This window comes from Scleropages formosus, chromosome 19 (assembly GCF_900964775.1).
Source record: "Scleropages formosus chromosome 19, fSclFor1.1, whole genome shotgun sequence".
Classification (NCBI taxonomy): domain Eukaryota; kingdom Metazoa; phylum Chordata; class Actinopteri; order Osteoglossiformes; family Osteoglossidae; genus Scleropages; species Scleropages formosus.
The window spans coordinates 16,556,245-16,628,333 of record NC_041824.1 but is presented as its reverse complement, the minus strand read 5'-3'; the positions used below and the strand labels follow the sequence as shown (position 1 = coordinate 16,628,333).

Below are 72,089 nucleotides of genomic sequence, written 5' to 3'. Positions count from 1 at the left end.
GAGCTTTATTCAAATGAACTGGACTGAAGTGAAAAATATTCTAAATTTAACTCTTTGGGCTTGCTTGTGTCAGACATCTTTATTTCATTATCTGCAAGAATGTGTTGCTTTTCCTAGTGCACCGCTGGCTTCGGGTTATTTGAGAGAAAGAATCAGGTGTTTTTTTTAAGATGCCAATTCACAGAAAGCAGCAATACATCAAAAAAGTGGCATAACAAATATATTATGGGACTGTATTGTACATAGCAGTGCAATTCTGTGTTGTCCCAGCTATTCATTTAAATTGGCCTTGACCTCATAAATGGATGTGCTTTTTTCAAGGGCAGAACTGACCCGATTGTAGCATAAAGAGTGCAGATAGTAGTTTAAAAAACACACTTTAAGACAACAAGTAACAACAGATTATAGCAATGTGCAGGAAGTGCTCTGTCAAAGCAGCTAAAAATAAGCAGCCATAAAAACAAGGCCATGTAGGACATCCCAGGGCATTGCTAACAGTGCAAGAAACTTATTGCCATAAAAGTGCTCAGGTTATTCTGTCAAAACAAATTTACCATGAGTGAAAAAGAACTTAACAGAACCTTTAGTCCTGTACAGATGACAGAAAACTATTCACCAGCTGTGTTTATTCCCATGTGTTTATTCCTTCCTCTGGAGCCACCAAAGTAATGAGCTTGCAACCTTTGGCCACTAAAGTAGGTATAGATCATGTCCTCTGAGAAAATATTGCATTTTTATATATACTTCTTGTGCATAAAAATCTGGTGTAATGTTTTTGCTGATTTGTAAAGTACAGACATGCAGTTTACATATGTTACAAAGCATTTTAACAACAAGTTCTTTATTAGCTGTCAGTCTCCACAAAAATACGATAATCTAAGTCAACCAATTACAGTACTTGGAAAACATTTTTAAAACAAATTATTGCTATCCTGGTAGGAATATTTACGACCTGCTTTTCAGAAAGAATGTAATGTGAAAATTCAGAAATGCATTGAAGCTGAAGCTGTGAAAATGCAATGACCAACAGGACGCGACAAGATCACAAAACAAAAACGGATGGCAGTTAAAACAAAATGCAATAAATTACATCAACAGGTAACCCTATTACAACATTTTGCTGTCAACACTCTTTCAAACTAACTAAAAATAGTTGAAACCAGATTACAGAGCCAGTGTTTACATCTACCAAAATTGAATTAAAAAAAAAAAAAAGACATTACATAAAATAACTTACTTCTTTGGCCTGGTTATGCTGAATCCGAAACTAATACACCCACTAGAACATTTGGTCAGCGTAGTGTACATTGTACACATTATGCAGCGTGTTAGAAAAATTTGAAACCCCACCTTACTAACTATGTTATAAATCCATATGAGATGATAACGATTTCATTGTCTTTGCTTTCTTGACATGAAGGTCTTTTGGATGCTGAAGGGTTTTTTGATATGTAAAAAAAAAAAAAAAAAACATTGCTTAATTTTTGAAGCCATCTCGAGTACTTGGGATGTAACCATCTGATTCTTTAAGTATAATTACTATAGCATTAAATAAGGTAAGGTTTATACAATCATACTATAGAAGGTGTCCATGACCATATGACGAAGGGCCTTAAATCATCTAAAAAGGATCTGAATTTCACTATACAATATTAAAAAGCCTGAATGATATGCTGCTTGCACCCCCCCCCCCCCCCCCCCCCCCCACCACCAATCGTCTTGTGGATGTTTTTATGTCAAACCTAAAATAAACTCTTTCACAAGAAATTGAATGTATTTTTGTCCTTATTTCTGTACTGTATACACAAATATAGAATTCCAGCCCCCCAGTGCTAAACATTCCTTATGGGCTCATGTGATAAAGGTATTGGGACACTGCTTGGTTTCTTCAGTACCTGCATGTTTTTGAAATCATGAAAATAATTCAAATGGTTGATTCATCATTCTGAAAAACTCTCATTACAGGTAGCTTACAAAGCACGGACTGTAAACTGGCTCAGAAGGCTGTGTGGGTGGAATCGTCGCTGTCAGAGTTGAACCCAAGTTTCTACCCTTTCCTTTTGTGCTTTTTGAGGTACAAGGGATTATTTTGTGCTAGATGTCACTTCAATTACACACTTCAGGACCCTGACAGAGTCTCAGTATCCCAAACCTGGTTTCAAAATGTATATCTTAATTGCATTTTGTTTTATACCAAAAGATAAAGAAGCACTTCTTTCAATCTCTTCTCACCTTTGACCATTTTAAAGGGGGACAAATAGACTGTAGGGGGTAATTCTTACCTACAAGTTTTCAAGGTCATTATAAGATGCTTCACCTTTTTATCGGGCTGCCAAAAACTGTCAGCATCAAGAAAAGACCCAGTCAGCCAGAAAGAGGGACAGAATAATTGTCAGAACATGTGCAGTGCGCTTAGTCTAAGGGTCGTGTTTTAACAGCACTTTCAGTTTTGCTTGATCTCTTGACCAATTTGGGAAACAGAAATGCAATACCCAGACATGGTCACCAAGTACACATTTCAAACTCAACCCCCCATTTTGCTTTTATTGTCATATTGCATCCACTGGGTCACTTCATTGTTGTGGAATAGCAGTTGGGGGGATGTGAAAGAAAAACCTGACTCATTCATTTTTCATGAGCTGACCAGTTACGTGCCTTGACCAAGTTTAAAGTTATAGCAATAATGGATATACACCAGAACTGTCCTGTCTTTGATAAGTCTGATCATAATTATGATGTTAAATTCACTAGTTGGTGGCTACGTGATCACTATATTTTGGAGCACGTCTTTGTTCAGCCGGCCTCTCTTCCTTGCACAGTGTGTCTGGTCAGAGTGTGGATGACGATGGGGATGTGTGGTGTCAGAGGTTCTATGAAAGTACTACCGTAAAGCGGCATTTTAGTCTAGAAACTGAAAGTCTCCAGTTCAGCCATCAAGCTCGTCCATATTCAAACACCCAAAGTTATCAGTAAATCCCAGGTTTAGTACGAATAGCAGCTGTATAGCTGTGTCTTCACACTCTACTTTGACAAGGAAGGCTCTGTGTCCATAGCGTCAAGGCGACGTGTGTCTTCCTGCAAGACCGCTCTTAGTGTCAAGATAAGCTTGAAGTATTGGCAGTAGCTGAGATCCCAGGACTTCATCAGTCTGGGATTTTGCAGTCGAGTTGCCATTCATCACCGCAAATGGAGCCCCGCCACAGCCAGGCTTTTTCGAGCCAACTGCTCCAGCATCCATGAGGTTGGAGGAGCATCCAGCGCAAGGCTTTGCTAACGCTGTCTCATTCTGCTGCATCGATTGTCGAAAGCGAGTGGCCAGCCCCTACACAGCCGGGCATACTGCCAAGAATGCGTCACCAACACCGAAGCGCCCATGCGCAGACTTCTTGGCACTACTGCACCAGTGGAAAGGGTGGCATGAAAAACACTGGTAAACACAGAGCGCCACGTGCTGCCGATCACAGTAAGGTGTCATGATTCGTGTTTCTTCCAGACCTTGGCCCGTTGCTGCCGGAATGCAGTTGGCAGCCTTTTCTTGCCATCTTTGCAACTGCTGGCTGTGAGTGACCCAGATGGCAAGCGACAGAGTGCTAATAACTTAGTGCCGCTCCCCTCGAGCAGATCGGTGATGCTCTCTTAATAAGCCAAACTCGGTGGATTCTTTCCTATTATTTTCTTTCTGAACTTTGGCCTGGCTTGACATCCAGCATCATAAATGACCTTGTGATCTAAGTCAAATCTTAACTAACAAAGTGCAGTAGTTCGTGCCAGTGAAATGAAAAACATTCCGAAATTTACTAATATTAATGTATATGCAAAATACATACAGAAAGTCCTCAACCTGTGACGTAATTTGACACACTTGCAAGAAAACTGTTGTTATGCTTGATCTTTTCATCTTTTATATGATAATATAAAATATCGAAAATATCAATATCAAAATATCGAAACAAAAGGTTGTGTAACTCCAAGACTGAAACTCAAGCATCATTGGACACACAGCTATGTGTAGCACTGAAGCTAGTAGAGCTGTTTTAATACTGCACTCTCACTGTTAGAACGGTTTACAACAGTTTACAAGTAAAATCTTAAAGGGAACAGTTATCTTGAAGGAAAAATAAAATTATGCATCTCATGTCCATGCATACATAAATACATACATACTGTACATATATATGTACATTTACTGTATATGTGCATATGTATATATTTATATGACTATGTATTTCAAAAACTTTCACTAGTTACAGTCCATAAAACAGGCTGTATATGTATTCAACTACATGAAAATGTTCTTTTATTCATTTATTTTAATGAGTATAAATGATTGTTTGTGAAAATTTATTAGTTGTGCAATATAACTACTTAACTGTAAAGAAAGGACAGGTAAGGTACAATTTAAGGACAAGAAATTGTACTCTCGGTTAAAGTACTTATTCAGAATAACTCAGACAAACATAACAATATCCCTGAACTTAAGCTTTATAATCAAGTCCAACACCGTAAATTGCCTTGGTTGAAGAGTTCAGCTAAGCAAGGAATTAATAAAAATAGCTGCATATGCAAAGTATCCTAGATGAAATACATGAAGGATTTATTAGAGGAGGCTTTGTGGGAAAGTGTTAAGATCATCATGCCAGTGCAGAAATGTGCGTTTCAAACTAAGGTCCTTGTGCAATTGATGAGAAAGATACGGACAGACCCTTAAAAGGGGGCGCAGAGAGCACTTTTATGAGGCAGCAAAATGGCACACCGTGAGTATCCAATTTGTCTGCATCAGCTAGGACTGGCAAGCCACCAGAGCGGGCAGCTGGGTAAAGAAAAATTAAGGCACAGAGAGCATGCGCCAACCGGGGCAGTTAAACATGTCAGTGGTGGCGAGGGCTGCTAGCGCACTCATTAGGAGGGCAACCGGAGGGCAGACCCAGCCCGTTGGCGGGAGCTGCCGACGGCACATCGCTCACTCGCCGCGAGGAGGCTCCAACGGCACCCGAGGGGCAGGCTCGTGGCTGTCATTTCCGAGGCCGCCGACCGTACTGACGGTGCCCTGCCATCTGCTTCACGCAGACGATGGGAGCAGAGAAGCCGTCACGGTGCGGGCTCTAAATTTGGGCCGCCAGCGCTGTGCCGAGAGTCACACCAAGCATCCTATGGCAACGACACACAGCCTGCAAAAATGCAATCTGCCCCATCATCTTCGAATCCCAAGCAAAGTCGCAAATGTCAGTGTATGATATGAGCCCCCACATGGTTGGTTTCTCCAGCCCTTTTGCACGATAATTCGCTTTTTCCAGTTACAAATGGAGCTGTCTGGCATCTAAGGACTTGTACAAAAAAGTACAGCAGTAGGATACAGTCTGCTTTACTCTTCCTGTAAATAAGTTCTCCCTGCCTTTCATTTTATTCATTTGGGCAAATCATTCCAGGGCTCTAGCGAGTCGACATGAAATAGCTTTATTTTATGGCACGCGAAAACAAAATAAAAGAGTTGGGGGGTGAAAGAGAGGGAGGTAAAATGAAAAAAGGGCGATGGGCAAAAAAAAAAAGGTCCTTCAGGGAACATGGTGTAAATGAACTTCCAGGAATGACACAGGCGAGCAATGAGGCGTGGATGGAAAATATACGCTGCACATCATCGGATAGAGATGCCAGTGGAAATAGCTTCATTGAAGTGTCAGCCCCCATCCATCAATCAATCATCCGCGAGAAACAATAACGCCGCAGTGATGGGGCGGCTTTTATGGGGCTTACTCATGGGTATCGGAAACAGCACTTAAGTGCGGGCCTGACACGGAAGGGAAAAGAGATGGGGGGCGGGAGGGCGGGGGAAGGGCGCAAGGTGGCGAGCTTATTTCACATGCAGGTGGAGTGCGGCAGAACGAAGGCGGTGGAGTTGCTGTGTGCGATATCCCCTCGTGAAACTGCTTCCTGTTGCCTGAGACCCAGCGCACATCCTGGACAAGTCTGGGAAAAAGTGGCACGGCGACGTGTCCGCCTGCGTTTTCAGCAGTTCGTCCGAGACCCTTTGGGTTGAGTCGTGCACCACAAACGCCGCCGGCATGTCAAGAACTGAGAAAAAAGAAACACTGAAAAACGTTTACTGGATGTGTTTTAGGAGCAGCGCTGTGCAGAGGATTACCAGTGCTTACGTTTCATGGTGCAATAGTTTTCAGCTATGTCAGGTTTTCTGGGGACGTTGGTATGTTTATGTGTTCATAAACATTAAGCAAATGAGTGGATTGCCCTACTTGGTGAAAATGCATGCATTATAGTTGTTATTAAGAAAAACCATCTTAATGTGCAATGCATAAAGCTGAGTGGTGTGATATCTGCTGCTGTAACTCTACTTTACAGCCATCCAGAATAACGTGTTCATAGAGACAGGAAGCAAACGCCGTTTCTACGGAACTTTTCTAAATGCAGAGGGAAAATTGTGTTGGGGTAGGGTAACATACATGCTATTTACAGTATTTTTCCATCAGACCTAAATTCTGAATGAGCACCCCAATTCTGGAAGTTTGCAGTTTCAAAATAAACCCATCCATTATTAATATTTCATGCAATCAGTATGTAAAAGGGAGTCTGGGCATCTGCTCTTTGAATGCGTAATATCAATGATCAGCTGTTCTGGCCCATCGCCTTTGATCCTTAAACATTAAATTATTTTGCCAAGATGGAAAGATGGGAATGAATAATAGAAATCATAACAAAAAAAAGTAATTTCACTAATTTGTATGTGTCCAATGTATGGTAGCTATGGTACCTGTGAGTTTGTGTTCCATAAGATCTACATAGAACGCTAAATATGAATCTACTAAATTTAGTATTGAACATCAGGGTATGTGTTTCTATTGTGCAAGGATTAAGCTGCTCTGCAAAATGAGTGAAAATGCTAAATGCGGCCCAGTCGCTTTTGGTGTCTGTAATCCTTTTGATTTCCCCGAACCAAACCTCTTGATGGGTCCTCAGCAACATGAAACATGACACGTCATTCATTATTCTGTACGTATGTCTTGCCATCCTACCCTGCTCCATATGGCCCCAGTTGTCTCCAGACACCCAAGTCCCCTTCCTGAAGCCAGGGGCTGTTTTTGTGAAAAACCATTACATTACTCCTCCACCACAGAGGGACGGGGTGACAATCGTGAGCAGTCAGACCGAGAGCGCGGAGCTCCTGCTTCCAAATCTCACGGACACCGAGAATAGTCTGATCGTCTAAGCTCCGCTGTCCCAATTGCTAATTCATGCAAGCTGACAATCTGGAGGCAACAATTACAAACAACGATGGCTCGGAAAATAAGGAGTTGCCCGTTCTGTTTTATGCATGTATTTATTTATTTATTTATTTATTTATTTGTCTGAGAAGGTTTCCGAGCCTCTTCCTTAAACGGAAGAGTGCTGCTTTACCTGAGGAGGCGGAAAAAAATGAGGACATTAATTCTGCATGTGAAATTTCAGGGATTGAAGAGGGCATGAATCCAGTCTGCTGATGGACATTGAATGTTGACCATGTCACTCACCTGTTTCACCTCTACCCTGGTAGAGTTGTTGAAATCTAATTCTGTTTAGATGATATCCAGTCCGGCTCATCACATTTATTACGTCTTGCTTCCCTCAGTCATACTGGACTGAGTATTTTCAGTCTCGCCAAGAGCGCTTCTTTCCATTGGCTCTTCTTCAGCCTGTGCAAGGACATTTACATTTTTTACATTTATTTATTTAACAGATGCTTTTCTGCAAGTGACTTCCAATGAACTCTGTGTAGTGTTATCAGCCCACACACCTTATTCACCAAGGTGACTTACACTGCTAGATACACTATTTACAATGGGTCACTCATCCATACAGCAGTGGAACACACTCTGTCACTCTCACACTATGGGTGAACCTGAACAACATGTCTTTGGACTGTGGGAGGAAACCAGAGCACCTGGAGAAAACCCACGGAAACACAGGGAGAACATGCAAACTCCACACAGACTGAACGGGGATCAAAGCCATGTCCTCTCACACCACCCAGGCACTGGGAGACAACAGCACAACCCGCTGTGCCAGCGTGCCGCCCCACGGCAGTCCAAACGAACCGCTGTCCGAACGAACGGACAGCAAAAGGTGACTCCGAAGGCAAACGCAAGTTTAAAACGACCCCCTATGGATTGCACAGTTCATATTTGTTCACATCAAGGATTTCCAAAAGCTAATTCTGTGTCAGACGAGGCTTTTCGGCACAGATGAATGATTGTTAAGGCAGCGTGAAAGAACATTGGGTACTGAGTTGTGCACTAAAATTATCGAGTTAAAATTCATCACAGCAAAACAAACAATAAAAAAAAAATTGTTAGAAGGTAGCGGGAGGGAGGTCAACACTGACAATCAGAATATTATGCTAAAAATGAAACTGTGGAACACTATGTGTTGCAGGATCACTTTGGATGTTATTACTTGAAAATAGGCCATTTTACTGAGTGCTGATTTTTGGAAAAAATTAAATCTCACAGCTTCTTTTTACAATATCGCCTACATGATGGGCTGTTCCAGGTAAAAGCTCTTTCTTTAGCCAATTGAAATAAATAATGCAAACACATTTTGCAACGCTATTAACGTATTATAGTACGTCAACGGTGTTTGGCCACACATGCAGCATCTCTGTGTGTTTAGACATAACAGCAACAAATATTGTGTCCAAAACAGTTGTGAACGAACGAACGAACGAACGAACGAACGAACAAACGAATGAAACGAAACTTTGTCAATTCCAAAGGAAAATTCAGCTTGGTTGCAGCGGCATGCAATATACAAAATATGTACATTAAAAACATATACCGAAACACACAGTGATAAGTAATTAAGTATATATGTGAATAACTTAGGCAGACTGTGAAGTAAGGTGGTGTAAGGTATATTGAGATGACGCAGCAACTCGGTGCCACTCGGTCAGTAATGAGTCGTTCACCCCGCCCCCTCCAGCAGTGTGAGGACTCTTTTAAAGTAAAGCCTGATGGATGCTGGTAGAAATGACCTCTGGTAGCTTCTTGGAGCACCGCAGCCGGACCACCCCGTTAATGAAAGTACTCCTGTGTTTGACCATGGTGGTGTGCAGAGGATGGAATTGTTCTCCATGATGTACCAGAGTCTGAGTATCCATTTCTGAGATATGTCTACAAAGAAGTCAAGCCTCACTCCAGGATGGAGCCAACCTTCCTGATTAGACAACCAGATTCATGCCAACAGACCATGCATGACCCTTCAAGCACCGCATAACCCGTCAGAAGGATGAGAATGGGAGTGATGCACTGACTGATGGTCGTTCTGGAGCGCTGCAAAAAAACTCCATATGAACCATACTTTGGAAGCATTTATTATTAAAACTTTCTTTTCCGTAGTTTAGTTTAACTTGTTGTGGTCCAAAATGTCATCTAAAATACCTCTTTTACGAAAAAAAAAACAGGATTTAACATTTTAATAATAACAGTGAGGGGGAACGGTGGCACAGCAGGTAATGCTGGTGCCTCACAGCACCTGAGCTGTGTGACAGGATATGGCTTTGATCCCTGTGAGAAGTTTGAATGTTCTACTCATGTTTGCATGGGTGCACTGCTGACTCTAAATTGCCCCGCGTGTGTGGGTGGGTGGGTGGGTGTGACTGCCCTGTGACGTGCCATCTATGGTGTACTCTACCTTCCATCTCATGCTTCTGGGATAGGCTCCAGACATCCAAGATACCACAATGGACAAGCAATTATTGATAACATGTGAGTAAATAATAATAATAATAACATAGTTATTACTCAATTCACTGTCATCTTACATGTAATTTCAAATTTTTAATTGCTCATTCAGTGTTTGACTTTAGGAAGAGTGGAATTAGTTTATTAGTCCACCTACATTTGGCTTGGTCCTTAATTGTTGTCATATTTAGTTTATGCGTAGTTCAGGGTGTTGGGATGTTTCTTCTTCATTTTGTGTTCTATATGCAGCAGTGCCAATTTTCTATATATGTAATATATAAAATATATACATATGTGTGTGTATTACTTATTTGTCTTCATATGATCTGAAAATTCCTGGTTAATTTTCTTCTTATCCGAGGCACTCCGGAACTTCGTTTAATTTTAGATCATTTCGAAACACAGCCAGCACTCCATAATTTGGTTAATCTTGTGTGCATTTTTTTTTCCAGCAGAAACAGGGTAAGTGCACTGTGTGGCTCTGAGGTCCCTGATGCAGTGCTTAATTGACCTCCATTTGCCCAACGCACGTTCAAACCCGAGTCCCTCCGCTGGTTGTGCGTCTCCCCCTGGTGGCCACACACTTCAGTTATTTATATACAATACAGCATACAGTGTGACAACCTCAAACCAGATACTGAAAATGATTCAGCGTCAGTGATAATTAGGTGGCAATATATTTAAAAATATAAGATAAAAAGTTTTGCATTTAAATTTTAAACAAAACTATTAGTGTTACATTTAAATGTAGCATATTGCCTTTTTTCCGAAAAGCCTACCATTTAATAATGATGTCTTGTGAAAAATTAAACGTGTGACATTATTAAAGAGTGAACTATAGTTCAAATATGTATAGTAAGCATTTTATTCTGAAGACAGAGAAGTAAAATATATTTTCAGTACACCTTCAGAAGAAATGAACTACCCACATTATTATTTGTAGTAGTTGCAGGTTTGTATGAAAGTTAACTTTTACTTACGCAAAATACGTAAAGTATCCACACATTTTATTTGCACACTATACTCTGCTCATTCAGATGAGAGCTATAAGTAAAACACTCACTGTTCCCACAGCAAGACGCTCATCCACTCTGCTGAAATTAAGGAGAAAAAAGGTGCAAATTTTGGAAAAGAACTTTTACTCTTTTAATTAGCATTTTTTTTTGACGTAAGCCCACTGTGTAAATTAAAACAAGGAAACCCTGCGTCACCGCCACCGCTGTCGTCAGCTCAGAGTCGCTTCTCGACAGGAAATGCCTCCAGCTGAAGTTTGCATCTCCTACTGCACATATGCCCTGAGTTTGCAGGGTCTGGGGATCAGAGCGTGATGCTAAGTGAATGTTCATTTTGTGCTTTTTTTTTTTTTTTGGCGATTGCTCAGGCCCTTGGGCGATATGCACTAATGTGAGCTAATGCAATAGATTACACAGCAATGGCCTTCGGGAAATGACAGCAAACAGATGTGGTATAGTGGGTGGGGGGGGGCATGCTGAAATCGTAATGTGCTGGAGAGTGTCCCCTGTAATTTCTTCTCTGATGGCGTGCATCACTGTGACGTGTGCGGCCTGTCCCTCTATCTCGGGACTCTCTCGTGCAGGCATTAGCGAGATGACAATGCACGTGGGACTGTTCTGGAAACTTGGGAAAAAATAAAAATAAATAAAATACATGCAGGAACCAGAGAGACTGGTCTGACTAGGATAAAGTCTTTTTCATAGATCATTCATGTCAGATTCATTTTCACAGTCAGCCCTATTTCACAAGAATCATTGTGTTCCCTGCTTTTTAAAAAAAAAAAAAAAAAAAAAAAAAGCTAGAGTGGCACAAGCAGCGAGACTTCATTTACTATTATGTTAGAAAAACAAAGTTCGGCCCTCAAAATGACCCCGCCTTTTGAGATAACGATGCGAGCCCAGCATCCTGGGAGCCAATTTGAACCTCCCTCCCCCTTACAGCCCTTTAGGTTGGGGGCGGCGCCCCCTAGTGGCCCTTCCCTGATTTCGCTTCAGAGGCACTGTACATGCTTTTGGACTGTGAGCCTGTGGTGTAGGGCAGGCACAGCCCTTCCCCCCAAAGCAGCACTCATTAAGAACAGAATGGACCACATGTACATATGGCATTATAAAGTAAGTGTGTGCCCTGCAACATTGTTACCGATACCGCACAAACATAAGATTGTGAAGTTGCTTTGAACAAAAAGATATTGGCTAAACAATGATAAATTAGGCTATTAAGTAAATTTTGCTTTTGGAAGAGGAGCAGGAAGTCAGTACAGAATCTTTTTACTGAACCCTATGTTGCACTTGGGGCGTCAATGAATTAAAACAGGGTAGCACAATTCTAAGGTGATGTTTAGGTAAAGAAAACAGCCAAGTTGCCAAAAAAAAATAATTCTATATTTACAGGTGAACCCATTGACAGCTTTCCATTCAAAACACACACAAACAGCAATGTTTTCTTTTTCCCCCAGGCACTCAGTTTATCACACGTGTAATAAATTAAAAAAAAGTGAACAATGCTCAGGTACGCAGATACTCCAGCTGTGTAAGAAAATAACTACCAGTGTACAGTACTGTCATATTCCAAGTAGAAAATTGGTCAGAAACTATTTCCACTAGTTTACACATTAAATTCTGAAAAATATTATCCACAATATCATAAACATGAGGAGTAAGAATCCATTTTCAAATGGTTTGGAAAGGGGAAGAGAGACCATATTTTTGTATTGTCTTAATTCATTGATGTATAACTTGAGTTCCACAATACATTGGATAGGTGGGCATAGTTCATTGTGAGGCTGGGGAGGGTGAAGAATAAACAGTCAAGGATCACCAGAAACACGCATCTGTTTCTAGATTGAGAGCTCCCAGGGAGAGCAGCAGTAACAAGTTTATAACGAACATAATTAGATCATTAGTGAACCATTCATTTAAAAAATAAAATTTAAAAAAAAAAAAAAAAATAGTGCACATTTGGGGAAAAATGTATTATATATGGCTCAGATCAGGAACATCATTTGCACCTAGAACATTATATAGATACCCAGCTTTGCAACACTGTACTTCAACTTAGAAATAAAACTGGAGCAGTACATGAGAAATACTGATGACATTTGGGCCAAATTTTAAAAAAAAAAAAAAAAAAAAAAAAAAGCTTGGTGCCCAAATACCCTATACACACAGTTCATTCTGAATCCAAAACTAATAATTACAGCATATGTTTAAATTTTTAAAAAAAAAAAAACCGAACTTCCTCTAATACAGTGATCGGCAAACCGTGAACACAGCCGTACTATCCAGGATTTGAGGGCCGAGGGGGTTCAAATTCAGTTGTGTTGAAAAGTCAGGAGCACACACTTCCTGAAAACCCCCTAAAAATGAAGTAAATAGACTTTTCAAAAGATAATATAAAAGGAAGAGATTGATACTAGTACACCTTACCCAGGAGGAGAGGGGGAGGGGGAGAGGGAAAAAAAAAAAAGTTGCATGCAACCTGTAAACATTTCAGTATAACTTTACTATGAGGAATGTCATTTCCATTTTTCCACATTTATTCACACATGCTACTGAGAGATTGTAATGCACCGTTTACTCAGACATAAATATTCTAACAGAACTGAAAAATAAATAGGATTTTTTTTTTAAAAAAAGGACATTCACATAAGTGATGTTGACCACATATTCTTAAGGCCTTGAGAAATGACATTCCTTTATAAAAAAAAAAAAAAAAAAAAAAAAAAAAAACAAACAACCTTGCTGTACTCACAGCTACAGCCAAGTCACACCTGAGAAGGGCTTCTGCATCGATTCAGTTCACATTCCCTGATAAGTACAATACTCACGGCTGAGAATGACTGCCGTGTCTCTGACGGTGGAGTTTTTTTTCAATTTAAAAAACCACTTCAACAATATAAGAGGCTGCATTTAAAAAAAAAAAAAAAGAAAAAGAAAAAAGAGCCACCCCATCAACCCAAGAGGCAGAAAGAACTAAAGGTCAACTAGATGGGCCTTACACTTGGAACAAACACCAGACAGCAAAACTGGAGTCTAGAGTCTCAAAATACAGACCTCAAAAAGGATCTGTATCACTTATTACTGTAGTAATAAAAGCAAAACCAATATCTGTGCATCTTTGCATATTTGTCCCATAAACACACTTGAATTGCATACTGTAAAAGGCAATATGCTCTTTGATACACCCAGGGCAGCATGTCCGAGTGATTCAGTACACTACAGATACAGTAACTATTTGCAGCTATGCACAGTAGGTGAAATGTTAGTCCTACACACTCAGTTCAAAAAAAGGTCCGTGAACCTCTTCTGCTGTATAGCAGAGAAAGTGAGCATAGTCCTCAAGTCCATAAGTCCTCCTTCGCACCCACGCCTTGTCAAAATGTCTGAAGCACTACTTGCTCTGTTTTTGTAAACGGATGAATTTTATTGAAGGTTCATTCAAGTTTTATAATGGATGAAGCACTTAAAAACGTGTCGTTTCCTTTCTGGATACGTTGCGCCTTGCCGTTCAGCCTGAGTGTGAACAACCAAAGCAACAATCACCAAACACAATCCAGTCTTGTCCAAAATTTCATTCCCCTCGTCATTCCTGGTGCGATTTCATGCCTGGCGTCCAGTGTGGTTCAGTCCTCTGCTGAAAGATCACGGTTGTACACAGGTAGTTCTTTAGCAGAGCCAACACTATGTGAAGTAGTGTTAGAGATGGGTAGAGATCACAGCTTATGTCAGTGGGTTAAGCCGCCAAATTCTGGAGCGCAAATGAGAGCGGCTTGGTGGGAAAAGTCTTCAGACCTTTATTTGGTGGGGAGGAAAAGGGAAAATGGCTCATTATTCACTGCCCAGGACAGAGTAATTTAAAGCAATCTGAAATGAGCAAAGAGGTCAATCTAGGAACTTACAATCATATACCAGATATTTTAAAGGTTCTTATCAGTGGGTCCGTGGCGTGCGTTGCTCCTAGGGCTGAGACTGTGTCTCCTCTGGGGCATATTCAGATAATTTGGATACTGAAAGGGCCGGTTTGCTATGAAGAGAGAAGAAACATCTTAATTAGTTACATGGGATACATTATGAAAGGCTTTCACTCAGATTAAAAAGGAAACAGAAGTGGTGACGTAAACCTTCCTTCAGTAACTAGGAAATGGAAAGGAAAGGACAGGCTCTGCAAGCATTTCACACATCCATCTTGTGTGGTAAACAAAGCACTACTTCAGTGGAATGCCATTTCCCAACAGGTACTATGCTTGCTCATTTTATTTATAAATTCATTCTCGAAAGAAAAAGACTCGGGGATGTTGATTGTGTTCTGGGTGATGGAGCCGGTGCTTTGCAGAGATATCAACCATCAGGACCACAGATAAAGGGCAGAGCCATGCGAGACACTGCCACAGAAGTGGAGAGGTTCACCGTGTTAGGTTTCCATTGCATTTCACTTTACCACATACTGTTGGTTCTGCACCAATGCTGTCACCAGCTTTAATGGCAGAAAATAAACACTCACATATGCTAATCCACTTTAAAATGACAAGATTTTTTAATACCAGTGGAAAAGAAAAACAAAGACACACATCCTTAAGTACTGGCATAATTGGGGCTGAAACTGTCAGAATGCCAAGATCACTGAGGGGAAAGTGAGGCACAAAATGTGACCTGTTGATCTGGTTCCTGTCAGTCTGAAAGTACAGCTAACATGGGCACAGAGGACAGGGGCCTGTAGGGCACCCTGTGAAAAAGGACTTTGCAGTCCACACTGCGCCGGGACAGGGAAAGATGAGCACACAGGAGCACAGAGGGGCCCATGTTCAAACATCAGAGAAGAGCAGGACTTGAAAAGAGGGACTCCAGTAAAGTGGGCAGCCGGTTTGTACTTTGACAGGTTTATGGTGGAGTGATGTGGGCTCCAAGCAAAGGTCACTGCACTGATTTGCTGGGGAAGAACGAGAGTCTCCCAACTGATAGGAAAACAGATTAGCCACTGTGCTGACTACTCTTGGATTTATCACATCAGACCAAATGCGAACGCCCGCACACACAAGTTCTTCAAAATAAGCTCAAGACATCAAGGTTTTCTACTGTAATCCTGTATTCATTCAGCTTGTCTTGCCAACACCATCTAAGCAACATATGTTTAGAACTGTGGATATAAATTCAGTAACAAAAACACGATTAACCCGTTAAAACCCCTGCAACTTCTGCTAGATGAACAGGTAAAATTTAAAACAAAAAGCATGTCTAGTTTGCAACCCATCTAGCCTCAGTTGCATTCCAACATCCTGCACTGCAATGACACACAAGCCAACAAACTGCATTAGAAATAGGTGCCATAGAGGTGCTTACCTGCTGCAGAGGCTGCTAAGTCTACATGACCAGATCCGACCAATGGGGGGCGGTAGAGACAGGGCAGAGTGCTGGGGCTGTATGGCTGTGCTGCGCTGATGACATTCCTCTCCATCTCTCTGATTTGAGGGGCAGTTCTTTGGATAGGGGGGCTCCTCTGGGGCAGGGCCCTGCCACTCTGCCGAGTGCTCAGCAACTGGCTGCTGCCATCCTCCCGCCTGAGCCCAGCCACCCGGCCTGCCCTCAGCTCCTGTGCTATGGGGGCAGAGTGCTTCGGCCTCTTGGCGGGAGGTTCTCCAAACCGGGCAGACAGACTCGACTGAGTCACTGAGAAGTGCTCGTAACTGTTCCTGAGCGAGGTGGACTCTGCTTGGCGCTCCAGCTGCCTGGGAATGCCCGACTGGGTCACGAGGCCATTTAGCCGGGTACTGGGGGGTGGAGCTACTCTCCGAGGCTCCGAAGGAGAGGTGCGTTTGACTGCCTGGGTGGCTGGCAGCCTGTCAGAGGAAGATGGGGACTTAGTTCGACGTGGATAGCGGCCAAATGGCAAAGGGGCAACATCTTGGCCCTCTAGAGCAGGGGGGCAGCCAGTGTGGCGCTTCTGCTTGAGGGCTGCCAATCCCCTAGGGGCGATCCTCTTGGCATCCTGCTTCTCCTTGTGGACCAGTTTCTTGTGCATAAGCAGGACCTCTGGATAGTAGGTTTTATAGGCACACAGGGGACAGGCATTGGTGACTAAAGCACTGCTTGGCACTGAGGTCTCTGCCAAAGTATGAGGCACCTTGAGAGACAGGTTTAAGGGCAACTCTTTAGGCTCTGCTTTCACCTCCATTTTCTCCACATTCACAGTAGGGGACACAGACAATGTCTTACTTGCCACACTGCAAACTGGGTGTGGGTTCATACCCTGAGCCCCTCCCTCACCAAGTGCCACTTCACCCTTCATATTCCTACAGAGGGCATCATTTCCCACCAATACCATAGGCAGCTGTAGACCCTGCTTGTTCTCTCTCACTTCAGCCCATGCGTGACACGCATTCTCTTTGGTCTCAGCAGGGGATGGAGGCGGAGGTGACGGATCCAGCTTTGCAGTTTGCCTGGATTCAAGGACTTCCTTGTGACGTCTGTCCAAGTGGTACCGGAGGGAGGTCTTCTGCGCTGCAGCGTAGTCACAGTATTCACATTTGTAGGGTTTCTCACCTGAACAAGAGACAGGATGGCAGTACCGATATTAGAACATTAAAGGGAGGGAGGACTAGGAGTACACTTGGACAGTTACACTAGACATCTTACAACTGGAAGTGTAACATGATGGTGTTCTGTTTCTGAAACTAATAAAGATAAGTAGTACATGCTTTACAGTTGGATTTAAAGTCTCCCCCAAAACCTAAGGGACATTTAAAAGCCATAGTAACCTGTATGCGTCCTGAGGTGAATGTTGAGGTAATAATTTGAACGGAAGCTTTTTCCACAGTAGTTGCATTCCCTTGAGGTTGCAAGCATTTTGAGTTTCGCTGCATCAGAACTGTCTTCGCTTTTATCTGTCGAAGAGAGCAGAAAAACACAGCGTTAAGTCATGAGTACAATTGAGCAAGATAAATCAGCCTGTCTGGTGCAGGTGATGATTCCACCTCCAAACAGCAGGGAGCGCTGACACCTAGAGAGCAAAACATGTCATGATCACCGTTGTTCCACTTTGTTCAGTTTAAAACATTTGGATTTATACAAAAAGTACTGAATATGAAACTGTTCACCACACATATTGCAGGATTTCCTTTAAACAAACTCATTTAAAAATATGAGCCTAACTGGCTGTGTTTTCTATACACCACCACAGCACTTCAGATGAAGGCAAGTGTAGTTTAAGGTACAATAATATTTAGGTTGCCACCAAGTATGCATATTATGTACATTCATGAATATCTGATGTGCCATATAAAATAAAGATACTGAAGTTTATAAAACATCTGTGCAGAAGACAACTAGCTTTCCCCCTTTTTCTCTCCCTAACCTTCTGTACACTTCCTTGTACCTCAAGGGCAGAAATCACCAAAAAAAACATTTTAAACGTTTTCATTTTAATCTGTTTTGGCCTGATTCCCTCATGAGTTCCCATTTAATATTTCAATGAATCAAGTAAGTTGGTAAATTCTTGCCTCAAAAAGCAATCTAGTTCATAAGATTTGCTGATCAAAAAAGCAGTTGCTAAATGTTTTGAAAGTCACTGCTTACAAATAGAAAAGCAGAACCATTTGACATGTGTCTAGCTGCAGAAAAAGACTTTCTGTAGGATGTTGGTGGCAACATGGTAGGCAAATGAAGAGCTTTCTATCAGTTCTGTCCTTTGAAGTCTGCTTGGTGATGCTTTTCTCAAATTACAATATCCCATTCATCTCTGTACACCAACTGATTTAAACCCATATTTTCAGTTAGTGCATAATCATTTTTTTCCTTTTCTTATTTGAGCTCTTGTGAAAGCCCTACAAGCCTCAGTTACCAGTAAACTGAAGGTTTTGGACTGTAAAATGATAGCCAGCTCAAACTTTATTTAGACCAGAAAAAGGAGAAGTGCCTTAGCTTCTGCTGCCTTCGCTCTTATGGATCATAACTTACCAAAGCACCTGTGTGGTGACAAAGTATAACACTAATGTAATCAAGGCAATAAGATTAAAAACCCACATCATGCCTATTAAAGGTGCAGTTTTGAAATATTGCAAAATGTTATTAATGGGTATTATTTGAATTCTAAAAAAGAGAAGTTTCTGTAGGCTTCTTTTAGCACTTTAAAGCTTCTATAACAATACCTTAGTTATGCCAAAACATTAACCTGTAATATCTTTACGCACGCTCCCCAGTTTCCTTAATCATGTGTGGTTCCAATTGTTCCAGCCACAGTGCTAAGAGCTCACCTGAATGACCGGCATCAGACCCATCCTCGGACCCCTCTTCTGCACGGTCGACACCCTGTCTGCTCTCCGAGGAGGTGCTGGGGCTCTCGGCTCCGCCTCTGTCCTTCTTGTGCACTCGGGAGTGTAGCACGAGCTGGTGGTAGGTTCTGAAGGTCTTTCCACAATCCCCACACTGAGTGGGCTTCTCTTTAGCCAGGGGCTTCTGTTCAGGCTCTGGTGACGGGGTGTCTCCCCCTGTACGCTTAGACCTCAATTCACGCCTCAAGTCATTCTTGGCAGACCTGCCTCCGCGACCAGCAGACCAGATCTTGCCCAGCTCCTCCTTGTCTGAACTGGACTCATCATTCTCTGAGGCAGCTGTGGTATCATGACCCAGCTCCTTGGTCAAACTTGGGCCCACTGCAATCTTGCCCTTGGTGGCTAGTTGCCATGCCTGGTAGGTGGTGATGGGGTCCAGCTGGCTGATCCATCGGGCAGACTGGCCAGCCTGCGCACTCTGCTCCAATCTGGGGCACAGGCCAAGAGACTCCATAAAAGATGCCTGGTCAGAGGCCGGGTTACCAGAGGAGAGCTGGGTTTCTGAAGACAGACTCTCGCTTGCAGAGCTGTCCTGCTCCCGCCTGTGAACTTTGCTGTGCTCCGTCAAGGCCTCCTTGCTGGGGAAGAAGAAGCCACAAACCATGCACATTCTGAAGGGTGACGACACAGCGGGCATGGCCGACTGATCCACCGGCACACCGTTGATTGTAACGGGGCTGTCTGAGTCAGGCTGCACGCGGGAACGTGCCCCTGACCTCCCCCCATGTGTCCGCATGTGGTTTTTGAGAAACCAGGGCTCACGGAAGCGCCTGGCGCAAAGGGTGCAGCTGTATGTGAAAGAGTCCCGGTGCTTGCGCATGTGGCCCTCCAGGTCACTGGCATCTGTGACCGCCTCACCACACACAGCACAACTAAGCCCATCCTCACCCTCTGTATCCTGCCGTGGTGGGGCTGGCCGTGCCTTCACCTGCTGTTCTCCGGGGGTCCGGAAACAGGCCTCCACACGTAGCACAGCTGGCTCAAACAACGTGGCAGGATGATGCGCAAGCACGTGGGGGCTCAGCTCGTCCTGGTGCTGAAACGTGCGGTCACAAAACATGCAGCCCAGGGATGGGTTCTCTGGCACAGCAGCATGCAGGGTCATGCTGGCGCTGGTGTCACTCATAGGCTCCTGCTCCCCACCTTCCTGATCCAGGCCTTCCTCACCTGCCACATACTCCATCAAAGGATGAGTCGGCATGGTACCTGCTAAGGCCAGTTCCGTCTATTTTGAATGTGCCACACACAGTCTGAGAATATGAACAAGTGGATTTCAGGGATAGGGGGACATAGATGAAGTGGTAGCTTTCAGAATTCTCCGTTTCCCTGTGCCATTTATCTGTCTGCACCAAACATTTAGCCTACAGCTAGAAGAGATGCCACGGGAAGTTCCAAGTGACAAAGTGGGAACACGCCAAAGTCAGCACTCAAGAGATCCTTTTTGTGACAGTCCTCAGTGTCAGCTCTTGACATGTATCACCTGCAAGTTAAGGGAAAGAGGGGAGGGGAAAAAAAGCCATTAGCAAGGGCATGTATCTATCAAAGACAATGCAGAAATTGTGTGGTAAGTGTGCACTGCCTCCAAATATTCACTGGAGGACACATTACCACAAACAAGTTATGTAACAAAATGAAACAGGAAATACTTGGTTACAAATAGCATTTATCACTTTGAATTAAGCACACTAAAAATTTTCAGTTTTTGTAATTTGGGGGGGGGGGGGGGGGGGCAGGAGGGTGAAGTACTTCTAGTTTTCCAAATTTGCATTTGTTTTTTTTGCAATTTTCTTTCGGCATTACAGATAATACAGAATTGTTCTTTATTCATTATCAGAAGAAAGTGCTTAGGCTGCAGACCAGCAGAGCTCCCTTAATCCACACAGCTACACACAAACACCCAGGAGCACAGGTAGGGTGGAACAGCATAATGCACATACCAGGGCACAAAGCCCATGCCAGAAAACAGGATGTGTAGCTGAACTGACAAAATTCAGAGCCCAATGATCACGTTCATCTCAGTGGTACACTACTGACTAAAGACCATCCCCTTCTAGAAAAAAAGCTGCCCCCCTGCAAGTCCTTTGAAAGAGAACTTCAGGGGAGAAGGGCAGTTATCCATTGCCTCCACACCCCAACAAAAAACATCATGGCAGCCATGAGATGACATTAATGGAGGAAAACTGTTTCAGGATTTCTACATTACTTATGACCACAGTTTCATGTCACCCAGCTGTTGAACAACGCGAACCCCCATGTTTCACACAGCACAACTGCTATAAGTAGAAACGCAGCAGGCATGCTGACAAAGTTGCTCTTAGTTTCAAAGCATGTGGTTTCAAGAACCCAGGTAAGAACTTTTACCAAACTCTGGTTCACAACAATAAGTCAACCACATGCAACCATGGACAGCAAAACATTATCAGATGCAATACATATAGAGGTAAGAGACCACTTCATCTCAGCAGTACTGTGCCCAGAGTGTCCCTACATTTTGTTACTGTTCAGTTTTGTTGTTTGTATCACTACTAAAGCATCTCCAAGGCCAATGCTGGGAAGAGAGACAATTTACACAGTTGCACTTAAATGCAAGGGACCATTTAAACTGCAAGGGTGCCATTTAACAGTAGGTAAGGCACAATATGTAAATTGGTGGGAATAGCAGGTTTATTGTTCATTGTACCCCTTGGGACACATCCCCCATTTTGTGCTTGCTATGTGGGAGCCTCTACGCTCCATCGCCTTAATGAAGGGACAAGAATGGAAAAAACATGTAAAACTGTTACTGTGATGTAAAACTTCACATCCAAATGTGCACCACTTGAAAAGTGAACTCACTGAAACCTGGTTTCAAGGCAAGAGGTTCCTTCCACTATTCATACTGATAACTGAGCTACAGATGGAGCCAGAAGCGCACCTTGAATCCACCACAACAGGTTTCAGCAAAATAAGTGTGGTTACACTTCTGCGAGTCACAGTTCCTGCCAGAAACAAACACATTCAAGTGCTACTACTAGTAGCGCATTCAAATCTGCCATCTATACATATGAATGCAATACAAACTAATATGCATTAAGATAAGCAATACCCTCAAGAGCTTACCAAGTAAAGCCTCACAAAGACTTCACAGACTATACACAGGTTCTGATACCACAAGATCAGCAATTTTATAAAACAAGTATAGGAAGTCACCATCTGATAAACTTGGTTATGAAATAACCATTGTACTAAATACTTTTAAACTAACATGTAGGCATTCCCATTTTAAAACGCACTTCCTCCTTACGCCATCTTCACAAAGGAGAAGATCACAAACTAGACACCAGGCAAAAGAAAAAGTGAAAGAGACCAGAAACAACCACAGCAAGAAGCTTCCATTTTTAACTCCTGCTTTATCCTGCAGTCTAAAACAAGGGCTGACAAAACAGAACAAAATAGTTCTTATTCTCAAGGGTAGTAAACTGTTCAACACAAATTCAGATTTGCACAGGAAATTAAAAAACATTACATACAGGGTGCGAGTGAGTTTAACAAGGTACAACTTTATTTTATGTAGGCTTGCAGTTTCACAAACCCAGAACTGTAATGCAGTTTCCCCCTGCTTTTATTCAAAGTTTACTGAGCAGGTCATAAAGTGTGCTTGAAGAAGAAAAAGCGGGGTGGGGGGGAAGAGAAGAGGAAGGGGAGAGAGAAGAAAAAATAAAAAATAAAATCACAACTAATTCACCCTTGTTGAAGTGCAGCAAGAAACAAAACCATCATCTTATGTACCTTCAGAGAAAATCAAACCCTCATCTCTTCCTCCTGCAAAGGCTGAGAAGCATGTTTGGTGCTTGCGGGCCTCTTCCGTGGAGCGTGTGCACTGGGAAGGAACAGAACATCTCCTCTCTACTCTTCCTGCCCCGAGCGTGGCAGGCCGCCAGCGGCGAAACCTCAGCAGCCATCCCACCTCGCCACACACTCGGGGTTCCCCCCAGCTCCCTTCTGGGTACCACTCTCAAAGCACTAGATCCCAGCTCCCCGTGTGTGTGTGTGCGCGCATGTGTGTGCGTACGCATGCCCGCTGCCCTGGCAAAGAGGAAGAAGACTGCACTGCAGTTCCTGCCATCAACCTGAGGATCTGCTCAAGGCCATTTCCCCAAAACACTTTGCTTCGGACACATAACCCTTTGTAATATCCAAAAACATATCGGGCCACTTTTTTTTTTTTTTTTTTTTAAAAAAAAAAAAAAAGAGTTTTAAAGGACTTTAAGAATCAGTTACGGTATAGAGTGCTGGTTCCCATCTTCTCGGCCTGCTGAGGCAGAATGTGTTAAAAAGTGTGTGTAGAAGCAGGGTGCCCAGTGTCCAGCTGTTGCTTCTCCTCACTCTTTTGTTGTTCGCCTGGACCCGTACAATGGGCCACCCCCCCCTCCCCTTCCATTTTTTGTTAAACTTTCTAGCAATATCATTTCAAGCTTTACAAAGAATTACTATGATTCCAGAAATCGAAAACACACACAACAGCGCACACACACACGCTGTCCCCAGCGAATGCAGACACAGAAAATAACGACGCCTGAACGTCGTTACAAACACTTGACCGACTCGACTGCTCCACTCGATGGTCACTTATTTTTTTAACGGGAGAACGGCGTTTGTATCATTCAAAAACGACGCGAATAGAAGAAACACATTTGGAGATAAAACCAAATATCGAAATCCAGACGTTGGAATAGCTGAGGAACTCAAAGTGTAGGCGACGAAAACTTTTTATCGGCTCTCCGAATACACAGCTAGTCCCACAATGGGATCGATTGCCCACCACGGCTGACGACTTTCGTCGCGAGCGAGCTCGAGCCCCCGCGCCCGCGCACAGCCCGAGCACTTCGTTCGTAACAATTCCTGAGCAGAACCCGGCAGCACAAATCATACACACACACGGTGGAGGAAAACGAACACGGAATTAATACTGATACAGACCTAGTGTAGTGGTGGAGTACGACGGAGTCAGAGAGACAACTGTTCTCTCAAGTTGTACGCTTGTGTGTGTGTTTGTGTGTCCACGTCCCCGAAGCAGGCCACCGTGCACCTTCTCGACAAAATCATCCACCCTTTTCCGCCTCCTCCTGAAGTATTAGGACATCTGCTGTCTACAAGTCCTCCACTGATGAGTCCCCATATAGTGAGAAGTGCCCGCCCCCCCCCGTCCCGCTGTCCTCCAACCCACACACACACACACACACACACACACACACACACACACACAATAGAAGCGACGCCCCCATTTCACACATACCTGTCACACTTCAATATTCCCGTATGAGGAGGTCCGAATTATGGTTTCCGCGGAGCCTCTCTCTCCACCTACCGAGGAATCGGGAGAAATGGGGACACAGATTGCTGCACTACCGAGGCGAAACTCCACTAAACACATGGACAGACACTAGTAGGCGCGCGCGCGCACGCACGCACACGCGGCCGCGATGTGGGAGCAGAGCCGCAGCGATCACCGAAACTCGTCTCCCATCGTCCACCGTCCGCCGGCGTGTTTCCTGACACGTGTTTACATCAGTGCACTTCTGCACCGAGCTCTCCCTCAACAGCACTCACACGCCATTCAAACGCACACACACTATGCGTACAGAATAAGGGTCGTTGCACAGGAGGGCACAATCCAACTACACAAAAGACTGAAGCTGACGCCGGAAAACTTCACGTCCGAATTAACGGGCGTTTTTTGCGAACTAACGGTGAAACGCGTTTTTTGAAAACTAACGCTGCCGTAGCAGCATCCGTTCCCCAGAAAGCAGCTCTACACAACCACCTAAAAGATGTGGTTCAACAAGTGGAACCAGTGTAGATTCATACCCAAAGCCTTATTATCCTAACACCACTTCTACCTATGCACACACACTAGAGTAAATCAAGTATCCGCAAAAATGTATATAAATGCATATGATATATGTAGAAATGTTATATACAGAACAACATACGTATATACAATACACTCATTGTGTGTTTACGCATTATGAAGAATAAAAATCGCCAAGATTGTAATTAACCATTCCTTGTTGGTCATTCATTGTTCCCCATCGTGTTATTAACTGTAATTTTTCATTAAAAAAAAAGTCTGATAACTAACGTTAACCTAATAACCTCTATGGTAAATCAAGTTTAACCGTGCGCATAAATAAGAGGACCCCTTTAGGAGCCGCTCCTGAACTGACTTTGCTTTGGAGAAGTTGTGAAGTGCAAGAAAAAGTTCCGAGTTCCTCATGATCGCGGCCGTGTAAGTAGTTAGGCTTGGTCCCAAGTACAACGTAAGATAGTTACCATGTGTCTGAAGTAGGTAGTTCACCGGTGAGGCAATTGCTCCCCACTGTCTCCTTACTCCCTTAAATTACTTATGAGCCACTGTGGATGCTTATTATTGCTGCGCTCCGTTATAAAAAGCGAGCGACCCTAGGCTCTGGAGCTCGATATTATTTCAGTTATTCTGCAACACTTTCTTTTCACTTCTGTCTGTTGGCAAAATGGAAAAAAAAAAAAAATGGCCATAAAACTCTTTTTCCCCACCTCGGTTGTCATCCTTACATTTGATTTTGCTATTAAACTGCCGAGCTACGCGACATTCCACTAGCAGAGAGAAGAGCTTCCTTCCCGCGCCGCCTGCGCCGGGACTCGCACATGCTGCATGTATGGAGTGTTCAGAAGTGCACAATGCGCGCGCACACACACACACAAAGCTGTCTGGGAGCTGACTGCTCACTGCCGACATTAGCAGACTGATCGTGCGCGAGAACAGTGTGCGAGCGCGCCGCCGGCACCAGAACAGCCCTGCATAAAGAAATGGGGGGGGCAAAAAACACTAGCTATACCCACCCGCATACTGTCACACTTGGCTGCTGACCTCTAAATGCGCAGGTACGGCTTTCTTTGGCCTAAAAGTGAAATAGGCAAACTTGTCCTATTCCGCCTTCCGGCATTTAGGTCACTGAGTTCGTAGATTAGCTATAGCTAACGTTCGCCGGTTTCTGTTGTTTGTAAATCTCTCGCGCACTCCGTGCAGCTGTTGCGCCGCAGCGCGCGCTCCCGTCCAACGACGGTCGCTGTGTGCGCGCGTGCACGTTGCGCGCCATGCGGGGGGGCTGTTGATCACGTGTCGATAACTGGCATTCACCGGTGCTTAATTATTCCATTATCCCATCTTTACACCTTTTTTTGTGTGCGTAGAATAAGGTGCGGTACAGAACAGCATACGTTGGCGCACCCGGTTTTGTATTTATCAGCACGGCTTAAGTGCGACGATGTAACTATGGACTTCATGGGATATTCGTTTATTTTCAGTTTTGGTCAGTTTATAAACAATAAAGAATAAGAATAAGTCGGAAGTCTTTCACTTCACTTCACTTTTCACTTCATAAGGTTTCCTATGGTAGAATGTTATAATAAATCCTTTAAACGGGAACGCAAGAATAGTTGTACCATTACCGTAGTGGTGAAAATGTGTACCAAGGAAAAAAAAAAACGTCACGGCGTCATGTTAAACGAATGCACGGTTATGAAAATAAACACGTTAGTATTCCTTTGTTAGTTTTTTTTTTTTCTATTAAAACATGCCAGCATTCCTCCTCAAAATATGTAAAAGTTATCCAGATGAAGTTCACATATGAAACTTTGAAAATATGCCCTTTCCATTATAAACTGAAGATCTAACGCCTCCGGACATCAAAGTCAGCAGATTGAACTAGAGCTGAAGAAAATCACATTTAAATAAAGCATTTAAACTTAAATAATACATTTCAACTATCTGTCCGACACCTGATTTTGTTTTTCTGCGAAACCCTCGGAAAACAATGCGCAGCCTCTCTTCTGCATAATCAGCCTCTATAGCACTTTCAAACTAACGGAATTCCGTTTGATTTCGTCCCTCTTTTAAACCCGGTGTGGTCCAGTCAGGGCTCCCAATTCCTGGGAAATTCTAATAAAGTCCAAGCAAACAAAAATGAGAAGAAAAAAAAAAATGTAACGACACCTTAAGTGAAAGGCCAGCACGTCAGCAAATATATAGTTCGCATTTCTTTTCCACTATTCATTTTTAGTACACTATAGTATATGATACGCGTTCCAAAGAACACAGGTCAGACATTACACAAAAAATAATAATTTTGCACGAGATTAAAAAAAAAACGCTTATAGATATGTGTGTGTATGTATTTATACATGTAATATGGGAGTTGATTAGAAGAGGCGTGTTTAATGTTTGCTCTTCTTGAGCCGTGTCATGTCGGAGTCTTTTGAAAGAGCAGGAAGCTCAGCTCGGTGTTGCTCGACAGTGGGGCAACTGATGTGCTCGACTTCCCACAGCTCACCGTGGCCGTGGGGGGAGGGGCGGGACGTGTCTTCCCCTCACTCACTCGTCACAGTCACCTCGGAGCCGACGAGCTCTCCAAAAAACGGAAAGAAAGAAAGAAGAAAAACCGAATAATTCCCTCATGGCTGTAGATTAACTCGAGCTCGCGGACTTAAAACGAATAGCAGTTAATGACGCGACGAGTTAGCTTCTTGGCAAGTGTTTCCATAACTCTAAATAAGTCCCCTTTCCACTATGCAGCCTGTATTCTGTATAGCCGACATATTATAAAACTTTAAATTAATCAATCCGCGCTAAATGTGCGTCAGGATGAGTGCAGTTTATGAATATCTGCAATTTCTCACGAGAAAGGTATCTTTTAGATGGATTCGGTGTGCTGCTCGATAAGAGCCGTGTTTGTGTGCGCACTTCACAGATGCACAAATGTGATTAGCTGTGGTGTGGAATGCGAATCTTTAAATATGTCTGAATCGCTCTTCTCAGGAAAAGTGGGGCACCTTTTGAAATTCTGAAATGTGTTTTTGTGACCAGAGGAACAAAAGCACCTTAACGCAGCTGCTTTGTATTCTGCAGCGCAACAACTGCATAGGGGTGCCGCACTGAGCAGTTCTTGTTTCCATCCACTTTGACAACCGTGCTCCAGGAAGTATCTACAAAGACATGAACATTTCCTCTTTGGGAGAAATTTTTGAAAAGGGCTTCTTTTCATAAATCAGCAGCATAGCCTATCAAAAGAAGCGCCGATCTTAGCGATACTTTGTGAAATCGTTGTCTCCCTGGGCTGAACATACATCAACCTTTATTCCTAGCACTTACTAACTTGCATTTTCAAGATTACGAATGTGAAATAAATAAGCAATTTACTTGGTTAGGAAATAAAAGAAACGGCAGCTACAAATCAAAGAAATAGCGGCATTAGAAAGTGAATACTGAGCTTTTCTCCATTTATCTAAAGACTCCTCTACTTTTTATGGAACTTGACTTAATGTCTCTGTTATAGCTGCACATAACAACAACAACAATAATACATTTCTTGTATAGATTGCTGAGATAAATGTCATTATATGACAAACAAGTGAATATGAATTAAAAATGAGTTTAAATCTATTCAGAAAGTTACAGTATGTACTGTTGTGTTGAATAAACTGACAACACATGAATATAAAGTTACACTAATAGTCAAATTTTTGTGCCCAAAGTGAAATATTTTGGATGAATGAATGAATGAATATCATCATTGTGTTTGATGTGAATGTAGACTGAAACTATAGCCACCACCAGACTAGAAAGCCTGCTACGAAAAGCAATGCAGAAAAGACTGTTTCAAAGGCGTTTGATGGATTAAGGTGGCACACAGTTTTCAGTTTGGTGTGATTTTTCAAAACTTGATGGTATTTTTTTCCAGTCTATCTTGACAAGACACAATGAAATAATGGTAAATGTGAAATATTTTGGTTGCGTAGAGGGAAGTTCTGCAGTTTCAATGAGACGCAGCTACAAGTGGGGACGGCTGCAGTGGCTGTCCTCTGTTTACCCTTAATCACTGTGGTCTGTGCTCCGCTCCTGTGGTATTCCACGCATGTCAGAGTACCCCCTGACCCTTCCCCCATCAGCGACAGAAATGGCCTGCCCCCCTCAACTCATCACTGCCATTTATTCATTATGCTAATAGCCAAGGTGAAACTTCTCCTCTTCACAAACACATGTTCTTGAGCATCCGGTGCCAGCAGGCACCATCAGACCCTTCCCAGTTCCCTATGTCTAACAGAAAAAATGTCTCTTTGTGCTGTTGCTTTGTGCTGATCCGCAAAGACCAACTGCTCGGGTCCATCCCCTGTTCTCCTATATCTCTGGTGGCAGAGGCCATCTGATGGGCAAACAGGCTCCTTCTTTGCTGTATATGTTGATTAGAAGTGGCCCCCTCTCAGCTTAAATAAACAATACTGTCCTGACAACAGAAACCTACTGCATACTCACTGAGCTCCAGCGGGCAGACACTTATTATTGGCCTACTGACAACATCACTTTCTTTCGTGTGCTTTCGTGTGCTCCATTTTGGAGAGCTCATGGTGCATTTTGGATTGCTCGACGGTTTGGTAGATTCCTAGCCCAAATGTTGCACTGTTAAGAGGAAGCGTCTAAATCTGCATATGGTACCAACGGGGCCTTTATAATAAGTACTGTTTGGAAACACAACATGAAAATTCAGCTAACTCTTTAAAATACATGCTGTAATTTTTTTTCTGGTGTATTATAGTAAATACTACACTCCTTCCAAGCAGAGAATATTCTGAAACTTTGATTCTAGAAGCAATTGTACTACAGCTGTAATAGGTGGTGTTTGGCAACACTGTGCTCAAATTCTGATAAATGTTAAAGGCATCACAGCTCACAGTACCTGGGCTGCAGAACCAGCCTAAGGTCAATTGCTGTTCACTTTGTGAAGTCTTCATGTTCTTCCCATCTTCAATGAGTTGACTCTAAATTACCAGTAATGTTTCAGTGTGTGACTGTTCTGTGATACACCAGCATCCCTTCCAAGGTGTACCCTTCCTCACACCGTATGTGTGGACTACCACACACACTTTCTGAACCGCTTGTCCCATACGGGGTCACGGGGAACCGGAGCCTACCCGGCAACACAGGGCACAAGGCCGGAGGGGACACACCCAGGACAGGACGCCAGTCCATCGCAAGGCACCCCAAGCGGGACTCGAACCCCAGACCCACTGGAGAGCAGGACCCGGTCCAACCCACTGCACCACTGCACATGGACTACCATGACTCTGCATTTTCGTAAGTGATTATCAACGTTTCCATTTATTCATCTTATTTCTCATAGCAATGCAACAGTGAACACTTCCGCTGCACTTCAGATGGATACATTCATTAGTTTAATGCACTTAAAACAGCTGACCATGATAAAGCTATTAAAGTTATATATGTGCACATGCTGTTCTATGAATTTGATGCAACAGCATTTCATATGGAAATGAAACTTGATTCACTATCTAACTGTAAATGTTAAATGTTTTTGTACTGCAAAGGGATTTCAGTGAACACCACAAAAGACTCAACAAAAACAGGAATACTAATATTAATATTAATGCTGTTACTGGTACTGAATACAATAGTGAATAGCGTGTTACAAAACCTAGGCTTTTGAGCTGTTTGGACTGAGCTTTTTCTTGTTTAACTCAACCATAATGCGAGGAACAGAACTCTGCCACCTGAGTTCCTCGCTCGCACTCACCGGGGAAATTTCTCCTACAGAAAACATTGGCAGGCATTTGCCAAAAGCATGTGCAGCTGCTGAGTAGTGCTTTCACTCTCCTTCCTGCCTTCGCATCTGCCCCGCAGAGCTCTTTCACCTGCCGCCCTCAGCTCTCTGTTCCTGCCATGCAGGTGAGAAACGCTCAACGTGATCTCTGTCCCATGCATCCGAGGGGTCACCTCAAGCAAGCACTTTGTCCTCGGCTTCCAATATCACAAATAACTTGTTTCGGCTTTAGAGGAAGTGGTGCCGTCGTCTCGTCTTGGCTCTCAGCCATCCTGCTCTCGGAGCACCGGCTGAAATTTGCACGGTGAGCTCACAAGTAACTGAATAGTAAAACACTGAATAACGTATAAAATTGATTGAAAGTGCATCTTCTTTCGCATTTATCTTTTAAGCTTCCATTTCAAAACACAGAACTGAAGTGGCGAAACAGCTGGAATTAGTTTTTCGGATTGCGCTAGGAATACACTGAACACAGTAACAGCATCAGGCTGGCTTTCACACACGAACAAGTAACATATTTCTATTGAATTTGTTACATGAGACAACTGAAATTATAATTTCTGAGAGTGCGATGTCTGTTATATAAATATATAATAAATTATTATTATAAATAAGGTAATATTATATATTTACGATTTAGATCCATACATTTCAATGTTTTATATATATGTGTGTGTGTGTGTGTGTACATGTGTGGATATAGATGTATAATCAATACACTTATGTGGGATTCTGACATACATATGACAGATTAGGGAACACATTTATATGCTGGTGCTGCTTGAAGTTTTAGATTTAGGTTTTAGATTTAGATTTTCTCTGGAGGACATGCTGGGCTGGTGCATTTCGCATGGGCCTGTTTGGAAGTCTTGTTTCAGTCTGGGTCCCTGTCATTCAGCCCAGGCCAGAGCGTTAATCAAAGGTCGCATGTGACAGCCCTGGCCTCCCGCTCATTGCTCATTGTTCTGCGAGCACAAAGGCTTTGTGAGGAGCTAGTAATCTGGAATGGCGCTGTTATGTCTGAGGATGACGAAACCCACGAAAATGGAGCGCCCCGCGGCACAGAGCAACGTCCACATTAATATCCCTTATTTTCTAATATAAGTGCGATGGGAAAAAGGGAAAGAGTGGGAAAATAGGTTTTTGCTTTGTTTATTCTTATCTCTCATTCTGCTATCCCAAAACCATATGTAACCTATTACAGCTGCACACATCCTCCTTTCACTCGAGCGCTCGGATTCCAGGGCACGGTCAATAGGCTCGGATCCAGCACCTTCCACCCACAAAGTGTTTGTAAATGGCACATGGTGAAGAAATCGTGGCTTGTTTGCTTTGCTAAACTCTTAACAGATGATGACATTACAGAGAAGGTAGGATGTGCTCTGATTTGAAAACCTCTGTTTCTTTCAACAGCTGATAAGTTAGCAGCGCTGCGCGCGATAATGACATCACGTTGGCAGACATTTTGTGGTCTTACAGCCAAATATCACTGAATGAAATTAGAAAAAAGTATTTCCAAATTAAAGAAACTGTGGCGACGTGGCTGTCCAATAATAATAATAATAATAATAATAATAATAATAATAATAAGAAGAAGAAGAAGAAGAGGAATGTTTTACAGTTATATGAAATATAAACTGGGTAAAATAATAAAGTGATAAGTATAAATGTACAATTAAAATAACAGTAATTACTTCTGATGTAATCAGTGGACTTCCCTGCCACGTAGCAATCTAAAATATTCAAGGCAAGTAAATTTCCCAAGATGCCATTTAAAACTTAAAGTAATAAGATTAAGGAAATGGCCTTTAAATTTAATGAGAAGTTGGAACGTGGGCTCGAATTTTTTCTCTTTCATTATTACCGCTAAAACTGTTCATTTATAGGATGAGATATCGTCTGTAATATTTATTGCCTGGAGTTTGGTTTTTCTTTGATTGTTATGGTGTGAAGGTAACAAGGGTTGATGGGGGGGGGGTACTTGGCCATGTCCATTCATGCTCAGAGCTGCAGCTGAGCTTACCAGGGTGCTGGAGGGGGAGGGGCTGTCCTAGTCTTCCTGCTGAACAATGCCAAAAAGCCAGAAGTGTGGCATCCCCAGCCAGCCGAGATGGCACCGGGTGTGGCAGGACCGGGTGGCCTCTATAGACATGGTTATGTAACACGGTGCACTCGGCCCCGACAAAGCGAAGATGTCCTGGAAACTGCATAGGCAATGAGAAAATCAGAGCACCTCCTTTAGGTCAGAGAGCTTATTATATTGAGTGTTAGGGTAATCATGCAGGATTCCCAGTAGTGACAGAGTCTGTGTGTGTGTGTGTGTGTGTGTGTGTGTGTGTGTGTGTGTGTGTGTGTGTGTGTGTGTGTGTGTGCCTGTGGACCACTGTGGCGCTGCCTAGATGTGTCAGAAGTGATTGACCACATGGTTTTGTTGGAAACCTTCAGCTCAGCGACTGTGTGATTGCATTTTTTCCTGTTTCTTTTTGAATATTTCAGTTCAGAATCCTCACATCTATCTATCTATCTATCTATCTATCTATCTATCTGTCTATCTATCTATCTATCTATCTATCTATCTATCTATCTGCACATGTGGCTATATGTTACTAGGCAGATACTAATATGAATGTGAAAAAGACAGTCACCAACAGCTGACACTCCCTGTCTCTCAGTGCATGGAGGGACAAACTTGCTCCTTCATCAATGCTTTTTTTAAGACAGGTGGAATTTTTCTAACCCTGTCTGGTGTCTAGTCATTTTCCTGCTGTCTGGATTCATTAGGAGGAGCATTTGTTGTCCCGATTATGATGATGATCAAGAAAAATGCAAGAGAGACCAGATGAGAGCGCTGAGTCAGAGGACAGGTGTGAAGCTGGGTGGTGAACATGTGCCTTTCTCCTGCTAATGTATCACTGAATTTCCAGCTCAGCAGTCGCTGTGCCTGGCACCGTCGGCTTTTCACATGGAAACAACATGAAACACCGTAAACCTGATGTTAAATGGCAAGGATCTGCGTTCTTGAACATCACTTTGTTTCACCAATTCTTTCACATGTAGGGATAGTCCCTTGCGACACTGCAAGAGTGTGGCGAAACATATTCAAACCTACAGGGCCCTGTTAATCAGACAATGTAGTACTTTTAAAGATATACATTTTTTAAAAAACACACACACACACACACACACACGTACATTATGTATTTCTATAATATAAATTAATTTTTTTAATAGTAGGGGTAGTAAAAAGCTCATAGCATAGTGGTTAGAGCTGCTGAATTTGGATCTAAAGGTTGCAGGTTTAATCCCCACCTCTAGCTGTTATACCCTTGAGCAAGGTACTTACCCTAAAATTGCTTCTGTAACATTACTCAACTGCATAAAAGGGTGAATAATTGTAAGCTTATAGTAAGTGTAACCTTAACATTGTAAGTTGCTTTGGAGAGAAGTGTTGGATAAATGTATGTATGTTAACTTCCCTTATGTCAGAAGGTCACTGACACGGACTTCCACATATACAAAGAAAAGAACTGATGCTCTGTAGTACTTAATATTTTAATAATACTCTTATACACACACAGTCTGAAACTGCTTATCCCAAGCAGGGTCGTGGCAAACCAGAGCCTAACCCAGCAACACAGGGCTGGGGGGGGGAGAGGACACACCCAGGGCTGGATGCCAGTCCGTCACAAGGCACCCCAAGGAGGACTCGAACCCCAGACCCACCAGCAAGGAGGACCCAGCCAAACCCTCTGCACCACAAGCCCTCCATAGTTAATAGTATATATACAATAGTATAGTTAATACTGTGTTTCTATTTAATTACTACAAAAATGAAGTATTAACCACTTTGATATTTTGCATTTATGTTTTTTTGTAATCTCTTCTCTTCAGTGGAAAGTGTCCTTATTTCTATGCTCCTCACCTCAAAAATTTCATTTATCGCCTTCAGTATTTCAAAGACTGGTACAGTGATTATTATTATTTGTCCTTTCTCACTTTCACAATGGGCAAACACCATCTGACAAGTGTTTATGTACTGTGATGGTAGAAACCTCTGGACAGTTTGTATAAGTTTACCAGAAATTGTAAAGACAACCTATGCCCAAAAAGTGAAAAATGCTGGGAATATGAAAAAGAAAGTAAAGGGGGGTGTGAAAAAAAGAAAAAGAATGGTGTCTGTTTGGAAAGCATAAGATGGAGCTGTGATTTGAGGAAAGAAAGCCCTTGGCTGCAGAAGAGGAGTTGTCTGGGATTCCCGATAAGGGTGTGCGTGGTGCAGATGATTCATGTCTTTGTATCTTTACATATATAGCTACTACGGTATATGTGATGTTGAAGAAAGGACGGTACATCAGGTTGAAGGGCCTCCATTTTGCGCGTGAAGCACCACCCCCCTCTCATCAGACTGGGACCCCTGCTGGTAGAAAGAGCCAGTGTCTTAAAAACTGAAATACTTTTTTTTTCTTCTTCTTGGTTACTAAGAGTTTATTTATGACCCGTATTCATGACTGCTGCTTTTTTTTTTTTTTTTTTTTTTGGTGAACTGCGTGTTTTATTTGTATTTTCTATTTTTGCATCAGTTTCCTTGTGCATATGTTCAGGCAAAGACACTCAGAGAAAAAAGAATGTGGTTTGTTCGAAGCAGGGGTGTGGTCTTTGTTAATCGCTGCTGGATCTGTGCAACAGACACCCGAAGATCACTTGTAAAGGCTTGTCGGACAGGTCTCCAAATAGCACATGCATAAGCGCATCCTTCAGGAGCGATACGTAAATCACTGTAATCGCTCGTATGCCTTACTGAGCAAAACCACCTGGGCTCGGTTGGCTGTTTCTTACCACTTGCTTGAAATCGATATTCAGCATTAATAAATAATTATTCCTGCGTGACATCCATTGACTCGTCGCCCCGGTTCATCGCCAAGCAATGATCGTTTGGTGCTTTGGGACTTTCTCCCACAAACTGGAAAACACTTGGCAGAAATGATAAATCTATTCATCACACTTTCATGCTTACATTCCTGTTTTTTGCTGCTTCCTTGCCGAGACCATGTGACATGTATAATTGGAAATTCTGCTGACTTGGTGTTGTTGGAAAGCAGGCCTTTATGTGCTGTGCTCTACGCCTTCCTGTGCACATTATCAGTGTGAGTCATTCGTTGGATACTAGTATCTGCCAAGTGACAAATAACCACTTCCTTGGCAGTAACCTGATCTGCCATATTTACAGCAAGGTGCATGGTACAGTCGAACTGTAGGCCAGAGTGCAAAAAACAAAAACAAATTTAATAAGGAATCAAGCAGGAAAACAAGTTGAGTGCCCAAAGCCAGCCTTAATAATACCTGACTTTCCAGCTTTAGAGGCTTGCCCTGACTTCTCAAAGTCAAAATACCACTTGTACATCACCTTGGACGAAAGCATCCATCAAATGAACAAACATGAATGTGTGAAGCACTTAAAAAATAAAAAATATTGGTTTCATATGAACGCAGTATTGACCGTTTTCAACCCAGCTAACAGCTGACCACACTCCTCCTCCATTAATGTTCTTCTCAAAACACGGGAAATAAACACAATAGATCGTTCTTCTTAGGAACGATTGCGCCATAACTTGTCCATAATACACACATCAACGCAGCGGTAATCAGCGTGATGAACACTGTCCCACCATTGATCGTTTCAGAAGGTATGCACTGATTTAATTCTGTATTGCTCCTGTGTTTGGGGAATATCATTACAGGGATCTTTGATTAACTCATCAAGTGCTAATAAACTAATTGTAAAAGGCAGACGATGAACAGGTCATGATCAGCAGGTAATGAGCACAATCGAGAAGTGTTTTGGTGGGAGGGAACGGAAGGAGGCGGTCTTAAATACAAATAGAAAAACAGAAGCATAGATAAGGGCCCTCTGTGTTCTGCTCTTTTCGCTATCAATTGGATCATTGGGGAAAAGACGTGGAGGTCATTTATCTCTTTGATAACGGCCGCTGCAGTTCTTGCATTATGAATAAATGACATGAGGTGGTAAGACACACCCAAAATGTTGTGCATTAATAATATGCTGGGGTGTCAATGTGCCCGTTGTGGGGAGGCTGTGTGACAATTAGTGCTCATTTGCGAGACAATGGGCCCAGCATGGGCTCTCCGGCGGACCAGTCGGGACCCTGGCTGACTGTGTCTCTTAGAGGAGCATCTGCAACATTTGTTTTCTTATCCATCTTCTTCTTTTTACTATGAACACCTGAGTTTTCACCGCTGGAGGAATGTTACGTTTCGTTTTGTAATTTGTACTAGCGAAAGACAAAGCCTGACATGACGCGTCGATTTTGTTAAGTTTGACCTTGTCGGCTGTTTTCGTTTGATCACGACTAATAGGCATTTATTCATTTATCAGACGCTTTCCTCCAAAACGACGCACATCTCATAGAAAGTACAATTTGTGCATTACATTAGGAGAAAGAGACACATAGCTGCAGACATGTGATTCTTAAGAAGAATTAATTTCTTTCTTTCCACCATATATACCAATGTTCATCAATGAGTATTGTGCTATCACATGATAGCTGTACTGTACTCACAAAAACACTCGTTTACTGTAAATATTTCAACATCTGCTAAACAGTGACTTAATAATAATAATATTTGGTCAAATAAAATTTGCCATGTGTTGTGGCTCATGAGTACTGATTTAACTGAATATTTGAAAGTATCCTGCATCACTCCGAAAAAGCAATGTAATGAAAATAAATGTCATGAACTTATGTCATGGCAGACATAAGTTTTAACACTAAGTATTACATATCATTGAAAGAACACTCCAGCTTGGTGTAAAGGAAAACCAGTAAACAATGATAATTTCACTGTTATTTTCTGAGGAACTGAATAAATTAAATAAATAACAGGCTGAAAACACCAAGACCTGCCAGTACAATGCAAGGCATGCAATTTCCACACCCTCTGCACATTGTCATAGTTATTTGACTTATACCAACAGAATGCAGTGAAACTGGATGGATGCTATATTAGACTGCCATTTATTTTCTTATTTTACTCATGAAGAGGAAAGAAAGAAAGAAAGAAAGAAAGAAAGAAAGAAAGAAAAGATTAAATGATGCATATTTAGAAAAAGTACTTCACTTATTCATTCAGCTGATGCTTTTCTCCAGAGCAACTTATATTCAGCTATAACACACACACACACTGTCTGAACTGCTTGTCACCTATGGGGTCGCCGAGAGCCAGAACCTAACCCGGCAACACAGGGCGTAAGGCTGGAGGGGGAAGGGACACACCCAGGATGGGACGTCAGTCCAGCGCAAGACACCCCAAGCGGGACTCGAACCCCAGACCCACCGGAGAGGAAGACCTGGTCCAACCCACTGCATCACCGTGCCCCTCCTCAGTGATAACAGTATAGCAGTTTTATAAGGCTTTATATATTTTATATAGTAGTAGTATCGCATACTATTCTATATAGCATTTAACAGCAATTTTATTGCCAAGTATAAACAAATATGAGTTATTTTACTTGTATATTATTTATATCACTTAATACTTAAGATACTTTTCCCCTAGAAAAAATGAACCTTTGATGTTCATAATAACCCATATGAACTGTGGACACCTGAGAGAACCTCTTGGATAACGGTAATTCACTACACTTTAGAAATACTGCAATCTTTAGGTCTTGTTTAATGCATGTAGATGCATTCACAGGTCCTCTCTGTGTGCCTTTTCTGTTCCTGTGCTGCTGTGAGGCTGTGCTTCTGCTGTAGCTTATCAATAAAAATGTATGTATATTTATATTGCTGTCACTCTGAAAGGTAAAAAATGACAGCGATGTGGTACCGCAGGCACTCCTGTTCCCGAAGCCCAGCCTATTGTCCCTTCGCAGTCTGAGCGCTGTGCTGAGGAAGAGCGCTGGCTGCGATAAACATTTGTGCTGACAGCAGGCCTTCCTGAGCCACCACGCACACCAGCCCCCAGTGGGTCCCCCGCGGCCCCCGGCGGAGCCTCACGCAATTGTAGCCGTAGGACTCACGGTGCCCCTTGGATCTCCCTCCGTAGTCCGACGCTGGGTGGGTCAGCTGCCTCGAGCGCCCCTTGTGACACGCTTGAGCTCGGACTCCGTTCGTCCATCCCAGCCCTCGGAAGGAGGTCGCCGAAACGATGAATAAAATCCTCCGTTCAGGAAAAAAGTGCAAATTTTTCTGGTTTTTAATAGATCGCATCAACGGCAAGCTTATTTCATAATGAATTTCAGAGAAAAACCTCAGTGGCCCTGTCAGCTTCATTCTTCTCTATGTATCAGGTAACAACAGCAGGTGGTGCAGTGCTTAGAGCTGCCACCTGGAACTCCCGCTTCCTGCTGCTGTACACCTGAGTAAGTTGTTAAGCCCGAATTGATACAGAAAGTAATTAGCCAGCTATATACATTTGCAAATTAGTGCATGTCACTTTGGAGGAAAAAATGCCCTCTAAAGAATGAAATACATAGATATATTGAAGAGAATACGGCTACTGTATTTGTAGTTGTGGTTAAGTTGTAATTTAAAGGAAGAAACAACAACAACAACAACAACAACAACAATAATAATAATAATAATAATAATAATAATAATAACAACTTCATAAATATTTGCATAAACATATGGGATTAAGATTACAATAGCTGTGTTACCCCTTGGAGGGTCGGGGCCTGGGCTGGCAGTCCGGATGATTTATGTTTATTAGTATTTTCTGCAAAGCAACTTACAATGTTAAACTAACCCGATTTATTTACCCATTCTCACAGCTGGGTAATTTTGACTGTACCGGTTCAGGGGAAGTACCTTGATAAAGGACAACAGCTATCATCCCTAGCCACTTCGCCACCTGCTGTTCCTTGTCAGTGCAGCAGTGCAGAGCTATTTACAGTAAGGAAATCAAAATGCCTCTGCTTTTCAGCTGACCCTCTGCCCAAACCCATGGTGTTGACAGTTACTATCAGTATCTGTCTACAGGGGTCACATGACCTCAGTAGGGCAGAGCTCTGGTGTGGTAGCTTCCCAGCCTGCTGTTTGTCGAAGGCCTCCGCGTCCCTCCCAGCACGGCATCCTCTCATCACACGCTCACAGTCCGCATCGTGCTCGCTGGTGCGACTGAGCTGAGTCCCCACTTCCCTTTTCTTGACCGTCATCGAACAAGAAAAAGAGAGCAGAGTACGAGCGTAGCGGTGTGGAACGCTGGCGTGCTGCGGCTCTGTACTCAATGTCGCCACCCAGTGCCCTCTGTGCAACAGGATACCCTCTGGCAGAGGCAGGGCTCCACACGGGCGTAAAGCCCGGCCTGAGCAGCTGTGAGCCTATATGCAAATGAGGGCTGAATGGGAGCAGATGTCAACATATCACTCACTCACACTCACACACACACACACACACACACACACACACACACACACATACACATACACATTTTCTGAAACCGCTTGTCCCAAGCGGGGTTGTGCGGAGCCGGAGCCTAACCCGGCAACACAGGGCATAAGGCTGGAGGGGGGGAGGGGACACCCCCAGGAGAGCAGGACCTGGTCAAACCCACTGCTCCACTGCACCCCCCCCCAATGTCAACATGTTCTTCTTCTTCTTCTTATTATTATTATTATTATTATTATACATATTTTCCTTGGCAACTTAACAAGCCAGTTATATTACATTAAGCCATTTAGATATATCTATCGAGCCATACAACAGAGCAATGTAACACTCGTTCACATTCACAATCTACAGCATATTCTTAGTGTCACCTACCCAGCTAAAAATCATGTCCTTGGACTGTGTGAGGAAACACAGAGAGAACATGTAAACTGCATCGAGACTGAGCTCAATTTAAGTCCACCTGCAGAGCCCAGGTGCTGTGAGGAGTCACCACTAACCACTACACTGCCTGTTGTCTCAAAAACATTACCCTCTCACTTTTGTTCATGGAGATTCATCCAGATTTGTAGGAGGGGGATGCAGCGGGTTTGACTGGGGCCTGCTCTCTGGTGGGTCGGGGGTTCGAGTCCTGCTTGGGGTGCCTTGCGACGGACTGGCATCCCGTCCTGGGTGTATCCCCTCCCATTCAGCTCTGCGCTCTGCGTTGCTGGGACAGGCTCCAGTTCTTCGCGACCCTGCTTAGGACAAGCGACTTCAGACAATGTGTGTGTTTGAGGAGTCAACCCATTAAGTCACCTGCAGGGGATAACAGAAGGGAGATTCAATGGAGACACAGGGACCTCATCACTTTGTCTTGTAGGTTCCTGCACTTGGGAAGGCAGCAGAGCACTGGAACCACCACCCTACACCCTCGCAGCTCCCCTGTACTTTTACACCGTGCGCAGGCTTTGGGCTGCAATTAGGCCAAACTGTCAGCTAGCCTTAATGGTTTCTGTCACCATTGGCAAGATAAATCATTACACCTTATTTAAACCTTATAATTAGACATCAGCAAAGACAAAAAAAAAACCTAGTAAGGTGTAAAAGAATGCTGCTACCCTTAATACAGTTCCTTTTAATTGCTGCACACAACACTGACTTCCTTACTCTTTGGGAGGGTGAAAGGCGTGGATGTCTGAGATGAAAAGGATGACTCATGCAATTTTCTTCGTCTTAGACCTCTAAAGAATCTTAAGAATCCCCATTGCTCAAGCTCAGGCATTCATTACTGAAGGGGACAGCTTTTTCAAGGTACGATTTTCAAGAAACATCAAAACTTATTGCTATAACTGTGATTGCAGTGAATAATCTAAAAGAGATCAACAAACAAATTTATCAGTGCACGTGTCACTACACACTGGTAACTGCACTGAAACACATGGAAAAGGTCCTCAAATGTGCTGATGTGTCCACAAGGAGGGAGATGCAAATGTTTTATTTCATCCTACTAAAAATAACAGGATAGGAAAACATCCACATGATATCACTGAATTTATTAATTTATTAATCCAGATGGAAATTGCACTGTGTTGCAGCAGTGTACAACACATTGGCATACATAAACTGATACAGTAAAAATTACCTAGCTCTATAAATAGGTACAGCATTCTAAGTAGTTTAACATTGTAAGTCACTGTAGAAAAAAAGTGTCTGAGAAATGCATAAACATTTAATGTAAATGGACGTGCTGCGTACAGTTTGATGAAATAAAATAAAATAAAATTTATATAGATAAATTTATTTATTTATTATATGTAATGTGTGTACATACATATGTACTGTATATAGTATGAGCTTGTCTTTTACTGCTCTGCTTTACTTTATATATATAAAGTAAAGCAGAGCAGTAAAAGACATATATGTGTAAAACTGCAAAGTAGAGCAGTAAAGGACAAGCTCAGTACCCATCTGTCAAGGCGAGGTCACCAACCCCACAGTAAGAGGATACATAGAGCCTAAAGGCTGCCTGTAGCAGTGACCTACTGTAGTCTTCCTTTGGTGTTGAAAAGGAGTTTTAAAAACACCATGGACTGCCAGGAATACAAATTGATTGATATTGGGTGAAATAAAAATTATAATTGGAAGTCAAAATGATGACACAGATTATTGTACTTTGGACACATCATGCACAGTTTGGATTCTCTCAAAAACACTGTAAATCTTGGAAAAGCTGGAAGAGAAAGGAGAGGATGAGGAGAAACCAGACGGATTCAATTACGGTGACAATGGACACACCCTTTTCAACACTAAGGACACAAATAGAGGACAGAAGTTCCTGGAGATGCTGTTTACATGGTCACCAAGAGTAGATATTGATTTGATGGTACTTAATAGCAACATATCACTGGCAGTGACTCCTGTCTCTTTATCAGCGTTTGCTTAAACACACAACTGTTAGGCATCAGGAACAGCAGATCGGGAACAAGGGACTGGACTCTGACTGCAGAGGGCAAAGCGCAGGTGTACGATACACATTCCATCACTGCATGTTGTTACCATAAGAGCGGATAAGCTCAGGCAGTGCCATCCGAAATCTTCCCTTGGCACTCTGATTTCATGACGCTTAACTGATATAAATCATACAAATTAATATTATGGGTTCTAAAAAGATTAAGGGCACATTCCACCCTGGCACCACCAGAACAGTGCATTTCAAAAGCACTTTAATCCAATTTGACCGCAAAGGTTTTTCATGCACACGACCCGGCCTTCAATTTCCAGCTAATAAATGTAAAAATATTCTGCAAAATCAACAGGCAATTGACATTTGTTTCACAAGATAAGCCTCTTTCCCTGCTTGTTATTCTGACAGTGGCTGTACTTAAAACCACTCAGTCATTAAGTCCTCTATTACAGTAATGTCATTCCTTTTTGCCCTTCGGTTATTTTTCCTGGTCTCGACAGTCGGGTGACCAGAGGTTATTTGCTACTCTATCAGTTCTGAGTGGCTGAAATACAGTATTTCTCGAGCAGGGCAAAAAAAAGTCGTGGACGCAGAGCTAAAATGCAGCAGACTTATGTCAGATGTGGGCTAGTCTTAAATCTCAGTTACCTCAGTTCATCAAATCAGAGAGTTGCAGCTTGATAGTGGCTCACTGAGGTCAGCAGATGGTCAGTAGTGACCATTCCCTCTCTGAAGAACAGCAGAAAGACAGCTGTTTGCTCCAACGTGGCCTACAGCAGAGGCTCCGTGAGTCATGGGATAGGAAGCTGTAGTTCTCCCTGTTATTGTGTGATATGATCACAGAAATCCTGGTTATATTCCTTGCTTTCTCTGAAGAATCCTTTAGTGTGAGAAACAGGATCAGTTTCGTTAAAGAAGACTCATATTTGTTAATTTAACTGGTGCTTTTTTCCAAAGCAACTTACAATTATCTACCTATGTATGCAGTTGGGTAATTTTATGGTAAGCATCATGTTAAGAGTACAACAAGAAGTGATGAGATTCAAACCTGTAAACTTCAGGTCCAAAGGCAATAGCTCTAACCACTACAACGCTAGACCTACAGTACAAAATGGATTTTTAACTGACCACCCAATGCCCAGAGTGAGAGATTTCAGTCAAAAACATGACCGGTGCAGTAACTATTTTCATTTATTCAATTAGATTGAGCATTTCTCCAAAGCATCTTACTATAATGTTAACCTACCAACAGTTATTTAACCCACTTATACAGATGAGTCATTTTACAAATTTAGAGTGAGTTTTTTTCCCTCAAGGGTACTACAGCTGGATGTAGGATTTCAACCTACAGCCTCTGAGTCTGCACCTGTTTCACCCATTATTTAAAAAAAAAGTCACATTATTTCCTCTGTAGGGTTTTTGCAGGCCAAGGCAGCCTTTTTTTACTGTGATTGTCCTTCCTCCTGTAACTCCCTAAAGACGTTACTTTCCTCCAATGCATGTATTTAAATATGCATCTTGACCGTTATTAGTCATGGTAATTGCAGAACCTCTGTGCTGTTTGCATTTGCATTTGTATTTGTATTCATGTGTGTTCAGAATCTGCAGAAAGAAGCAGAAGTGCCCTGAGGGAACATGCTAGGAAGACTAAAAAAATTAACCAAAACCGAAATAAGGAGTGCAACAGAAAGCTAAGTGTTTTAAAAAATAAGTACTCTGTAGCTGAGGATATATTATAGCAGAGGATTGTTGCTTGGGAGCTGTTATTACAAGTGTTGTACCTGAAAAATAGCAAAGAAGGGATGGAAAAATGTACAGGTTCCTCAGGAATGCTCATTAGGTCATGGACTGGATCATCTGGTTCTCAACAACACATCTCAATCCATTCAAGGTGTACCATTGTGACTAAAAACAAATCGTCACTCGTCATTACAGAATAAAACAAGTCAGATATTCAAAAACATCTGACTAATTAAGTAGCTAAACAAGATTTAATAGAAAGTGTTTTCTGTAACTTCAGGATTGAATGCTCTGCATTGATATTTGTTTGTGGGTTTGTCATAAAGACAATAGAACAGAAGTGGGTAACAGCAACAAAGAGATGGAAACAGCATAGTGAGAAAGTGTAAATCCAGATACAAATAAATACAGCCGAAGGGCAAAATAGATATTGTGTATCTGGTGGTTGTACGGCACTGTCTAAGGAGTTTCAAAAAGGTAACAAAATCTTTCAAAACTCATTAGACTTATGATGGAGGTTTAATGTCAAGGTTTCTAGCTGAAGGTAAGTAAGACATCTCAGTCAAACACATTTACATATTTAGCAGAAGCTTTTCTCCAAAGTGACTTCCAATGAACTCTATGTAGTGCTATCAGCCCACACACCTTATTCACCGTGGTGACTTACACTGCTAGATACACTACTTACAATGGGTCACTCATCCATACATCAGTGGAACACACACACTCTCTCTCTGTCACTCACACACTATCAGGGAACCTGAATGGCATGTTTTTGGACTGTGAGAGGAAACACACACAGGCTGAGTGGGGATTGAACCCACATTCTATCACACCAGCGAGGTACTGTAAGACAGCAACACTACTCGCTGTGGCACCATGCCCACCCATGGCAGAGGGTTTGATTTTTGCAGAGGGAGTAAACTGAATATTTTGCAAAAATTTGCAGCGGGAGCATCTGATGTAGACGATGGTAACATTTCCTTCTCACACACACTCACTAAAACTGCTTGTCCCAAGTGGGGCTGCAGCGAACCGGAGCCTAATCTGGCAACACAGGGTGCAAGGCTGGAGGGGGAGGGGATACACCCAGGATGGGACGCCAGTCCATCAAAAGGCACCCCAAGTGGGGCTCAAAGCCCAGACCCACCAGACAGCAGGCACAGGCCAAACCCGCTGCACCATCACACCTCCTATTTCCCTCTCTGATATGTACAAATATTTTCTATATTTTATCAAAAACTATATTATTGTTGTAGGGGGCACAGTGGTGCAGCAGGTTTGGCCTGTGCCTTGTGATGGACTGGCGTCCCATCCTGGGTGTGTCCTCTCCCCCTCCAGCCTTGCGCGTGTTGCCGGATTAGGCTCCGGTTTGCCGCGACCCCGCTTGGGACAAGCGGCTTTACTCCGTGTGTGTGTGTGTGTGTGTGTGTGTGTGTGTATTATTGGTATGTATATAGAAGCAGAAAAATCTAACTTTATGTTGATGATCGTTTGAACAGCTGAATGAACACCAATCAAATACTTATCAGAATGGTGTATCATGGTCTCTCTACCCACCTTATTTTTAAAGCACAGCTGAAATATCCCCAAAAATGCAACTGAAGTCATACTGTAAATGCTGTGAACGGCCGTAAAATTTAATTCCTGAATAATAAGAGAAGTGCACATGGGGTAAACACTGGCATGGAGAAAGCAGAGAAAAACAAGTCATTTTGCCATACATTATGACAATAAGTTCCATCAGCTGTTAAAACAGTATAACGGAAACTTATATAACGTAATGTGAAGATCTTACTGTTGTAATTGTCGAGAGAAATGAGATGTTTTCAGCTTGGTTATTCTAATAATGTGCTGTTCTCTTTTTGTGCTGCTATGAAGTGTCTCAATTGAAAACTAGAAAAATAACTATTTTATATGCCATATTATTTCTGAGGCAGCACACGGTTGTCATTCTGAGCTCTATCTATGTAAAATATACTCACCACCCCTATTAATATCTGTCCATGAAGCCCAACACAATAAAAATGTTAAGGTCATGTGGAATTTTTAAATAAAAGATAAAAAGATTTTAATAGCCTTGGATAACAAGAAAATTACTCCAAGCTAACCCACAACAAGTGCAACCTAACTTACAACCAACAAATAATGTTGTTACTTTGTGCAGCCAAGTAATAGCTAATAGCGTCCATAAAAGGTTCAGTCATAAGCGATAATCGTGCCGACAGCCTCTTCCTACAAAAACTGTATCTGCCAGTGAGACTTTTGTATTAACTGTTGACAAAGGGTTGCAGTATAAGTTCAAAAATAGATCAATTAAGTTGTAATGCACTCATTGTATTTTTCTGTGAGATGTACGTTGCTTTGGAGAAAAGCATCTGTTAAATGAATAAATGTAAATGTAAAATGTAAGTAATTTCCCATAACAGCAAATAAGTTTTGTCCTACCCTGTCAAATGTATTTTCAGCATCAAGAGAAATAACCAAGGTGGCCTTCTTCAGATTTATTCATTTACCTGATGCTTTTTTCCAAAGCTACTTGTGGTGATAAAATGTTTACACTGATTTACCTGTTTATACTGCAGTCATTTTTACTGGAGCAATTCACAGAAAGAACCTCAAGGGTACTAGAGAAGAAGGTTAGATATGAACCTGGTACCTCCAAGTTCTGAGGACGTAGCAACTCTGACCACTATGCTACCTGCTGACACGTACAATAAAATAGATAATATTTGAAACATGAAGCTCATTATTAGAACTATACCTTGCTTTATCTAGAGGCAAGGTGATGAAGCCAAAGGCTCACAGTTCCTCTGCTGCTCATTCAGGTGCAGATCTGAATCTAGCTTAGTGTTTGGAGTTTGCATGTTCTCCCTGTGTCTGTGTGGGGGTGCTCTGGTTTCCTCCCACTGTCCAAAGACATGTTGCTCAGGTTCCCCTGTAGTGTGTGAGAGTGAGTGTTTCACTGATGTATGGATAAGTGACCCAGTGTAAATCACCTTGGTGAATAAGGTGTGTGGGCTAGTAAAACTACATAGAGTTCACTGGGAATTGCTTTGGAGGAAAGTGTCTGCTAAATAAATAAATGTTTGCTGACTTTGAAAAGGAGAGTTTATAGCCTTCTGATAAAACATTTGGTTCTCATGCTAAAGTCAGGATGAAGCAAAAAAATGGGTTGAAAGGAGAAGCATTTGAATCGTTTTTATTTGTCTTAAATTAGACTGATTGAGGCCGTTTCAGGATTCTTGAATATATCCCATTTTTACTGTATTGTTAATCACTGAATAAATACAGAACACATCTCAGACCGAAACTCATTGGATCTGCTGCTCCTGCTCTTCTGCTCTGGAAGGCATTGATTGAGTAATCTGCCAAATCTCTTTAGGAATGAAAGAGGAATTTACAGACGTATGGCCCTCAGAATCAGTGGTAAGATAGCTTTTGCAAGCATGATGATAATCCATTTGCCAGACCTTGCCCTGGAGAAGTACAAAGAGACTGGTTTATAATGACCCATCATGGGCCACTGAGGCTGGAAAGGGCTTGTGACTCTCTTAACTGTCTTCAAAATTGCACAGCATGCAAATGTAATGGCCCCGTTGTTCACATTGTTAAAATAGAACGAAGAACATTTTGATGGTCACCAAAAGGGCAATGAAGGCAACTAGTCATATGCATTCACTTCTAACTTAACAGTTGGTGTGACAGACTGCCTACCTTAAACTTCCATAGAAATAAAATAATATTTGGTGCATTTGTTCTTACACGGTGCATAATAGATCTGAGGTTAAGATGCTGTTTCGAGTGCTTTTTTAGTGTCACAAAGAAAACTGTCAAAGACTTAATATTGCTGATGGTGCGGCCATGTGAATAACAAAGCTGCTTACCGGGGTGACCTTTGAACCTGTCCTCATTTTGTTCATTGACAGTGCTTTCCTGGGGATGTGGAAGTCATTCAATTTTTTTTTTCTATTCCGAAATTGTCTTTTTTTTTGTATTTGCTAGTAATGTTACAAACACACGCACACATTTTCAGAACCGCTTGTCCCATAGGGGGTCGCGGGGAACCAGAGCCTGTTACAAAAACATTACACACAAATTATAATAAACGAGGACAACTGATGTCAAAATGACTTTGGTGTTGAAAAATAAATGTAGAAATGTACCCATACATATTGTATAGCAGTTCTATGCTTGATTTACTTTCTTCCAAATTTATAAACAGCAGCAATAGTTATAATTACAGGTTAACATAAACTAAATCTGAGCTGAACAAAGCATGAGCTTTATTTGGCTGATTTTTAGCCTATTACTGAATTAAAATTAATTTCTCTGTGTGGAATTTTTACACTTATTTTCCTGGGATTTTTTTTTTTTTACAGGAAACTAGATAAGAGAATGGGATTAAGGGCACTGGAGCACTGAAAGGGATAGAAGTTGACTTACCTTGAGCACTGAATAGGATAAATGTCGTTTGATGAAGGAGGATCAATGCATGACATAACACAGCTTGTGTAACACCAAACCTCTTTAACAAAATGCTCAGCATTTACCCTTTTAGGTAAAGTAATGATGCAATTACCATGCTCACAAAAGAACTGCAAGTTGTGAGTTGAAATTTGAAATTCTATAGTGGCTATAGGAATTTTTTTTTTTTTTTTTTTTTAATTTTTTTTTCTGATCATAGATCCTTTTCTGTTCAGTTTATGTCATTTTCCCCCGGTTTGCCGTTTCTTGAGACTTTTGACTTTTGGTAGAATTTCTTTAATAATGTTTTACAACAAGCTGTGAAAATATAGATGTGAGCTGCGAAATATAGATTTCATGGGTTCACAGCTTTGCCACTAATCCTCACAGTACATGCACATATAAGCAAGAATTTCACTTTACAGTCTGAAAATAAAGCAAACTGATCATACAGTCAATATACTTTTAATGTCCTACACAATCTACAACAAACTATATGCTTACAAAAGAAAATAACAAAAGTAATAATAATGTTCTTAATATATTAGACCATTTAACATAGAGATAAATAAGAAGTTTGAGTTTAGAAGGTTTTATATGAAGCATTTCCAGGAGCGAAGGCTAGCTATGAAACTGTCGTCACTCTATATGACAAAAAAATGAAGGCTGTGTCAATTAACAGTCAGTAGAAGAGTCAATCATTTCTATTGATTAGCTATTGCCTTTTCACCATAAACACCACTGACGTCCATAGTGAAGTACCCTCTTTCACAAGAAAGCCCCCCATGATCCAACCCCTCCCTTCCCTCCATTCCATACACGACAGTTGTCCGTCAGCTTTCAGTCGACGACCACTTGCTCTTACCCCCGCTGCACATTGTAAAATCTCACCACCCGCCCTTCTGCACCGAAAATCAGATGAGAACGCAAAAGATGTACATATACAAAAGTTTGTTTTGCCCTGCCTTTCTTCACGGGTTTAGAAAACAGAGCAGTGGGATGTTACTTGGCCTTTTCAGAGGGGTAAGTAATGGTCACAGGATCGGTCTGAACTCCAACCTCTGACAGTCGTTTTGGTCCCTGCAAGTCGTAGAGAACGAAGCACAAGAAAACACATGAATTCCAGACAATGACTCCATTGCGCAGTCTCCTGTGTAACGATGACTTATTTGTGTATGTGCCATGTGACGCAAACAGGTGAGAACACGCTCCACCCGTAAGCAAATCCAGCAAAAAGCATCATGTGCAATTAAAAACGTAATTTTCAGTGGCTGGTTGACGCTAAAAGTCTTCCTACATTTCAAACAAGGTCACACAACTACCGAAAACCTCCTTTTCAAAGAGTCTATCTGCTCAATGTGTGTGTCCTCAGCTGAGCAGTTTGCTTTCGCCAGCAAGTGTAACAGAACAGCAGAACAGCCACTGCTAATATTCATACTGTATGTAATATTAATTTTTTAAAATGTTATATTGTACATTCATCAAATTTAATTCAAATTAATATTTTATATACAGCATAAAACAAATTACATACATAAGGTTTCTATACATAACATTTATTAAAATGAATAAAAATTAAGTTATTTCATCAGCAAGTAGAACACAACAGTTACTGGTAATATACATGCGTAATTTAAATTTTAGTTAATACTATACAGATGCTCCTCGACTTACGATGGTTCGACTTACAATTTTTCGACTTTACGATGGTGAGCTGGCGATAGACAGTCAGCAGAAACCTTACTTCGGATTTTGAATTTTGATTTTTTTTCCTGGGCAAGCAATATGCAGTGGGATACTCTCTCACGATGCTGGGCAGAGGCAGCGATCCGCATCTCCAAGTCTGTCACGCAGTCACTAAACACATACCCCCTTGTGTCTACACTGTGTTTTGTGCATCCATAATATCACAGAAATGTCCATCTGTGTCTCCTGCTACTGGTGGCAAGAAGAGGAGGGCAATTACTCTTGAGGAGAAACTCAAGATAATTGCTCAACATGAAGGCTGCAAGCCCATAATGGCCATCGCATGTATGCTAGGCTATGATGTTCGGTACGTTAGGTGTATTAAATGTATTTTCGACTTAGAATATTTTTGACTTACAATAGGTTTTGCGGAACATAACCCCATCATAAGTCGGGGACCACCTGTATACAGTGTATAAAACATATAACATATTTAATGTATGTTTTTCATGTTTCTATACATATAAAATGAAACTTAGGGACCCAGGTCTATTCTGAAATTGTAACGACGACTACAGAAAGTATGTCAGAGGGTCAGAAATCTAGGTGGTTTGGCCTACCAAACTTTTGAAGAACAAATGGATTGAGTTCCTCTTCTCAAGCTTCTTGGTGACACTGGGGACAACATCATCTCCACCTGGCAAGGCCTCAGACACCAACTTGTTGTCGGCGGTGACCTCAGGAGCCTTGGCTTTAGGGGCAGCCTCCTGCTTGCCGCTCTTCTTCTTCTCGGCCTCTGCGGGGGGCTTGGGCTCCTCTTTCGCCTTGGCGCTGGGTGCAGCCTCCGGCAGCGGTGGAGCCTCAGGGGGGGTTTCCTTTGTGGCCTCAGGGGCCTTGAGGAGACGGGGACGGGGAGAGGTTGGTAGGTGTGTGAACCTGTATCCCCTGGCTGCGAGCTGACTGATGTCTCCTACATGTATAAGTTCAAAACACACATACCTACAGTACGAGAATTTCAAGCTCTCATGGCATGAAAGCGTGGAATGAAATGGAATGAAAAAAATTGAATGTAGAAAACTGCAGGAAAAAAACAAAGTCCTCTGACTGTTCTTGGAAAGTTTTTTTTTTTCTTGAGGAAAGTTCCGTGCGATTTCGGTGTTTTCGTCAGTGATTTCCCCAGCATTACAATGGTAATGTCAGAACACAATAAGAGAAGATGAACGAGCAGAAGGAAACACAGATAGCAAGGCGCCCACGTAGGAGAGGACGAGCGTTAACCCTGAGGCCGCTCGGTGGCTCTGCGCAGTACTGACGTAGGGATGACCTTCAGACTCATGTTTGTACGCTTCTTACCAGCCAATGAAACGGCTGAAAAACAAATGGTCTATCTGTTAAAGTTTCCTGCAGATTCTCAGTGTGTAGGATTCATGCTGAACACAAGCTCTCTATCTATGTTTAAAACTCTTTTGTATTAATTTAAGAGACAATATGAGTAAACTTGCATGTACTCATAATTGTGGTCATTTTTACTGCACCAGTTCAAGATAAGTACCATGAATAAGGGCACTACGACAGAAGGTGGGACTGAAACCCAAGTCCTTTGAGTGAAAGGTTGCAGCTCTAACCACTACGCCACCTGCTGCCCCTCATGTAATAAGTGTAGTGGTCCAGCCTTTTTTAAGCTTTGGCTGTAATTTTTGTTGAACAAATGAATCCAAACAACCAAATAAAATCATAGAGAAACACACACACACACATTTTCAGAACCGCTCGTCCCATATGGGGTCACGGGGAACTGGAGCCTACCCGGTAACACAGGGCGTAAGGCCAGAAGGGGGAGGGGACACACCCAGGACGGGACGCCAGTCCGTCACAAGGCACCCCAAGCGGGACTCGAACCCCAGACCCACCGGAGAGCAGGACTGTGGTCCAACCCACTGCGCCACCGCACTCCCCCATAGAGAAACAATGAGACTTTTTACCTCACCATCGCTTCCGTTTATCTGGATGAACTGAACCGCATGACAGTTAGAAGTTATGTTTAAAGCATAGACAAAGTCAGTCGAAATATGCGCATAATGTTTTGTAATCCATAAACTGCAACTTAAGTTCATTGTTTTAGTCACTGCAAATGGACACTGAATTAGTGATGTGCCTTTTGTGAACAGATGGGAATGAATGAGCAAGAGCAGCTCATCATGGCCACCTAGTGGCTCCAGGTAACGCTGAGAAGTGTAAATCACTGTGACCCAGGCAGGGTGGACCCCATTAGTGAGATCAGTTGAGTTAATGTATAATCCGCAGTCCCATTTACCGGTGCTTCGGTGTTGACCGTTACACTGTTTCCAGATGCCGGCACAGCCTGGACTTTAGAGGTTTGCGGGCGTTGCGGTACCTCAAATTCACATCACTTTGTTACCATGTGACAAACTGCAAAACTTTCTTTGAGTGAAAAAAAACAGATACAGGTTGGACCACATTCCTGTTTTCAGTACCTTGGTCTTGAAAATGGAGATGAGATTAGATTTCTTTTTCTCCATTGGTTTCGGGGGCTGCTCTGGTGGTGGAGTGGCCTCTAGGGTACTGGCCTTCGAAGCGGCCGTCTGCAAGGACAAGGACAGATAGGGGATGGCAGGGGAAAGAGAAGGCACTGTTAGTGGTCACTCCCACAGGTCATCTATAGGCTGAGGTCTCCAGAGGTAGCCGTCCACCTGAAAGTGAGAGGAGGAGGCGAAGAAAAAGATGAAGGGAGTGACACCACATGCTGGAGATGCCCCTGGAAAGGGTATAAGAAGCCTCTACCCAGACCCTGCAGAGGAAGGAGCACCTGGAGTCTGACTGCACGGCCCGATCTGGTGTCCAGCTGCAGGGGCCAAAAGGAAGCACTGGGGGTTCCAGTGAGGAAACCCTTCCCTCCCCAAAAAGGACAGAGTCATGGCCTTGGGACGGGAGGAGTCGCTCCACAGCATTACCTGCCCCTCCTCCTCCTCCACCTCCATCACCTCCTCCTGCTGCTTCTCCTCCACAGGCTCCTTTTCAGCAGGCTGCAGGGAAGCAGAGCGACATTAACCCGGACGGCACAGCAAACACCCGCTGCACCACATAATCTTGATCCTGCTGTTTTTTTTTTTTTTTTCCACCTTTATTTATTAACAAGGAAAACATTCAGTCTCAGCTGGATTGCATAAACGACGCAAACGATGATATTTTAACACCGGGACATTTCACAAAAATTCCAGAATGTGAAAAGTAAGACACACTAGAAGAACTGTTAAAAATAAAAATTAAATGCAAAATAATGCAGCTTTGATTAAGCACATTCCAGATAAACACCCTGAAAACAATCAGGATGTCCTGTTACAGTTATAGCTATTGTAAAACAGTACATAAAAATTCCAGTATTAAAGTCCATTAAAACGCTCACTTAAAATTACAGAAGGGAAAATAAAACCATGAAGTTAGTGCTTGTGAATTAAAACATTCTGGTCAAAGTGCTCCAGTGAGAATACGCTCTCTTATTGAAAATCTCCACTGGGAATAACAACCAGAGGACTCAGTGAGCTCAGTTAAATAAAACCATGTCAAACTATTATGAAATATTACATGTTTAACACTACTGATGGTCCCACCTTGTGCAAAATACATTGGGATTCCCACACAGTTGCTGTTATAAAGAAGAAAACTTGTTCTGATGTCCTCTCAGACGTTGTACGGGAGGCGGATGGTAAAGGAGGAAGATGAGAAAAGTGTTTTTGTCCCTGGAGGGTGAGACTCTGTGTACTGAAAGTGATTTCGCTCTTACTCACTTTCTCACTATCATTACCCATTTGTCCAAGTCAGGCTTGTGCTGGTCCAACGCCTATCCTGGAAACACAGGGCTCGCAGGATCTACGTTTGGAACACCAATTTTTCACAGAACTGCTAGTGATGTGTATTCTTTATAAATCAGTAATATAATCCATAAATATTAAAGACAGCATGTAAGTGCTGTTTTTATGATATATTTAGAAAACACATCACCACCAGCCTTGCAACGTGTGTGTATATTTCTCCAGTTTCAGAAACCACTAGTCCTTAGCAGGGTCACGGTGAACCAGAGCCTAGCCCAGAAACACAGGGGGCAAGGCTGGTGAGGATACATCCTGGATGGGGACAGCCATCACACACACAAGCACACACACATATGCATGCATAATTTTTTATTTTTGTACGAGCAAAAAAATGGTGCAGTGTTCATAACTCTAATCTGGTTTTATAGCTGAAACGGAAGCACATAAAAACCAAAAGAATCTCATTAGACCGCTTTTGGACTCTTTTGATTACTTACTTTAGAACTAAAAAGTTTGGAGAAGCGGCCACCTTTAGAAGGCTTCTTGGCGGACGTTTCCGGGCCACTTGGCACGTCTTTGAGCCCCTCTTTCTGGATGTTTTTAGCAGCTGGTTCTGCTTTGGTTTCAGCTTTGGGTGGCTCTGGTGGAGGCACCGTCTTCGCAGTCTTTGCAGCGGTAGCAGCATCTACTTCCTGTACGCCCTGAGCAAAGGAGAAAAAGTATGTGTGCAAAGTGCGGGCATGTGTACCTTCCTCAACATAGACGGGACACAAAGAGATCTGCTTCTTTGGTCTGCTGTGTTGAAAAGTCAGAAGGCTGGAGGAGACACATTATTCACAGTCATAAATGACCATCACCCTTATACAGAATGAATTCTTTGAAATGACCTATTTGAAATAAATATGCTAACTAGCCTCATCATTTTAATATTAGCTAATCCCTTTATTTCTTCATTCTCTTTACTATCTTAATTATCAGTATGGTACTTACATTTGTGGTTGTTGGCTGGGTATCCTTAAAAGACTGTTGAAGGATTGGAGAAAGTATATGTTACCAAGGTTCTTCACATAAAATTATGTATAACCAGTACAGCCAATCAAAATTTAATAGCCAGAAAGGTATTTCTCAGGTGATCTTTACACATAAGGCATTTTATGCAGAGTAATGTCAATGGGTACCTTCTGTCGGAAGAGTTTGCTGAAGGCCCCGCCTGTAGAGTCCTTTGGACTGGGCTCCAGATCTTTGGGCTCTGTTGCAGATGGGACTGCTTCCTTCGCTGGGGACCCTTTCTCCAGCTTGGTCTTGCCCTCAGGCTCCTTAGGGCCCTTTGTCTATGTAAAAGAAGGACATATAGCCAGAGAGGACATCTCAGTCATCTAATCACCACAAAGGTTGCTTAAGAAACAAGATAGTTGTATATTTTGACCAAGACCTTTGACTTCCTGCTCATGTTAAAGAACCTCATGAACCCAGTAGAAGAGGACAGTGTACTGACAGACAGAGCTGATCTATAGAAACCTCGGCAAAGGCCAATTCCGGAATCTGGTCAAGTCTAGGCAGTCATGTTTTGCAACCACTTCATGGTCAGCAGGAATTGCAAGGTGAACAGGAGCTTCCTGTCGAATACCATAGCAAACAATGTGAAGCAACTGGAAACCCATTTGTCCAATTCTTGTTGGCTTTAGTTAAAGCCACCAATGTCACTTGGGCCAGAGTGCCAAAAGACACACAGCAAGCAAAACTGAACAATGTCCGAGACTTTGGCACAAAGTACAGCAGAAGGATCTTGACCTGAAATACAAGAGACCCACAAAGAGAAAGATAAACCTCAGAGTGGAGTCAAAAGCAATTCTGCAACTGCGAGAAGTCAGAGCACTCAGATGAAGCCCATCACCATTAAGGGGGTAGAATGGAGATGTACTCCAGCACTGGGAAAATGCAGAACTGCAATTTTCAGTTTTCTCTCAAGGTTTTGCTCAGGTTTTTTTTACCACATCTTTGTCATTATCAGCAGATGTTTCTTCACTGGGAGTTTTGCTTGGACTCGCCTGCACAGGAAAAAAGAGAAGTACAGTAGACATTCTCAGTGGTGAGGAGCATGTCACCCTTGTGTTTCTTCCCAGTCCTGGCAGTCTACTTAAGTGGAGTGTAAGCCTTATACTTCTTAGTAGAGCTCAAATGCTTAAGGCTTAGTTCTGTAATAGACATCAAAGCTAGTCATTCCTGGCTAAACATGAGGGATAGAGACCAAAAGCCCTGCCAGTACTCACACAGCTGGGGGCATAGCTTGTCCTATTTGGTCCTATGACTGATACCATTTTAGTTAAGCAGCTTGGGAATGGCAATATATAGTTATTTTAGAGTAAATGAGTTGAAATAACACATTACAAATTAAAAATAATGATCAGAATTGCAAAATTAATTTAAAAAACCTAAAAAAAAATGTAAAATTATATATTAATATTTCTGCCCCGCGATGGACTTCACCCATCCAGGGTGTGCCTCCCTCCATCCTTCAGCCTTGCGCCCAGTGTCTCCGGGATAGGCTCCGGCTCACTGCAACCCTACTTGGGACAAGTGGTTGTTGAAGTTGGTTTGTTGGTTGGTATAAATATTTCTTACCATTGTCCATTAAGTCATATGATGTTTAACATACAGGAATGGGCATTAAAATGTTTTAGGAGTTTTTTTCTTAATAAATAATGATTATTGATATTTATTGCTGGCATGCCTGTAAGTAACGCACATGCAAAAGCTGTGCAGAGGTCAATATTATTAGTAGGTCGCACAGATATGGTCAAAGATGTGAGTTTTAGTGAAAACCTGTGTGACATAATGCCACACCTACCACACCTGGCATGTGGCCACACCTACCATCTGCTTCCACCTGACACCCTGACACGACACAATGCGTGCACCCGGCAACCGGTCTTAGTTACAGCTAACATAGCATATTATAACTAACAAACAACACTGACATGTCCGGCTGCCATTGGTGATGACCGTATAACAGAATGTTACCATGACTCCCCTATTTAAGCCCCTTTTGCCCACACTGAGAGAACCTTTAGGTCCTACACCTGAAGCAGGGAATGGACAAGGATCACCACCTATAGTTCTGAACTCTTCTCCGCGACATCTCACCTTAACTGTAACCTAAAATAATGTTACAGTTAAACATATGAGGCCACATCCGACTGATAAATGTGGTCCCTAAAGTGAACATTTGTGAACACGGTTGCTAGAATGCACCATCGCTGACCTCATATGAAATATATGTATATATAACAGAGCAATAACTACATTGAGATGGATTCTTTCCCCTTTGTGTGTCCAAATCTGTGTAGGTGGTTAGACGTACTCTACTGCTACGATCCGTACGGAGAGAGGAATCAGTCTCACTTCCTGGGTTGGAGGGAACCGAGGGGTTCGGGTCAATCAGGGGCCCGTGTATCACTCTTCCTCCTCCGGACTACACACATGCCCGCCATTGTTCCTCCGCCGCACTGCAGTGATGGCACAGACCATCAGCCTGTTATTCGGTAGCATCCCTGTCTCCGGCCCCACAGGGACCCCCCGGTGAGATCACACTCACGGCCCAACAAAAGGCAGTGACAATCCGCCATGCTGAAAGGACTGGTTTAGCATGTACTCAGACCTGTTTTAACTCCTTCGTGCAGGGACCTGAGTACTGGACTAAAGACAGGCTATTAGGAGACGACACATGTTGTCTGGCGTAAAGGCAGAAAGGAAGCGACTCTTCTGCGGGACCTTCCTTTTGCTGGCAAACGCTTACACTTGGACTTCCCGGGCCCCACCCCCTCCGCCACCGGCAGCAGCAGCTCCCTCTGTCCAGCACGTCCTCAGGCACACAATGAGCGCGATCGCTGACAGCGCTATGCAGTCCGCACACAATGACATCACCCGGGGCTGCTGCCCTGTGCATTAATCACCTTCTGTCTCCGCCACGCCGAGTGTCTTGCACACAACTGCCTTTCACGGCAAGCGAGTGCAGGCCGACAGCAACAGTGATGACCATGTGTGGCAAAATGTGCTTATTGTGTCGCGTTGGATATAGGGCTGATGCCCTTTTTGAGCTTCTTTAAATGCCTTTTGTTCTAAAATGCAACTGAAACACTGACAAGCACCCGATGGAACAGCATTCCTTAAAAATAACACCACCAATTACGGAGGTGAAAGCATCTACAGAGCTGAAGGCTTCAGCTGCTTTTGTTGTTGATGCAGAAAGCATCTGAAGAATGAAAAGTCTTTATCTTCAAAAAAGGCGATAAAATTTAAAAAAAAAAAAACACTTAATTGATTCTATCTTGCTTTCATTTCTGAAGACCCTTAAGTGCATTATTTAGGCCTTAAGGGACTGCATTCCTCTACCTTATGTATGGTCACTCACAGCACACAGCAGACAGCTGTCAGTCTACCTAAAGCACTAATCCAGCATTGAGACTGTAAAAATCACAGCTATCTGCATCCACATCACCCTCCCGGCATCAAAAAAACACGGAAAAAGCGACTTACAAACGTTTTGAAGAAGTTCATTACTGGGTTCTCCTCTACGATACTCTTGCCCTCTTTGGTCTCCTCTGCCTGAACGCTCTCACCGTTGGCGCCGGGGGCTTCGCTTCCCACTGGCGTGCCACTGAGGCCGTTCGAACCCTTGGTCGTGGCCGCTTTCTCCTTGGTGCGTCCGGGCGCCTGTGGGCGAACGTGGAGCGCTGGTTCGTGGGAAGCGGTCTGGAGCTGCGCAGCTGGGGTGCGACCTCTCCACTTGTTAATCATGGCATTGAGGCGGGGAGCACAAACGGCCCAGCCATGCCACTGCCTGCTCGGGGGCGGCCCCAACAATGGCACTATTATCGCCACGTCGTGCTCCCCGCGCCCCATTGGTATTCAGCAATGTCCCGGGCCTAGCGAGCCCAGCGTGCCCTCCGCGCCGAAAAAAATGTTGGGGCACTCAGAAATGGCCCAATTGTGCTTTAATAAAGTCGCCTTACTCCACAAATGTGTGTTTACTCTACACGGTAAACATCTGGAAGAAGGCCCTAATTCTGTCAAATATTTACTCTGAGTAGAACACGCTCTAACTTGACTATTAATGGATGACCTGACTTCAGGGAAACAAATGGGCCGTGTTTTACTTACACAGAAGCATACACTTTTAACCGAACCAACAGTAAAACAATAAAGTGCATGTGACATAGGGTTAATAAACTTAAATTCTGGGGTTGTCCCTACCAGCAGCATAGTGGGCAAAGCAATCATTTGTGGTCTCATAATATAAGGACTAAAGAATTATCAGCAACAGTTCTCAAAGGGGTTATACACAAATAATGTGGGGGGAAATATTAGGCGCCCTTGAATATTGTTACACCTGTGGGAAAATCACCTAGGCAGGTGTCACCTTCCGCAGCGATCCACAGCAAATGGTGATCTCCCTGTAAATTGCACCTATGGAAAGGCTTGATGTTTCTCCATAACTCTCCAAAGTCTCAAAGACGACACATACAGTGTCCGTGCAGTTCTTTTCATACTTGGGTTATTTACCCTAGGTTACCGACAGCATACGTGTTCAGGGGACAGCTGATAGCATAGGGGTTTATTGCTACTGTATTTGGACCCAAAGGTCACGGGTTTGATCCCCCCTTCTACCTGTAGTAGCCTTAAGCAAGGTATTTACCCTAAATTGCTCCAGTGAAACTGTATAAAAGAGTAAAGAACTGTAGGCACCTTAACATTGTAAGTCACTTTAGAAAACAGGATCAGGTAACTGTAATGTAAAAAATGAGAATATAATGGCATTTTAGTTCAGTTACTTAACTGAATGTATGCTTATTCAGTATAGGTCTAGTTTAGAAACATTAAATCATCTATAATTTATTAATTTGTTTTAGGAACAAAAAAATAGTTGGTAACACACCTAAAATGGTCAATACCGAGCAAGCAGATAGTGCAAAACCTATGTAAATATGTTCAGTATGAAAAGGCAATAGTAAGGGAGCTCAGCCAGCGTAGGCGCTCATCGCGAGCGCGTGCTGGATTGGAGCCCGGATGGCCGTTCCAGTCTGGGCCACGCCATTATCTGGCTGCTTGAAAGCTGGCAAAGCTGTCAAACAGGGCCGCGCACACCCCTCTCCGTCACGGAATCCTGATAGGGGAGGTCATATGAGGGGAGCGCAGCTGGGCAAAAGTGGCACCGCACATATTTGTGAGCGTGCAAGGGGGGCACGGAGTATGGCTTCCACTTCAGATACATGGGAGAGAAGTATGAGTGGACAGAGGAACAGGGCTTCCCACACTAAGGCCACATAAATGCTCCGACTAATTTACAAGTGAACAAAGCCTTGTTCTGCTCTTGGTGCTGTGGTGCTGTCAAGCTCGGATCAGCAGGCTTCAGTAGCGCTGACACTGGATGATTGTTAAAAAAATAAAACTTTTCTCGCTCATGTCACTTCCTCAGCCATCCCGATTCGAAAGGCTATGGTATTTATGCTTTCTCATTCTGATTTCCTCAGGCTGTCTGACTTCACCCCTGGGTGTGACACCGATGAATTGGGCTCTGCATGTGGAAACTTCCTGTTGTTTAGATAGTTTTGTCACATCCATGACATTCATGAGGGCAGCTGTAGTGGTTAGAGCTGCTCCCTTTGATTCCGAAGGTTGCAGGTTCCAGTCTCACCCACTGATGTAGTACCTTTGCCTAATGTACTTTCTCTATATTTATCCAGTAAAACCACCCAGCTGTACAAATGGGAAAATAACAGCAGGTTGCATAACATTGTAAGATGCTTTAGAGAAAAGTGTCAACTAATTAAAGAAACGTAAAAATGTGGGGCTCGTCTCTGCAAAGTTTCTGTTGCGGAAGGCTGTGATGACGATGCATTCGCAATTTCCGCTCAGTCGCACTTCTGAATCACCCTGGAGCCGGGAATAAAAGACCTGTTTATGATGGAAGTAGTCCGTGCCTTTCTGCCCCATGTCAACCACGTTCTGCTGCTCTACCTTCAGAAACTGCTCATTATAATTTGCAAAAAAGACAGATATTCCTCTCATACTGGAACTTTTATTTTTCAACCACATATAGTGGTCCAGCTTACACTACATTAGTTTCCAAAGAAGCCTTGGTAAAGTTTTGGATTTGCAGCATCCGTTCATAAGAATGATATTTGGCTATGCTTCAGGTGGGCTCTGCTTGTTTCACTGGGAGGCTTTAATACGTGCGATCCTTATTTCTTTTAGGTGCTGCAGCCACACGATCTCTAACTTCGAAAGTGATGGCATGAACTGCAACAGTACATCAATACTGGGATTTCTCTCAAAACACCCCTAGGGGTAAGCCCTCGCTCCACACTGTGCACAACCTTGGACTTCTTAGAACAAGAAGTACATCAGCACCAGTTTAAAGCTGCAGAGTCTTCTTCTGCATTGGCGTTTTTGTTTTTATTTGTGGCTCATTTCACTTTCTAATTCTGGAGTTGCCTCCAGTGGAGGTCTCTCATCATGGCAGAAAGAAACATCACAGCTGGCTCTTCCAGTACTTTTGAAACTTGGGACATGGTCTCAGGACTAACCATGCAGTCCAGTTTAAGAATGGTCATTGTTGCTGTCAGTAACAAAATCTGTTGTCTCCTCAGATTCAGTGGCCTCAGTCAGCACTGCAAGGCATCCATCTGTCAGACTGTGACATGAAGTCTCTGGTGATATCACCTTCTCCATTGCCATCTTGCCTTCAGTGCTGTGGCTGACTGATGTCAGCGGTAGCTGACTTCAGGCCATCATGAGAGGCTGGCAGTGTTTCCAGCGCTGGCTTCCTGCTCCAGACAAGCAGTGTTTGTCTACAGCTGAGTCGGACTGATCCGGCTTAACAAAGTTTGTCTCCAGTCAACATTCTGCCTGTTTTTTTATAGGGTCTGTTTTTCTGTTAATGTCTGAGGTCTATAAATGCTGTTGTGATTTTTTTTTTTTTCAAGGACCTGACTTGGAATGGCTGCTCTTGTTTTAATTCCCTTGATCAAGGTACTTGAATTAGGTACCCTGAATTAATACTGTAAAAATTACAAAGCTCTACATAGCGAAGTTTGCAAAATAATGGAAACATGACAATGTATTAATATCAAGGACCTAATAACAAGTAGAGCCTCCTTTTGCCTTGAGAACAGTTTCAGTCCTTCTTGGAATGCTGTCATACAAGTCCTGAACTGTGTGGAGTGGGATATTTCACCATTTTTCAAGGGGAAAGGACTCGAGTCTTTTGAGGGATGAAGGAACTGGTCATGGAAGGATTCTCGGTGTTCATGAAACTACTCTTGAATTTGAATTTGTTTGCAGTTTTCATGTGAGCATTATCATCCTGTAATATGGGAACATCATGAGAGAACAGCATTTGCACCATAGGGTGCACCTGGTCCTGTAAAATGTCTTCATGTTCCTTCACCGCTATATAACCATGGAGAGAAATCATCAGACCTCATGACTCCCACAAGATGACTCCCTGTACCATTACGAATCCCTCACCATGTTTCACAGTTGGAAACAGACATTGGGGGGTTGAAAGCATCCTTTGGTTTTCTCCAAACATCAACCCATTTGGATGTAGGAAATAGTGTGAAAGATGACTTATCAGACCACGTTACTGTTTTCCATAGCTCAGGGGTGCAGGTTTTGTGCGCTTTACGCCAGGCTATGTGTCTTTGTGCGTTGGCCTTTGGTACAAGCAGTTTCATAATGGCTATCCTGCCATAAATTCCAGCTTCGTAAGCTTACGATGTAGTTTTTCTTGAGACAGAGGTGCTGATTCAATTCTGTGGTCATTTTTGAGGCTGTATTTTTGTGGCATTTAGCAGCTATCCTGTGAAGTGTTTGTCTATCCCTGTCATTGAGCTTTGACCTGTGACCTCTATTTCCTTTAGTCAAATGTAGTTTGTCCATGTTTGGCATATGCTGTCATTATTTTTGAGACTCTTCCCATTCACACATTAAATAGTTTTTTTAGTTTTTGTGACCAAAAGCACTGACGATCTGGCCTCTTTGAAACTCTGTTAGCTGCCTCATGTTGCTTTGAAAACTAACATGTCAAAGGGCTAAATTGTCAAAGCCCAACATCAATCTAATATGGCAGCTACATTTGCAATTGTGATTTAGACACTTTAAATGGTGTTTCCGCTATTTTCTCTGCATGGGGCAATTATTACAAGTAGTTTAGTATACAAACCAAACATTGTATGTCCCTTTACAAGGTGTCAAATAATGTTGCATTCTGGTATAAAATAAAGTAGACAAAGAGTTGTAATAACTTGGAACAAATTTGTCACAGGCTGCACCCTTACAAGTTAATACATTTTTAAAACATAGCACAGTGTAAACTCAACATAGCGCCCCTAACCTTTTCCCATACAGATTCATAGCACGTACCACATATTCAAGTTTCAGTTCATGCAGCTCACATGAGGATTTGTGATTTAAAAAGCCATATTCAATTGAGTTTTTTTTTTCTTTTTTCTTTTTTTAATATATTTTATTTTTATTCCTCTCAGGACTTTATAGCTCTAGGTTAAAGCCGTGTTTGGTTAAACTCCACTGATCATTCAATGAGATTTACGATTGTTTTTTTACCACCATTCGGCCAAAGAGGAATATTACTTTCTCCACTTGTTAATCCTATATTAACTCTTACCTGTGTTGCAGGGTATTACTCACAACTGGGTATTACTCCCAAGAAGCTACTTACACTCTGGAGGCCATCTATGGTGACTGTCATCACAACAGGCTTCTCCCCTTCAGAGACTTCAAGCTGCACTGTAGGCACATCCTTCAGAACCTTGTCCTCTGTTTTCTTCTTGAAAAGCTTGTTGAAGAGGGGAACCTTGGCCTCAGGGGCAGGCTTGGGTTCCTCCTCAGGGTCTGAGGCATGAGGTGGCTGGGTGCTGCTCTGCCCCTCTGTGGGCACCTCCGTGTTGACCAGTTCAGATGATGGGTTCTCTGGGGCTTTAGAAGAGGGTGGATCTGGCTTGTTTGGAGATGGCTGAACCTGGGGGGTGCTGCTGGGTGCTTTCAAACCGTCTGGCTCGCTTGCTGCCGTGGGGGCTGTGTCCTTTGCGATAGGAGGAGTGGGGAGGACATTGAACTGTTGTACAGCTGTTTCACCGAAAATAACAAAAAAACAAGAGTTCAGTGATGGAGACCAATGTAAAAAGATCAAAACAACGTCAGATGGCTCTACGAAAAGAAAGCAAATATATAGAGTTCCAGGGAAAAGGTCTGAGTACAGCTAGGCACCCTGCAGACCTAGGAAATACTCAAGAGTAATCAAAGTATACTCAAACTTTGGACTGGTATAGTGCATCATATCATATTACCTTACATCACACACACACATTCTGAACCGCTTGTCCCATACAGGGTCATAGGAAACCGGAGCCTACCCGACAACACACAGGGTGTAGGGCCAGAGGGGGAGGGGACACACCCAGGACGGGAAGCCAGTCCACCAGAGGGCACCCCAAGTGGGACTCGAACCCCAGACCCACCGGAGAGGATGAACCAGTCCAACCCACTGCGCCACTGCGCCCCCCTACACATTACATCACATTATATTATATTATATTATACATTTAAAAAAACACCAGTACCTTCTTAATTAAATACTGTAAAAAAATTTTTTTCTGGAAAATAATTTATTTAAACTTATGACTCATAGCCAACAGTTGCAAGAAGTAGGCAGGAGGTAGCATAGTGGTGAGGTGCTCCAACTTCCTCTTCTGCAGCCTCCCAGCTTGTCTCTGAGGCATTATGTGATGTGCGATATGTTCATGACTGATAAGAAATTTGTGCACTTTTTTTGACACTTCTGACACTTTTCTTGTTTTTCATATTTTGTTGTCAATGGAAAGTCTGGCATTTCAAGGTCTGTAGTCAGAAAGAGGATCTATCTTTTGAGGAAGTCGAAGTTTCACATCTCCTTAGTGCAGTACCGTTACAAAGATCATGGAAAGAAGCATTACATCTTAACTTTTAAGGGCACCATAACTTTATGAAGCTGCTCCTTTTCTGTTCAGTTTTTTTTCCATGCTGGTGTGACATTGTTCTTAATGCACACAGAGGCTTATCTGTGTTCTATTCTCCATTTGTTTGCATAACAGAATCCTCAGCGCCCTCTGCTATAAGCTGAGGGGACTTCCCAGGTTTCATACCAAAATTACATTTACGGCTGAAGCTTTCTCATTCTGAAACCTTATTGTTCTGCAGAAAAATATTATTCATTGTATTTGCCCAAGAGTTGTTATTCTTCTTCCCACCTAGTAGTGGTTAAAGTCACAAACGTTAGAACTTTAACCAAGGACTCTGCTGCAGTAACCTGTCTTAAATAAAGGTACTTATCCTGAATTTCCCAAATGAAGAATCAAGCTGGAATGACTATAAGCTGAATAAATTTAAAATAAAAATAATTATGTGACCACAAATACATATTTTTGTTGAAACATATTTACCCAGATTTAATTCTGAGCAAGACTGTGTTTGGACCAACCCACGTTGTACGTCTTGAAGTAGACAGTACAGCGTACGCCAAGTAAACAGAAAAATGCTCATCACAGGATGTCTTGGTTAGATGTCCCATACTTACATGTAGGTAGGTAAAAATGGTCACCGGGCAGGTAATAGGAGTGTGAATCATTGCCTCAATTTGGGCGACGCCCTCGGCAACACAAACAATGTCACTAGGGAATGCAAAACACATTAACCTCCAAGTCCAACAATGCTGAGCACCACCCTGGACAGGTCCCACGGGATTTCGGGACACATGCTTTCTAATAGCTTTATGGCTCCCCCACCACATACTGGCATCAGTGGTGAGAGGAATGCCAAAAAAGCAGACCATGCAGCCCAGCTGCTTGGTCTCAGATGGGAAAAGGGCAATGTGCTGTGATCATGTGGTCAACCCCCAGTACAACCCCTGCTGTACCCACCCCTCCCCCCCACCAAGGGATTTTCCTGCATCTCCAAACATCATCATCCTTCCTGCACTGTCCTCAGATTCCAGGGACAGCAAATCCTGACACATGACTGCTCATGGGTTTGGAGACTTTAGAGTAACAATATTTGCATTCTGCCAAATCAAACAGTATTTCCTCCATGTCACTCGGCTACACCCAGAATTTACACAGTGTGCCACTACATGGTCCAAAGAGTCTGCAGTGCCATGGGTTTACTGTTAGGAACAATGTTCTGCACCACTTTTAATCTCATGGCTGAATCTTGCTTACAGTGAAGGACAGGGAGAGTGTATTAAGCAGCATTTTGGCAAAAAGTTCCCAGTTTAAGGTAAATACCGGTTCCCCGTGACCCCGTATGGGACAAGCGGTTCTGAAAATGTGTGTGTGTGTGTGTGTACTGTGTGGAGTTGTCATGGTTTCTGTCATGTTTGCAAGGCTTATCCTTTGGCTATTCCAGGTTCCTTTCACAATCCAATGGTGACCCTTTCCTTTCTAGCTTCAACCCTAGATGACCACAATCTTAAGTGTAAAAGTATTTCTTGGAAATAGATGGAAGGATAATATTTAACTGCCATGTTTACCATTTTGTTATCACAAGCAATCTTATGCCTTCATACAAAATTAAACTGTTCTTCAGTCCTCACATGAGCGGACTAATGACGGGGTCTGGTCATCGGATTGGTCGTTCTAAAGAATCATTTTCATGATTTCTTTAAATCCCTCACTTTGGGTTTAATTTTCTCAGTAACCCACCACTAAAGAAAAAAAAATTACTAATGATCACAATGCCATTTGGAAAGATGGTGCAACATCTATATTACAGCTGCATTTGTAATACAATATTTCTCATGTTATTATTAAAAGGTTTATGGTAGTAAATCAATTCAGAAACAGAAAACTGTTTTTTTAACAGTCTGTCTCACGTTGCTGATTTTTTCCCCCCAGAATTCTGAAAAATTTAATCTGCTAAGAAAATAAAATTGTAATGCACTGGACCACCTTTTCATTCGAACATCCTCTCACCTGAGGTCGAGTCATGTGCAGATAAACTGTATTTGGAAAGTTTTGCAAGCGGAAATGTCTGTGAAAAACCTAACCGACCCAAGGCATGTGCCATAGCATATTTGCATTAAATGTTAGAATTTTTAAGGTAAATATCTTCTATGTCAACATGCCTTTCATTTCACCCCATACTGTTTGGATACTTTGTTTGAAAACAAAGCAAATAAGGTGAGAATTAACTAGAAAACAAAACATTCGCCAGCATGGTTGGGATGTCTATCCGTTAGCCAACATTTAAGGATGGATGTGAATTTCCACTCTTCGTACGCACCCATTTCATTGGGTTCCTCCTTCAAAGAGATGCTCACAGCGTGGCCATTCAAGCCCCCATTCTGGAGCTTTCCGTTGACCTGAAAGAGGCAGTGACATTCTTAGCATGTCACAAAGGCCTGAGATGATTGGTGTAGCATTGCTGGAGGCCTCACCTTTGGCCTACCAGATGAGAAGAATGAGCACTGTCCATTTCCCACTAAAAGTCAGACTTGTGGAGATGCTGTTGCAGACATTATTTTGCTAAAAAAATGGCACCAAGGGCACCAATATCAGTCAAAGGGTTGCAGCTTTTAATCAATACTAGTTAAGTAGGTCACTTCAGCGAAGGGCGTCTGCTGAATAATCATGAGTGTTAAGTAAATGTTCCCTTATGAGACAGATGTGATGCTACAGACAGAGTAATTACAGTTAGTCCCATAATATTTGGTAGTTGATTAATCTTTGATAATAAATGCTCTCTGGCGACACGACGTACAATTACAACTCCCCCTCAGTCTACACTGATATCGAAATTTCAGCATTGCCTTATCAGGCTATGGGAGGAATTGTTCAGTGAAGAGTTCAGAGCTCAAACATGAGCTGCAAAAAAGTCAATAAAGCCATTCTTGGTGTAGTCTTGTTTGATAAAGGCCCTTTCGCTGTAGCCAAAGGAGCAGAGCAACTTACTCCTTAAGGGTGCCGAGTCTCCTTTGGAAATTTCTATTGTGGGAGTTATTTACTGAATAATATTCTTCCTCCTCTTTAGTAGTAACACTGTAGCATAAAAAACTGCAATGGTTTAATTACGTCTCAGTATATTTTTAAGTGCAGCACTGATTTACACTTACATTTATTCATTTAACAAACGCTTTTCTCCAAAGCGACGTACATCTCAGCGAGAATACAATTTGTGTGTTACATTAGGAGAAAGAGAGACATAGTTAGTTTGTTTCTTTTGCACCGATGCTCATCGCACGAGTAGGTGTATAAAACTCAGGACAGACAAATCCTGATCATCTCTTTCTACAATTTTTTTTTTTCTTTGTTAAAGGTACACAAACCTTTAAAAAGACCTGATTTAGTCAAAAGCCTTTTAAATACATTTTTCTTTGCAGGCAAATAGTTCTTTTTTAACAAGTAAACATTTAGCTTAATTTACAGTTACTGATGACTGCATATGAAACTTAATTTATTTATTAACCATTTTGTAACCATTTCCCTTTCTGCCCATTAGTTAGCATGAAAATAAATTTTACCATTTTTACCGTTTTTTTAAACCAACATCCCAGCAGATTGCTTTTTTTTTTTTTTTTTAATTTAAGGGTTGTTGTTTTTGCTGAAATTACAACACTTGCTGTACATTACAGCATATCCATACCTCTTTATGGTCCTGCATTTCGTAAGACGCTTCATTCCCCATCTTGACTTAGGTTTTGTTCAAACCGGAGCAACCTAAAGCAACAGATTAAACAGAAAGTTGATCCCAATGCAGTTTCTTTATATGAAAACTCCCTGCTTTGTTTTGCATATTGACATGTTTTTAATATGAAAATAGCACCTATCTCATTAAGTGTCACATCTTTTATTTACTCGAGGAAATGAGTACATTTTCCCAATGCAGCCTGTGCTCTTTGGAATGAAACATTGACCAGCTGCTGTCGGTATGTGTATTGGTTCTCAAAGCTCTCACTCACCCTTTCAGTATCGTTACCCTTTATTAACCGAGACCTTTATTCAAGCCACTTTACAATATTGCAGTTGCACAGTAAGGTATATACAGTGCAGTATTCTTACTATATCAATTCAGGGTAAGTACCTGGATCTAGGGTACTACTGCAGGAGTGGGATTTGAATCTGAGACTTTCAGAATACAAGTTTCTAGCCTTACCCAGTTTGGCAGCCAGAGCTGCAGACCCCTGACCCTCGGGCACAGTCAACAGAGCTATACACACTGCTGTCAGACACACGACAGTGTCACAGTGATAGCAAACAAACTGCTCAGCTGGGCAGGTACCAGCTAAGGTAAGCAGCTTTTCGCTGTCAGAAATCAGGCAAATTAAGCCAGAAAGTGGGAATTTTCAAATTGTCACAACACGTATGTCACTAGGAACACTAAACACCCAATATGAGCCCATGGTGCAGGAAGCTACAGTGTGTGTAAGTCACACCTTCACCAAGGAACGAACCGAAATTCCTGCCTTTACAGTAAGATGATGCCTTACCTTCAAATCAGAGTCTTCAATTCCTGCAAGAGTTGATATGCAAATGTTATGCACTTTGTGCGTGTGTGTGTGTATGTGTGTGTGAGCATGCAATATTCCAGTATTCCAGCTGCCTGGACTGCCTGATGAAGTGCCTTGATAAACTGATCCAGCAATCTGTTCTGCAGTGTTTATATGCACATGTATATTCCCAGTATGAGAGCAGGGGAGGAGCTCTCCGCTGCCAGTTGGTATGGCTATGGCTTTCGCCTTAAAATCTGTCACACCAGATACATAAATTAGGTATTTCAGCACTATAATTTAATCACCAATACACTAATGCCAATGCGCTGAAATGACAATACGAGAAAAGATAACTGATGTTTGATCATCTGGGTTTAAAAACACGGTCAGTGGTGTTTTCGTTTGTTTTTTGTCATGCTCAGAAGGAAAGAAAGTCGGAGTAGGGCGGGTGACGCAGCGGGCGTGGCTGCACAGAAGCAGGATGTACGTGAAGGATGTCCACAGAGGTGGTGAAGCCCTGGAAGCATCGTCTGTTTGCTGAGAGCTGCCTTGCTCCCAGCTTGGTCAGTCTGTAAAGTAGCCAAGGTGAGAGTGGCAGGGTGTCAGCCCACAGGAGTCCAGTAGCAGCCAGCCAGAGTGGTCCTGTGGCCACTATAAAGTCTTCTAAAGCACTGTAATTTGCATTGTCATATTACACTAATTCAGTTAGCAGTAACTTTTCTCCAAAGCAACAATTGTATAATATTATATCAAAAAAATAGTCACAATTCACCTTATGAACCAGTACACAAGTAGCTGTATAAAAGTTTATTCCATAATATATATATATATATATATATATATATAGTGTATAACATTTCTAATCACAAAATTATTAAATATAAACATTTATATGCTTATCATGCACTTAAGAGATCAGGGAAGAAGTGAATCCGAAAGAGGTGAGTTTTGGAACCCTTTACAACGTAGAGAGAGATTCAGCAGCTCTAGATATGGAAGGGAAACATGATTATTTCTATTTCAAAAGGGTCACAAAATTAGTTACTGACTGTATATTCAACCATGCTTTACTCAGTTACTCATTTATCAGGCACTTTTTTTTAAGAAAACAACTAACAATGTTACACTTTTACAGTGCTTTACCCATTTAAGCAGCTGAATAATCTTAACTGGTGCTCACTGGGTTCTCTGGTTTCCTCCCATAGTCCAAAAACATGCTGTTCAGGTACACCCATAGTGTGAGTGACAGAGAGAGTGTGTTCCACTGATGTATGGATGGGTGACCCATTGTAAGTAGTGTATCTAGCAATGTAAGTTACCTTGGTGAATAAGGTGTGTGGGCTGATAGCACTGCATAGTGTTCACTGGAAGTCGCTTTGGAGAAAAGCATCTGCTAAATAAATGAAACTAAGTACTTTGCTCAATAGGGGGTGCGGTGGCGCAGTGGGTTGGACCACAGTCCTGCTCTCCAGTGGGTCTAGGGTTCGAATCCCGCTTGGGGTGCCTTGCGGCGGACTGGCGTCCCGTCCTGGGTGTGTCCCCTCCCCCTCCGGCCTTACGCCCTGTGTTGCCGGGTAGGCTCCGGTTCCCCGTGACCCCGTATGGGACAAGCGGTTCTGAAAGTGTGTGTGTGTGTGTGTGTACTTTGCTCAAGGGTATCGCAGCAGGTGGTGGGTATAGAATCTAAATGCCTTAAGTGCAAGGCATTGGCACTAACCACTATGCCACCTGCTGTCCTTTATTTACCGCTACTGCTGTTGGCTAAGGGGACTTAAATTACATCCTTCCTTGTAGTTCTTTCCTGAAAATCTGCTCATGAGCTGAATGTTCATAAAATATAATTATTAAGAATTTGAATGAGAAGAATGAACCATGTGTTCATCAGTAAATTTCAGTACTTTCAACCCCCTCCCCCCCTCCCATATACATTTATATGGAAATCTGTATTCAGTGTAAAATTTAAACAAACAAATCTACCTCAAGGGTTTCTGTTGGATGACCCGATGCTATACCTTGTTTCACATTTCTCCGTATAAGACCCTTTTACCAACAAAGAGGTCACCTACAGAGGGACACATTGAATTTGAAACTAACACTATACTTTTGTACTTCTAACTTATTGTTTTGAATAATTATAAGAGAAGTTTTTTTTTTTTTTTTTTTCAAGTATTGTATCATACAGACACCTCTGTTGCTTCCTGATACTGTATTAAATTCATCATGCTGTATGAAAGTGTACATAGATTACTACACAAAGTCAATTTTGTC

At 42.5% G+C, this 72,089-nt stretch overlaps 2 protein-coding genes across 2 annotated transcripts; both read right to left on the bottom strand.

Moving 5' to 3' along the window:
* Nucleotides 1–14,326: 14,326 nt before the first annotated feature.
* Nucleotides 14,327–20,452, bottom strand: znf217 (zinc finger protein 217). Its single transcript, XM_018760260.1, has 5 exons — nt 18,988–20,452; nt 17,494–17,619; nt 16,079–17,278; nt 14,641–14,765; nt 14,327–14,533 (listed from the first exon to the last, which is right to left on the bottom strand). The coding sequence occupies exons 1-4, from the start codon at nt 20,264–20,266 to the stop codon at nt 14,659–14,661; spliced, it is 2,712 nt and encodes a 903-aa protein (XP_018615776.1). The 5' UTR covers nt 20,267–20,452; the 3' UTR covers nt 14,327–14,533; nt 14,641–14,658.
* A 28,758-nt stretch (nt 20,453–49,210) lies between these two features.
* Nucleotides 49,211–70,117, bottom strand: bcas1 (brain enriched myelin associated protein 1). Its single transcript, XM_018760801.2, has 13 exons — nt 69,819–70,117; nt 68,975–69,048; nt 67,616–67,694; nt 64,020–64,426; nt 58,814–58,990; nt 55,456–55,608; nt 55,268–55,300; nt 54,775–54,978; nt 53,420–53,491; nt 52,943–53,050; nt 52,762–52,842; nt 51,068–51,340; nt 49,211–49,841 (listed from the first exon to the last, which is right to left on the bottom strand). Exons 2-13 carry the CDS (start codon nt 69,014–69,016, stop codon nt 49,764–49,766), a joined length of 1,707 nt encoding a protein of 568 aa, XP_018616317.2. The 5' UTR covers nt 69,017–69,048; nt 69,819–70,117; the 3' UTR covers nt 49,211–49,763.
* Nucleotides 70,118–72,089: the final 1,972 nt, after the last annotated feature.

What these genes read in the sequence shown, in the direction of transcription:
- znf217 (XM_018760260.1), bottom strand. Translation starts at nt 20,266, where the DNA reads ATGCCGACTCATCCTTTGATGGAGTATGTGGCAGGTGAGGAAGGCCTG. An exon ending in GTCTGATGCCGGTCATTCAG is followed by an intron (nt 17,620 to 18,987) that starts GTGAGCTCTTAG and finishes TCTCTTCGACAG; the next exon opens with ATAAAAGCGAAGACAGTTCT. An exon ending in CTTAGCAGCCTCTGCAGCAG is followed by an intron (nt 14,766 to 16,078) that starts GTAAGCACCTCT and finishes CTCTCTTCATAG; the next exon opens with CAAACCGGCCCTTTCAGTAT.
- bcas1 (XM_018760801.2), bottom strand. Translation starts at nt 69,016, where the DNA reads ATGGGGAATGAAGCGTCTTACGAAATGCAGGACCATAAAGAG. An exon ending in TGGAGGAGGAGGAGGGGCAG is followed by an intron (nt 53,051 to 53,419) that starts GTAATGCTGTGG and finishes TTGTCCTTGCAG; the next exon opens with ACGGCCGCTTCGAAGGCCAG. An exon ending in TCTCCATTTTCAAGACCAAG is followed by an intron (nt 52,843 to 52,942) that starts GTACTGAAAACA and finishes TGTGAATTTGAG; the next exon opens with GTACCGCAACGCCCGCAAAC.